Source organism: Salmo salar, chromosome 21 (assembly GCF_965601325.2).
Source record: "Salmo salar chromosome 21, fSalSal1, whole genome shotgun sequence".
Taxonomy (NCBI): Eukaryota; Metazoa; Chordata; class Actinopteri; order Salmoniformes; family Salmonidae; genus Salmo; species Salmo salar.
In genome coordinates, this window is record NC_138311.1 from 49,625,042 (window position 1) to 49,676,034 (window position 50,993).

A 50,993-nucleotide genomic window follows, 5' to 3' on the forward strand; every position below is an offset into this window, starting at 1 on the left:
ATTTTCAAGCATGGTGGTGGCTGCATCATATTATGGGTATTTTTATTTTTTATTTTTTATTATTCAGGTAGGCCAGTTGAGAACAAGTTCTCATTTACAACTGCGACCTGGCCAAGATAAAGCAAAGCAGTGCAACACAAACAACACATAGTTACACATGGGATAAACAAACGTACAGTCAATAACACTATAGAAAAATCAGTATACAGTGTGTGCAAATGTATGCTTGTCATCGGAAAGGACTGAGGAGTTTTTTTAGGATAAAAATAAATGGAATAGAGCTAATCTCAGGCAAAATCCTAGAAGAAAACCTGATTCAGTCTGCTTTGCAACAGACACTGCAATATAAATTCATCTTTCAGCAGGACAACAACCAAAAACACAAGGCCAAATATACACTGGAGTTGCTGACCAAGACAACATTGATGTTTCTGAGTGGCTTCATTATAGTTTTGACTTAAATCGACATGAAAATATCTGTCTATCAATGATCAACAACCAACTTGACAGTGCTTGAAGTATTGTTTTATGCAAATATTGTGCAATGCAGGTGTGCAAAGCTCTTAGAAACTTACCCAGAAAGACTCACGGCTGACTCATGGCTGTAGTTATTTAGTTTAGTTACCTTCCCTTTCTTGGGTACAGGAACAATGGTGGACATCTTGAAGCAAGTGGGGACAACTGACTGGGATAGGGAGAGATTTAATATGTCTGTAAACACTCCAGCCAGCTGGTCTGCACATGCTCTGAGGACACGGCTTGGGATGCCGTCTATTGTTTCCAGGTTTAACGCACTTAAATGTCTTACTCAAGATGGCCACAGAGAACGAGATGTCCCAGTCCTTGTGAGTGGTGGTTGCACGCATCGGCGGCACTGTGTTTTCCTCGAAGCGGGTGAAGAAGGTGTTTAGCTTGTCTGGGAGAAAGGCGTTGGTGTCCGCAACGTGGCTGGTTTTCCCTTTATAATCGTGATTGTCTGGAGTCAATGCCACATACGTCTCGTGCCTGAGCCATTTAATTGCAGCTCCACTATGTCTCTGTAGTGACGTTTTGCCATTTTGATGCCTTACGGAGGACAAAGCCCTGTCCACGAGAACAAGACAATCTTGAAGCATAGATTCTGATTGATCAAACCAACGTTGAACAGTCCTTACCACGGGTACTTCCTGTTTAAGTTTTTGTCTATAGGAGGGGAGAAGCAGAATGGAGGTGTGATCTGATTTGCCAAAGGTAGGTCGGGGAGGGCCTTGTAGCTGTCCCAGAAATGTAGCAATGGTCAACAGTTCTCAATGAGCGAGTAGCGCAGGAGATGTATTAATAAAAGTGTTTTCCTCAGATTTGCTTTATTAAAGTCCCTAGCTACAATAAATGCGGCCTCAGGATACACAGTTTCCAGTTTGTACTGAGTCCAGAGTTCCTTGAGAGGCGTCACGGTGTCGGCTTGAGGGGGAATATACACGGCCTTGACGATGACGAAGAGAATTCTCTCGGGATGTAATGCGGACGGCATTTAATGGTGAGGTATTCCAAATTGGGAGAACAAAAGAACACAGAGGCAGAGAAGATGTCGTTTTATAGCTAATCTCAAGCATTTTTTTTATGAGGCTGTGAGAAAAATGTGTAATTTTTAAGCTAATTCCTCCAACTGTACACATTTTACTATGGCTTATGACGTGTTCATATGCTATTTGGGAGGGACCTCAACCTCCGGGGGGCCCCAACCGACATGTTCATGTGCTATCTGGGGGGACCTCGACCTCCAGGGGGGCCCCAACCGACATGCTATCTGGGGGAGCTCTTCCTCTGTGACTCACCTCCCTAACCCCCAGGGGTTTTCCCTTCAACACCTGAGGTTTCAGCCTCCCTTGACGAGTCGCTGTGGCCCCAGCCAGTAGGCATCGTATAATCACTGTGACAGGCTGAGAGCTGTGGGAACCACACTTTTGGTGTCTGATACAGCAGCATACACCGGCCGCATACCCCTCATATAGGCCTCAATAACACACAATGACTTGTCACTCTTGTTAATGGCCACCTGACACAAGTAGACCACTGGCCATATGCAATCTGATGCCTGAACGAGAGGGACTGCAGGTGGTGACACAGCAGCACCGGAACCCTGGCGGCTACAGACACATCTGTGTTCTGGCCAACGACAGGAGAGTAAGAGCATTGTAGTGCCTGATTTCGCTGTACTGTGTATCAGATGACTGTCATTGTTTTAACTTTGTGGATAGAGTACATAGTACTCTATCCACAAATATGACCATTGTACAGGCCATGGTATTCTTACAGTACAAACAATAATACAATTCAATCTGAAAACAAATTCAATTTAACTAAACAGTTTAACTTCGTAGATTGAATTATGAGGTAGTAGGTCCTTCAAGACCTACTACCTTAAAGATATACTGCCACCGCATATTTTATATTCACTAGATTGCTGGTAAAATGGTAACCTCACGCCCTGAAATTAGAGACAACATCTGAGATGACTCCTAAGAGAGGTTAGGATCAGTATGTTACCTTCTGTGGTCTCAGACTAACACTCCCAGATGAACATTTCATTTAGCACCTTAATTACAGATGTTATCAGGGCGTTTAAGCGCACATTTAAGCATGATCACTTTCAATGTCGTTTTATGATGAAAAGCCACTCAATTCCGTTTACAGTGCAGATAAGAGGGTATTACCAGCCCCACCACTGCCGCGCTGCAGCACACACAATCAAACAGTGAGTGGAAACTACTGAGCACAACTGATCCCAAGAATTTCACAGTACATCAATTTCAATCTATGCCGTGATGGAAGGCTACCGGACTGCAAAGTGAGATGGGAGTGACACACACTATTACCGCATGTTATCCAAGCTCACACTGAATCGGTGAATCCCAAACTACTCCTTCATCCCTACCAACTCACTTGGAGGGCAACAAGCTCTCACAGTCTTTCTCCAGAATTAGATGTTCATCCACGCTCTCTAAACGTCAAATTTCAAAGTGTTTTTGTTAGTGTTTGAATTGGACTGAAATAGGTGCCAGTACTCATTTTGGGTGCCGGTGGAGTTTACATTTAGGTGCAGGAGCTCAACAATACTTTTGAGATAATACTCTATAAGAAGAACAGGAGCTCAAGCAGTAGAACATTTCAGGTACTGGTACTCAGGTTCGGTGAGCTACTGCCCAAGTCTAGCACTGGTTGTTGTTGTTGCTTCTGCTACTCTGTATCGTTCCGTTTCTCCAAACCTCAAATTTAAAAGTTAATAGTTAAGTTTAGTCATTCTTATGGTTAAGGTAAGGGTTAAGAGACCCAATCACTGGCCACTTTAATAAATGGATCACTAGTCACTTTAAACAATGCCACTTTAAATAATGCTACTTTAATAATGTTTACATATCTTACATTACTCATATCATATGTATATAATGTATTTTATACCATCTATTGCACCTTGCCTATGCCACTCGGCCATTGCTCATCCATATATTTATATGTACATATTCTCATTCACCCCTTTAGATTTGTGTGTATTAGGTAGTTGTTGGGGGAATTTTTAAATTACTTGTTAGATATTACTGCACTGTCGGAACTAGAAGCACAAGCATTTCGCTACACTCAGATTAACATCTGCTAACCATGTGTATGTGACCAATACAATTGGATTGGATTTGATTTGATTTGATGGTTTAGGATAGGGTTAAAAAAACAGTATCCACGTCTATGACCCAAAACGCTTCTGATCCAGAGTCATGGGATTACATCCTCCACCCCCGTCCACAACACCCTAGCAAAACCCAAGCCTACTTGATGGTAATAGTGCTCACTGTTGCCCCTAGTGGACGGTTTTGAAGGCCTTTCCCGACATCCTCGGGAAATGGATAGACGTCCAATTTCGACGTCAGTCTTAACGACCTGGTTGCGGAGGGCCCTCCTTTGTCAGGTGTTGCTGATGAAACTCCAGAGGTGACTTCCAGAGAGTGGCGATGGGATCAATAAACCCATCAACTTCGGGACACACTCCTGACTTAAATGATGCAATTCATGTTCCACTTTTAAATAATAAAACGAGCATGAACAAATCACCCCTGTAAGAGTTAAACATTTAATTTAATCTGTTGCATGTGTCAAGTCTCAAAATCAGACATACAGAAATGCACGTGACGTATAATTAAACACGCCTCTCCATTCTTTTGTATGAAATTGCACAAATTCCAAACAAATCACAATGCGTGTCGGGATAGCATTTCGCTCTGAAGCCTGCAGCCTTGCTGGTTTGGTCAAAGTGTCTATCTGAAGGTCACTTGTGCAAATGGCGGAGGCACACGTGAATGCCCAAATGGAGGACCGAGGGAGAGGGGAAAAGGGGTGATTTGTGATTCAGCCAGTGACTGGCACAACTATTTACACATTTCAACAAATGTGTATTTTATTTTATGTCAAACTGAAATGATACTATGGCTGTGTCCGAAATCTGGCTTCCCTACTACTTATTTAAACGTGTGACTAATTGTACTGCATACTACATTATTTAGAACCTATTGTTCTTTAAAAATTAATGCAGTAAGCAACAAATAGCATACTAGGCTCATCCTTCAGATACATTTCAACCTTTATTTAACTAGGCAAGTCAGTTTAGAACAAATTCTTATTTACAATGATGGCCAACTGGGGAACAGTGGGTTAACTGCCTTGTTCAGGGGTAGAACAACAGATTTTTACGTTGTCAGCTCTGGGATTCAATCCAGCAGCCTTTCGGTTACTGGCCCAACACCCTAACCACTAGGCTACCTGCCACCCCAGAATGAGTCATCTAACGCGCAAATGCGTTGATTCCGTCCGTACAGCGTGTCTCCTCCGCTTATTATCATCTGTTGTCAGAAATACGTTGGCGTCAAAATACGATTCTCTTCCTCAATAGACGGGTTGGTTGTTTAGCAACAACACTGACTCCTGTGCAACTATGGGGCAAAACAGACAGGGTTCGCTTAGATTGTTGACAACATGTTAACTATATTTTCTCTCCAAAGTTTATTGAAAAAAATATATACATTTGCACAATGGGCACTTGTTGTCTCTCAAATACATCGTTACAGTTGTTGGTTAGCTAGCTAATTTGAGGCATAGCATAGTCAAAGTGGCATCAGTCAAAACACCTCAAAACAAGACATGGTATTATGAACAAGATGAAACTAGCTGAAACGAGCCATCTATGATTCCCAACATGGCCGTTTCTTGTCATTGTTGTTAGCTACAGTATCTGGCCATCCAGAAACACAGCAAACTCACAGACTTCTTCAACGAATTCTCCTAGCTGAAAAGGCGAAATATGTATGACATCGTGGAATTTAAAGCATACTAAAATGTTTACATTTTTACATACTATAAAACTATAAAAAGACCCAAAATGCTTACTATTTAGAATGCAAGTATGGGTATTCGGACATGGTCATTATTTCAACTAACTTTTAATTTGTATTTCCCTACAGTGAGTCATGATGTACAGTAGCATGTAACACAGTCCTTTTCACAAGTCTAGGATGGGACCAAACTGGTGTGGTTATGGTCTTGTGTAAAGTCTATCTACTTCTGGTCTACTGCTGCTGGACCCAGTAGACACTACTGTCTAGTATGAATGTCTGACAGTAGGGTCATTTGAGGAGGAGGAAGGAGATAGGAAGCAGGATCTATTAGAGAGAGAGCGAGAGAGAGAGAGAGAGAGAGAGAGAGAGAGAGAGGACTCCTGCTTACTGCCTCTCCTTCTCCCCTGGGCAACACTGTCGCCAAGGCCCTAGCTGTTTGATCTCAGCCTGGTCTGCCTCTTATCACATCAGCATCGGAGAAATCTATGGCCCCCCACCCAAACTACACACAGATGAGCCTCGATAAGCACAGACCCCCCCCCCCCACCAAGCCCTGTCCACATCCACATCACATAGCCCCAACCCCATCCCCTTTCTCTGCCTGTCCGAGGCGAGCCATAGCCCGCTGCACATAAAAGTGGATAAAAGCTTTTGTATATAAACAGTTTAAATAAAGCATTACCTTTATTTGCTATTTAGCCAGAGAAGAAAGCTACTGCAGGCATGCATCCCATTCAGGCCAACAGTCACACTGCTGGGCCCAAAGAACATTCACATCTCTACTGACCACTAATTTCTTTATTTTGGAGGTGATACCATCAGGTCTTTGATGTCCAAATAAATGTAGAAAATTGAAGTTAATTGCTATATTTGTGCTGGGCACTGATAGTGACTGTTGCTCCACAGTGGAACATAAACACTTGCCGACAATTAAACATCCCTCCAGACATGAGGATTATGCATGCTTCTTTAGAACACTTTTTCATCCTCCCTTTATTTAGGGACAGTGTGTAGGGTTTCTGAGAGAGAGAGAAGGCCTTTGGGGGGGGAAAAAAAACACAAACGAAAAGGGAAATAGAGGGAGAAAAATAGTTCACCACACCCTTTCCCTGACAGAATAGGGTTAGGGTTTCTCTGACAGAATAGGGTTAGGGTTTCTCTGACAGAATAGGGTTAGGGTTTCCCTGACAGAATATGTTTAGGGTTTCCCTGACAGAATAGGGTTAGGGTTTCCCTGACAAAATAGGGTTAGGGTTTCTCTGACAGAATAGGGTTAGGGTTTCTCTGACAGAATAGGGTTAGGGTTTCCCTGACAGAATAGCGTTAGGGTTTCTCTGACAGAATAGGGTTAGGGTTTCCCTGACAGAATAGGGTTAGGGTTTCCCTGACAGAATAGGGTTAGGGTTTCTCTGACAGAATAGGGTTAGGGTTTCCCTGACAGAATAGGGTTAGGCTTTCTCTGACATAGTAGGGTTAGGGTTTCCCTGACAGAATAGCATTTCCCTGGCAGAATATGGTTTCCCTGACAGAACAGGGTTAGGGTTTCCCTGACAGAATAGGGTTAGGGTTTCCCTGTCAGAATAGGGTTAGGGTTTCCCTGACAGACTAGGGTTAGGGTTTCCCTGTCAGAATAAGGTTAGGGTTTCCCTGACAGAATAGGAATAGGGTTTCCCTGACAGAATAGGGTTAGGGTTTCCCTGACAGAATAGGGTTAGGGTTTCCCTGACAGACTAGGGTTAGGGTTTCTCTGACAGAATAGGGTTAGGGTTTCTCTGACAGAATAGGGTTAGGGTTTCCCTGACAGACTAGGGTTAGGGTTTCTCTGACAGAGTAGGGTTAGGGTTTCCCTGACAGAATAGCATTTCCCTGGCAGAATAGGGTTTCCCTGACAGAACAGGCACAATAACATGTAAGGGTCAGTGCTACTGAAACAAAGCAAGACCGTTCCACTCCGTCACGGAGACAATAGGAGTGACCCAATTCATTCTCCTCTGCATTGGGCCTTTATTTTACCCCTAAAGGCCCAGATGCTGGGGCCTTTCTTTGGGAGAAATGACTGTGGACACCTCCTTTCTGGGCCATTTTCACTTCATAAAGCTGCAGTCAATGTGTTTTGTGTGTGGTGAGGGGGGCCTGACACATATTATGGTGGTCTCGGTCACTGTCTACATTGGTGGCTCAAGTAGTCGCAGGATTAGGCCATTGTGTGCTGTGAAAAGTTAAGAGAAGTCACTTATTTGAGCTCAGTCAAGCTGCTGATTTCCACCCCCATTTTGGAAATAAGAGAAAGGCTTTGAAATGCTGTCTCTCTCTCTCTGTCTCTCTGTCCCTCTCTTCTATAAATCACTAGCATCCACCAAAAAGCCATACACTCACCCCCAAACTCTCTCTCTCTCCGTCTCTCTTCTATAAATCCCTAGCATCCACCAAAAAGCAATACAATTACCCCCTTATCTTTCTCTCTCTCTGTCTCTGTCTCTGTCTCTCTCTCTCTCTGTTTCTCTCTCTCCCTCTCACTCACATCAACAAACCCATGAACTCCAACAGACAAGCATTTTCGTAGAAACAGGAAGGAAACCACAATGCAGGTCTCCTGATAACAAAATAGCAACTTCATAGTCAAAGCCATCATTTTGTGTCGTTCTCCTCCAGAGTTGTTGGTGCTGTCTCAGGGGAAAAGACTAGGATGTGGGATCTGGGTTCTTAGGCTCATAGCAGTGGTTGGCTGAGGCAGCAGAGGTGCCAGACCGCAGTGCCATGGGAGGCCAGGCCACACAGACATTCTGGGATCTTTTCACAGGAAGCTAGTGCCTACCCACCATCACATGACCACCAGTGGTACTGCTGGGTCAGAGTTACAACCCCCCCCCCCCACGAGAGAGAGAGAGAGAGAGAGAGAGAGAGAGAGAGAGAGAGAGAGAGAAACATATATATACATATTTATGTTTATTTATTTTCCGTTTTGTACTTTAACTATTTGCACATTGCTACAACACTGTATATAGACAAAATATGACATTTGAAATGTCTTTATTCTTTTGGAACTTCTGTGTGTAATGTTTACAATTAATTAGTATTGTTTATTTCACTTTTGTTTAATATCTATTTCACTTTCTTTGGCAATGTTAGCATATGTTTCCCATGCCAATAAATCCCTTGAATTGAATTGAGAGAGGGAGAGAGAGAGAGACATATAAACAATAAAAGTGGACTTTATGTAGTGCAACAACTAAATAAAAGACAAAAAAGGTATTTCACTGAATGTTTTTGGCCTCATTCTTGTGTTTTTCCACCGTGCGCAGCAAGACAATGGCCCTGTCAGATAACAATGTATATTTCCACAGTGGATCCTTCTCTAGTGTTTCTCTGCCTAACCTGGTGTGTGTTGTGCCTGGAGCCATTCTTCCTCTCCTTTGTCATTTGGCTGGTAAAGGCACCAGCGAGAGCCGGTGAAACCCCATCCTACAGAGTACTCAAAGTTACGTCATATCCCACAAAGCCACAGAATGTGCCACAATATACAGTATCACACAGCGATCACCGGTCCACCCGCCAGTGTTTCAAAACAATGGCCATCCTCTGCCCTGTATGTCTTCAGGGTGTTTGTGTCAGACAGACTCTTCCCAGACAGACTCTTCTCCTCCCTCTTCCAGACCAACTGCTGTAGTTTATGACATGGGCCTGTCTTGGTCTCTGTTTGTTACCCCACAGACACTAGTGAGGCAAGGGTCAACCCCGCTCAAATTAATACTGGTGAGGCCAGGGTCAACCCCACTCAAACTAACACTGGTGAGGCAAGGGTCAACCCCACTCAAACTAACACTGGTGAGGCCAGGGTCAACCCCACTCAAACTAACACTGGTGAGGCAAGGGTCAACCCCACTCAAACTAACACTGGTGAGGCCAGGGTCAACCCCACTCAAACTAACACTGGTGAGGCCAAGGTCAACCCCACTCAAACTAACACTGGTGAGGCCAAGGTCAACCCCACTCAAACTAACACTGGTGAGGCCAAGGTCAACCCCACTCAAACTAACACTGGTGAGGCCAGGGTCAACCCCACTCAAACTAACACTGGTGAGGCCAGGGTAAAGCCAGGATGAGGCCAGGGTGAGACCAGGAAAAGTCCCCCCCCCCCCCCAAAAAAAAGGGAAATAATGGGAAAATGTATTTGGACAAAATTCAAACATCGCAAAATTTAGGGATAGAATAATTACATACTAAATGTCCAATATCCCTCTGAAGTCACTTGAGGAATAGCCTTCCACCATGGTCCAAACAGACTTGGCCTCTTAGCAGGTTTCTGCTGACAAACTCAATTTTAACTGACGGCCAATGAATGTATGTAGGGACCCTACAATTAGTGGTAACTTGGTCAAGATCCTTAACAAGGATGGGTCCATTCAGAGGTCCTGTATTTTCCTGCCCCCTCACTCACAGCACAGGCAACCCAGGATTTGAAGGTCAAGTCCACACAAAGGCCGGCCGTCCCCACTGCCTGAAGTGCTTTTAATTGACATTTCTGTCTTTGTCCCTCTAACATAAAGAGGGAAGAGAAAAGGGCACTTTTTTCACTCTACTAAGTTGCGCATAAATGAGACCTGTGAAAAAAATATAGCTTTGGGATGTAACTGGTTTCCCCAAGTTGAGGGAGTCCCACTATTAGGGAGTGTATGAGGGAGTGTTGATGACTGTGAAGTTCTCCTTCCACCATTAAGGACCCGGCTCTGATGCAAATCCCCACACAAAGGTGGCCTCTCCCGACAGAGGGAGATAAACCAGTTGGCCATTGTTTATGGACTTTACCTTTATGACCCCCCTTACAACAATTTAAATAAATACATTTCATTTGAAACAATGACAGTGAGGAAATGTCCCTCTGAGAAGGAGCAACAATGGTCAGGATCAGCAGCTTTTCAGTCCAGCTAATACTTTCATAAAAAAGGCTGAAAATCTTCTTTCCTGAAAACATTAAAGAGCTCAACATAAAAGACACCTGCAAACAAGGGCAGAAAGAGCTGGCAAACAAAAGCCCTTTGTCCAAATGATGCCATCTTTGTCCCTCACACAATGAGTTTCCATTTTCTATCGCACCGAAAGACCACATTGTTTTTACATACAACACCAGCACAGTATCTGCGCTGCGATCTTAGTTTTGACCAGCTAGTTCAAATCAACAAAAGCCTAGCTCTAACATGGGTCGCCTAGGCTACACAGATTTTCTCACAGCAAAAACAATGATGAACAAATTACAATAATTAAAAGATAATGTATGTTATTTGCGTATCGTTAATTAAACTTCTGTTGTGTTTCTACAATAACAGATGGATAAACATGGAGATACAGCCTCTGTTCTGTCATGACCTAGACTAGCCTTCACCATTTTTTATCAGTTGCTGCTAAAGGCCTTCCGCAACGTTCTTATTTTACTCTGCCCATTATCCACCTTGTTATTAAAATGGGGAAACTATGGTGGACAAAAAGCCTTTGTGCGTATGATCTTTTGTGCTTTCACCATTTAAGATGGCTTTTGTCTATTGTGAGATGGGTATCTGCCACAAACATCACTCAGGCATTGTGGAGGAGGGATTCGTTTTCAGTCCCGCTTTGTTGCCTTTCTTTGGCCCTAACCAAGGAGCCACGTCTGCTGCCCAAAACTGGATTGTGTGGCGAACATTCCCTCATTTGTGGCGCTAGGTGCATGAGCGGGCTCGTCTTGGCGGGCTCTTCTTCGCGGGCCTTTCTCTACTGGGAGATGATTGTTGCGCTGCTGTGTGGTGGCGTTGGGTAACTTTACCTGGCTATGCATCAGGGTGGCGTGTGATGGCATTGGGTAACTTTACCTGGCTATGCATCAGGGTGGCGTGTGATGGCGTTGGGTAACTTTACCTGGCTATGCATCAGGGTGGCGTGTGATGGCGTTGGGTAACTTTACCTGGCTATGCATCAGGGTGGCGTGTGAAGGCGTTGGGTAACTTTACCTGGCTATGCATCAGGGTGGCGTGTGATGGCATTGGGTAACTTTACCTGGCTATGCATCAGGGTGGAGTGTGATGGTGTTGGGTAACTTTACCTGGCTATGCATCAGGGTGGCGTGTGATGGAGTTGGGTAACTTTACCTGGCTATGCATCAGGGTGGCGTGTGGTGGCGTTGGGTAACTTTACCTGGCTATGCATCAGGGTGGCGTGTGATGGCGTTGGGTAACTTTACCTGGCTATGCATCATGGTGGCGTGTGATGGCGTTGGGTAACTTTATTAGGCTATGCATCAGGGTGGAGTGTGGTGGGGTGGAGTAAAGGAAGGCAGTAGGAGAGGAAGGCAGTAGGAACCTTCCCATGCAGTAGCAGTAAGAGGAAGGCAGTAGGAACCTCCCCATGCAGTATTATTGAAAGGAAGGCAGTAGGAACCTCCCCATGCAGTAGCAGTGAGAGGAAGGCAGTAGGAGCCTCCCCATTCAGTAGTAGTGAGAGGAAGGCAGTATGAACCTCCCCATGCAGTAGCAGTGAGAGGAAGGAAGTAGGAACCTCCCCTTGCAGTAGCAGTGAGAGGAAAGCAGTAGGAACCTCCCCATGCAGTAGCAGTGAGAGGAAGGCAGTAGGAACCTCCCCATGCAGTAGTAGCGGGAGGAAGGCAGTAGGAACGTCCCCATGCAGTAGCAGTGAGAGGAAAGCAGTAGGAACCTCCCCATGCAGTAGCAGTGAGAGGAAGGCAGTAGGAACCTTCCCATGCAGTAGCAGTGAGAGGAAGGCAGTAGGACTTTTTGAGGATCTGAGGACCCATTCCAAATATTTTCAGTCTCCTGAGGGGGAATAGGCTTTGTCATGCCCTCTTCACGACTGTCTTGGTGTGTTTGGACCATGAAAGTTTGTTGGTGATGTGGACATCAAGAAACTTGAAGCTCTCAACCTGCTCCTTTACATCCCTGTCGATGAGAATGGGGGCATGCTCAGTCCTCCTTTTTCTGTAGTCCACAGTCATCTCCTTTATCTAGATCACGTTTAGGGTGATGTTGTTATCCTGGCACCACACTGCCAGGTCTCTGACCTCCTCCCTATAGGCTGTCTCATCATTGTCAGTGAAGGTGTTGGAGACATGCTTGGCCATGCAGTCAATGGTGAATAGGGAGTACAGGAGGGGACTGAGCACGCACCCCTGAGGGGCCCTTGTGTAGAGGATCAGCGTGGCAGATGTGTTGTTACCTACCCTTACCACCTGGGTGCGGCCTGTCAGGAAGTCCAGGATCCAGTTGCAGAGGGAGGTGTTTAGTCCCAGGGCCCTTAGCTCAGTGATGAGCTTTGAGGGCACTATGGTGTTGAACACTGAGCTGTAGTCAATGAATAGTATTCTCATGTAGGTGTTCCTTTTGTCCAGGTGGTAAAGGGCAGTGTGGAGTGCAATAGAGATGGCATCATCGGTGGATCTGTTGGGGCGGTATGCAAATTGGAGTGGGTCTATGGTTTCTGGAATAATGGTGTTGATGTGAGCCATGACCAGCCTTTCAAAGCACTTCATGGCTACAGACGTGAGTGCTATGGGTTGGTAATCATTTAGGCAGGTTACCTTGGTGTTCTGGGACACAGGGACTATGGTGGTCTGCTTGAAACATGTTGGTATTACAGACTCGATCAGGGACAGGTTGAAAATGTCAGTGAAGACACTTGCCAGTTGGTCAGCGGTGCTCGGAGCACACGTCCTGTTAATCCATCTGGCCCTGCGGCCTTGTGAATGCTGACCTGTTTAAAGGTCTTACTCATATCGGCTATGGAAAGCGTGATCACACAGTTGTCCGGAACAGCTGATGCTCTCATGCATGCTTCAGTGTTACTTGCCTCAAAGCGAGCATAGAAGTTATTTAGCTCGTCTGGAATGCTCGTGTCACTGGGCAGCTCGCGACTGTGCTTCCCTTTGTAGTCTGTAATAGTTTGCAAGCCCTGCCACATCAGATGAGTGTCGGAGCCGTTGTAGTACCATTCAATCTTAGTCCTGTATTGATGCTTTGCCTGTTTGATGGCTCGTCGGAGTGCATAGCTAGGATTTCTTATAAGCGTCCGGGTTAGAGTCCCGCTCCTTGAAAGCGGTAGCTCTACCCTTTAGTTCAGTGCGGATGTTGCCTGTAATCCATGGCTTCTGGTTGGGGAATGTACGTACGGTTACAGTGGGGACGACGTCATCGATTCACTTATTGATGAAGCCAGTGACTGATGTGGTGTACTCCTCAATGCCATCGGAAGAATCCAGGAACATATTTTAGTCTGTGCTAGCAAAACAGTCCTTTAGCTTAGCATCTGGGTCCTCTGACCACTTCCTTATTGAGCGAATCACTGCTACATCCTGCTTTAGTTTAGTTTTTTTCACAACAGGAGATTCTAGGTTATAGATTAGACATTCTGCACCATGTGTGTGCAGTAGTTTGTGGTTTCACTATGATGTGTGAAGTTGTTTAGCATTAGAGTTCAAAAACAGGAACGAAAATAAAATGGAAAAATGATGTTGTGATTATTTGAGCATCCCGTCAGTTTAACATTAGAAAGTTAGATTTTTTTTGTCTAAAACTTACAAGTAGATATATTTACAGGGAGGAGTGCAAACACATGACTCATTTCGACTTCTGTTGAATCGCACCATTAGGTGAGCTTGTCGTACATTGGGAGGAACAAAACCGCATATCAAAAGAGCATAGCATTTTTAATCCATGGGCTAATCTGTTCTCAGACTCTGCACACAATGTAAGACGTTACTCAATAATGTTTTAGAATTTTCTTTCAACAGTCAGTTGCTGCTTTCATTTAAATTAATCTCTGTTAAAAAGTGGCTGCTATATTGATAGCATGGTGTATTAAGAGGGAGATATCAGATGGACAAATAGAGAGGCCTATCTAAATCAAACAATGAATCATTATTTGCTCTGGGTTGCATAACGCTTGCCCTACTCTAGAATGAATACGTTGGGGACCCTTTTGTTTGGGAACAAAGGGGAAACAGAACCTCTGTACTGGCCTTTCTGTCTGGACTGCCAGTGTCAATGATGTCGAATAGAGTTGCGTCCAATCTGCTCAGGTGTTCATTATCCTGAAGTAGGAGGAAGACGGAGGGAGCAGGGCTCCCCAGCCTGATCCCCGAGCACATAAGATTACTCACACACCACACACCCACACATCCCTCACGCACACGCAGACACACACACACACACACACACACACACACACACACACACACACACACACACACACACACACACACACACACACACACACACACACACACACACACATACACACACACACACACACACACACACACACACACACACACACACACACACACACACACACACACACACACACACACACACACACACACACACACACACACATTACTGCAGGGCCCAGTCATAGCCTATCCCAAAGCCACAGGCAGATAGGCTGGCTGGACAGACAGACAGACAGACATGCTCTCATATCTCTGGGCCTGGAGGAGAAAGAAGCCTTCAGATTGAATAGCGTGGACAGACAGCTGCTGATCAGCACCCTGTAGGGGTGCTATATTGAGCATCCCGTCAGTGACAACATGAATATCCTGAAGGACACTAACTTGTCATCCCTTGTACTATATTCTTTAACTTCAAGGTAGTGTCAGAATGACTCACCATAACAACACACAATATGTCAGATCACTACACCTGCAGTACTTTCTGCTTCATATATGGAGTGTATGCTAGACAGGCCTCTAGTGCTCAAGGCCTAACCTCCCTGGGTGAGCTTTATTCTCCAAACACACTGCCACTTCCGATAGAGCAGCCAGTTAAGAAGCTACAGTGGTTCCTCCTTTAAAAGTTGCGTCATACTGCAGCACACCTTGTGGGCTGCTGCAGCATTCTGTGGCACGTTATTTAAATTGTCAGCCATTTTTTTCTGTTAATGCAAGTTAGTGCTTGACCACCAGAGGGCATCTTTGAGAAGCATTTGATAGTCTTCCATATTGGCATTACCAGAGAATTTTAAACCTTTTTTGTAATAACATAGTATATGGGATTGATTTTAACAAATTTGGCTTAATTAATTTGATTAATATTATGGTGTTTCTATTCCGAGAAAAACAAAAAACAAAACCCTCAGAGTTTCCGTTAGGATGGAATGGAAAATATGGCACTGTACAACATGACGGTCAGGAGTAGGCTACGGCATAAGAGGATTGGAGGATTCTAAATTAATATCTAAGGGGCATAACATTTCTACACCCGAACTGTAGTGTAACCAATACCAAAACGGAGAGTCAGTGAAAATAAAAATCTCATTGATTTATCAAGACCAGTCCCCATGCTTGTCTCAGAGCAGCGCGAAACCACCTGCATTTGTTTATTAGGTTACTTTTCAGTCTGACAAGTAAACATAGCCTACAATACATACTGTAGTAAACATGGAAAAGTGCCTAATTCCTTACATAAGGGAGAGAAGGCCATGTTCAGACCTTCTTGGTGACCTCAAGTAACTTCAATAATGACTGTACTAGAGAATGCAGGCACACGGGAGACCGGGGTACATTTCCCTGATGGGGAGGGAAGGAAGTATATCTGTCCTTGTAAATAAATAAGAATTTGTTCTTAACTGATTCCAAAAATGTTATGTAATAGTTGTGATGTCTTCACTATTATTCTACAATGTAGAAAATAGTAAAAATAAAGAAAAATCCTGGAATGAGTAGGTGTGTCCAAACTTTTGAATGGTACTCACTTAATTAATTTGATTAATATTATGGTGTTTCTATTCCAAGAAAAACTAAAAAGCCTCTGGGTGTATGTTAGGATGGAACGGAAAATATGGCGCTGTACAATGTGATGGTTGGCAGTATATTACTGGGCTATTTAGATAAAGAATCCCCGTGTCGTGTGGGTAGGCGGGAGACCGGGGTTCAATTCGCCAACGGGGAGGAAAGAGTAGGCTGTCCTGACTGACTTGCCTAGTTAAATAAAGCTTACACTTAGAGCATAACATTTCTGCACCCTAATTTTGTAATTCTAGTCTAACCAATACCCAAACAGAGATTAAGTGAAAATAAAAATCTAATTGATTTATCAAGACCAGTCCACATGCTTTTCTCAGAGCAGTGCAAAACAGTGCTAAATCCTATTGCTTCTAACTTTAATATGCTCTTTAAATAAATAAGACCTACACTACTTTTAACAGCACATTACTCAACACTAGTGAGACTCATGTTGCCTACGGTAGGCCTACAGTATATTCAAAAATATGACGTGACTCTCCGGCAATAATTACATATAGAGGATTAGAGGATTCTAAATTAAAACCAAAAGCCACCTCATTGGTCTTCCGGTGGCGGCCGGCATGGGTATCGAACCTGCATCAGCCAGTTAAGTTATTTTACATATGTCTAGACGCCGAAGAAATAGACTCCAATTAAGCCCTCTTGTTGTTTGTAAAGTCACATTAAAATGAAGATTATTGTTGAAATGAATTGCTTGACCGGTGTAGGTTTTCTCCATCTGTTGGTGTGCAACACTTGCATAACAAGTTAGCTATATTTTCAGCACCAGCCACTGTTTACCAATTGATTGCGCTGCGGTTGCCGCCATTTAAAAAAATGTTAACCCAATATTGTGTGTAGGTATATCTGGAAAGATAGATACAAATGATTTGTTGCAAGTTGGGGGGGGGGGGGGGGGGCTAATAGCTCGGCTATTAGACATTTCTTTAGTAAAGGTTGAATAGTCCATAGTTCAGCTAATAGCCTATCCTAGTAACGTTGTTTGCAGAATTCACTTGTGAAAAGTGTTTTTAGACACAATCGGCCCCAACCCCAATTAATACATTTGGGCACAGTCGATAGCGTGCTGGACTTCGGGCTAGAATGTTGAGAGTTCAAAACCTGCTTCCTGCTTGTTTCATTACATTATTATGCCGGTCTCAGAGAAAATAGCCTGGATTGTTACTCTCATCTCATTCCTTGCCCTCTTCCATGCGTCATTCTCCACCTGAGTGGCTCGCTTGTGGGCGTGGTGGCAGGATATGGCAGCCCTTTCGGTTGTGCGTCAAGAATTCAGCATAGCAAGTTTGTATGAAGGTCTGGTTATTCACAGGCAAATAGTAATATGCTCTTAACCTCTCTGGTGACTAACAAACTTTGCTGGCCTGTTTTCAATCGTCCACATGGCTGGGAGAACCTATTCAATTAAGTAAATACCTTTCAAAAATGTAAAAACCCGATGTATTATTAGCTAACTAGCTACAGTGCATTTGATTTCAAATGAGCTGCTAACGTAGCTAGGTAGTTTACATACTGTATAGATAGCTAGATAAGTTAATTACATTTTACCAGCTACCTAACTTCATATTAGCTAGCAATCTTGAAATGTTTATCACCGTAAAATACATGTGTAGGTAGCTAGTTAACAGCCATGGAGTAGGGTGAAAGCAGAGCAGGCCCAGCTGTCAAAGTGAGAGAGTAGGCTATTCTGGATAGAGCAGGTACTTTTGTGTAGTTCCAGTCCTTAGAAGTGAGGACAGAGAACATCATATTCAGTGCTGTCTAATTTGAGTATAATGAAGTCTATTTCTTGTGAGGTTTTCTGTCCTCAGATATAGAGAGCTGTGAAATCCTGTCTGCAGATTATGAGGTCCCAAGGAAGAGCAGTGGTTCTCAGTCCTGGTCCTGGTGACTCAAAGGGGTGCACATTTTTTTTTTTTGCACATTTTTGTTGCCTTAGCACTACACAGCTGCTTCAAATGATAAAGTCATCAAGCTTCATGTGATGTTTATGTATTCATTTGTGACGCTATCCATGATATGATCCTGATATTGTCACATGCTACACATTTACATGTATCTATCTATCCAATGTTATGATGATTTGTTATAAGGGATGTTATACTTTAGTAATTCACAATGATCTGTTAATGTAAAAGCCTAATAATGACAGTATCTTCTTTTGTTTGTCCACGTGTCGGTTTTTCAGCATAAAGTACTCTGTAGTCACCAGGTGAGACTACACACACACAGATTCCTGTTGAACGCAGACTCTTTAACTACCTTATTTTCTCAATAACAGTCTCTCTCCTTCACTTCGTCCCTCTCCCACTTCTCCCTAAATCCTCCAGGTTAAATCAGCTGTGTTGTTGAACCCCTCCCACATCTGAACTGGCTGACACAGAGCATGATCATACTGTAGGTGAGAGGTCACTTGATCAGGTCAACAGGAAGTATTATTAAAGAGATGCTTTACATTGAAATACAGATAGAGATGTAGTAGTCCCAGAGTTAATGATCCAAGGTCAGGTTTCCATTTCACCTCCTGATGATTATGATGACTGAGCGTGTTAGAATAAAAAAACAAGGCTTAATCATGCTCTCTCTCTATCCATCGGTCTCTCGTCTGCAGGTATGTTTTGATGTGAGAGAGGAAGCCAGTCCCGTCATCGCCACCTCACCCGCTCTTAAGATAACCTTCGGGCCAACTGGGTGCCCAAGGCTGGTTAGGAGACATCGCAATTGTGATGAACGGAGAGAATATTATGGTAGAACTGTAATTCATTAATCATATGCTGTCTGCCCTGCTCCTCTGTTCTTACCTCTTTCCCTTTCTGTCTTCTAAACCTCTCTCGCCACCTCCTCTTTCTTCCTCTTTTTTATAATGGAAACCATATGTGCATTGAAGTAACATTACAATTGTCATAATTATAATGCATGTATTATGTATTTATAACACTTGGATAATGACCTTCTTTCAATAAAGCGTTTCACATTCTCCACTGGTTGAAATTAAGTGTCACGTCCTGACCAGTAAAAGGGTTATTTGTTATTGTAGTTTGGTCAGGGCGTGGCAGGGGGTGTTTTTCTGTGTGTTTTGGGGTTTTGGGGTTATATTCTATGTCCTTTATTCTATGTTTTGTATTTCTTTGTTTTGGCCTGGTATGGCTCTCAATCAGGGACAGCTGTACTTCATTGTTGCTGATTGGGAGCCATACATAGGTAGCCTGTTTTCCTTTGGGTTTTGTGGGTGGTTAATTTCTGTTTAGTGTTGTTACCTGACAGAACTGTTTTGGCTGTCGTTCGTTTCTTATTTTGTTTAAAGTGTTCCATTAAAATATTATGATGAGCACTAACCACGCTGCGCCTTGGTCTACTCCTTCAGACGGCCGTTACATTAAGTATCTCATTGAAATACAACACCTATCCTGTGTCCTCAGATTAATGCAGATGAAGGGAGTTAGATATGCATAGGAAGTGTAGTGTACTGTTTTTTCTATATATATGAATTACAAATCAGCCTTTACTAAAATCATGTTTCTAGTCTATTGCATAGTTACAATGTGTAATCATTGATGTCCCAGGAGCAGGAGTGGTAAACACTGTTGAAGTGTATAATTGTAATTCATACATGCAGACACAACATCATTCAAATAATTGAGTTTGATATACCTGGTATTGGATATGACTTAAAAATAATGCCTCACAGAGATTCATACCTGAACCGCACCTTTAAGGAAGAGTACATGATCAGTAAATATATTCAATGTACAGGCTACAATGTGGGGATCTCATGCGTGCTAATACCTACAGTACATGTATATAGGACGTGCACACTTGGCACAATAAAGTTATTAAATTCTGCTTTATCCATAGGCTTCATTCACTTTTAAAGGAGGAAACACTCTAGGTGAGACTATAGGAAGGCAGGGATGAAGCTAACTGAGATTATAGGAAAGCAGGGAGAAAGCTAGCTGAGACTATAGGAACTCAGGGAGGAAACTAGCTGATACTACAGGAAGGTAGGCAGGAAACTAGCTTAGACAATAGGAAAGCAGGGAGGAAGCTAGCTGAGACTATAGGAAGGCAGGGAGGAAGCTAGCTGAGACTATAGGAAGGCAGGGAGGAAGCTAGCTGAGACTATAGGAAGGCAGGGAGGAAGCTAGCTGTGACTATATAAAGGCTGGGATGAAGCTAGATGAGATTATAGGAAGGTAGGGAGGAAGCTAGCTGAGATTTAAGGAAGGCAGGGAAGAAGCTAGTTGAGACTACAGGAAGGTAGGGAGGAAACTAGCTGAGATTACAAGAAGGTGGGGAGGAAGCTAGATGAGATTTTAGGAAGGTAGGGAGGAAGATAGCTGAGATTATAGGAAGGTAGGGAGGAAGCTAGCTGAGATTATAGGAAGGTAGGGAGGAAGCTAGCTGATACTATAGGAAGGTAGGGAGGAAGCTAGCTGATACTATAGGAAGGTTGTCATGCCTGGACTGGGCACCGGCGCAGAGGAAGGCTCTGGCCATGGAGCTGGGTTGGCCGCCGTGCCTGGACTGGGCACCGGCAGAGAGGAAGGCTCCTGCCATGGAGCGGGACTGGACACCGTGCCTGGACTGGGCATCGTCGCAGAGGATGGCTCCTGCCATGGAGTGGGACTGGACACCGTGCCTGGACTGGGCATTGGCGCAGGTTGCACCGGACTGATGACACGCTCCTCAGGTCGAGTGTGTGGAGCCGGCACAGGACGCTCCGGGCTGGAGAGGGGCACTGGAGGCCTAGTGTGTGGAGCCGGTACAGGTGGCACCGGACTGGTGACACGCACTTCAGGGCGAGTGCGAGGAACTGGCACAGGACATACCGGACTGGGGAGGCGCACTGGAGGTCTGGTGCGTGGAGCCGGTACAGGTTTCACCGGACTGACGACATGCTCTTCAGGTCGAATGTTGAGCAGAACACACTTGACCAACATCTCTCTCCTCTCTCTCTCCCCCAACTTCTCCATCGCCTCCCTGACGGTCTCTGGCTTTTCAGGGTGAGTGCAGGGAGCTGGCACAGATGGCACCGGACTGGTGTCACGCTCTTCAGCACGCCTGTGCTGCAGCATACTCCTCGCCAAATATATCCCTCATTAAACTCCTCCACCGACTCCCAGACGGGCTCTGGCACTCTCCGCTGCTCAGCCGACACCCCTCGTGTCCCCCCCCAAAAAAATCTTGGGGTTTCTGTGGATGCGGCCCCCCGGCGTCGTCGCTGTCGTTCCTGATTTCCTGGCGACTCCTGCCAAGGAAGGGTCTTGCATCCTCCTATGATATCTTCCCAGGTCCAACTCACTTTTCCCTCCGTTGCACGCTGCTTGGTCCTTGTTTGGTGGGATATTCTGTCATGGTTGTTGGGATAGATGGACCAAGGCGCAGCGTGATTTGAGTACCACATATTTTATTAAAGTAATACTAAGAAAACAACAAACATACAACGAACGTGAAGTCGTAGTGCTCAACACACTAACACAAAACAATATCCCACAACCCAGGTGGGAACAATGGAGAACTTAACTATGATCCCCAATTAGAGACAACGAACATCAGCTGCCTCTAATTGGGAACCATACCAAGAGCACCAACATAGAAATGAAAAGACTAGAACACCCTCTAGTCACGCCCTGACCTACAACACCATAGAGAACCAAGGGCTCTCTATGGTCAGGGCGTGACAAAGGTAGGAAGGATGGAGTGGAGGTTTGGCAGGATGTGAAGTTATTGTGTTTGGAGGCACAGCGGTGGAGTCGAGGTTGCTGACCTAAAAGTTGTCTAGATGGCTCCCAGAAGGTCCCATGGTGGTGGGCCCTGTAATCACTTCTCTCCAAGGCCGTAAGCAGCTTACAGCTTTATCCAAAACCACCACTGCCAGTCCCTGCTCCCGCCTACAATATGCATGCAGGAGAGGGCTTTCCAAAGCAGTCATTGCATAAACTCAGCCGGAGCATTATTCCCCTTTACAAACCAGCAATGCTTCCAAATCAGCATTGATTCAAAGTCAAGTGGCGTAAGCATATTGTACACTGCGGCAGACTCATCTTATTCACAGTGTGAGTGTCCCTTTAGCATGCAGACTTCCTGAAGGGATGCCTCTCACCAAGAGGGGAATAAAACCGGCTCACAGTTGTTATTTTCCTGAGTGGGTATAGTCTCTCAGGAGGGAGTGAGTTATTGTCAAACTGTGTTTGTGGAGAACCCTATAATTTGTTTGTATTGCTACTGTCTAAACCATAGAGGACCTGTATCCATGTGAATCAGTACACAAAGCATAGAGGTAAAGAATACATTACCCTAAGTTCCATCATACCATGGATTCAGGGGGTTGGCACCAGAGAGCATCACAGAGGCATCAGCTGTTTAACTAGCAGCTCACTGTTTCAACTGTAATCAGGTAAAATCCCTCCACAAACTATTAGGCAAGATCCATTACAGTGATGCGGTTACACAAAGACATTCAGGTCATGGAAATGCCTGTGAGGTAAGACAGGTCTGGGACAATGGCTTCAATCACCACTGGTTGCTGTCAACAATATTGCCTATTGTGTGGTAGAGGGGGACAGACATTTCAAGATATCAGCAGTATTACTATAAAAACATTTATCATGGTGTTAGTCTCCGGGGGTGATTTGCACCATTTTGTGGGGGCTGCCGAAATGTCAGGCCTTCCCAACCAGGGTGGAGGTGGCCCCTTGGGTGGTGACATTAGGTAGGCAGGGCTCTGCGATCAGAATTGAAGCAGAGGAACAGTGTGGTCTGGAGCTGGAGCAGGGGACTGTGACAAATCTCTGTTCCCTGTAAACATCTAGATAAGATAGGCCCCGCTGCTGTTGGGCCAGTCTTTCACTGAGGCTGACTGCTGCTGTGGCTGGAGGATGCTGAGGTGGGGGGCTACTGGGCTACAGCTCACCTGCACTCTCAAAAAGACCCAGAGGCATGGGGCCAAGGCTGCCTCCCCACCCCACCACCGGCACCTTGCTGCCAATACTAATACATTCTAAATCCATTCTCTCCGTTCACACACCAGGGTCCTGCAATCTCCTGCACTTTCCTTTCATGCAATTAAATAGTGGAAGTGGTGAGCGAAGGGGAGCCCTATCAGCCCCACTGCACACACGGCACCATCTCCACATTCAATTTGCACACTCCGATATCATGGTCCTCTCTGCAGTACTTTTACCACTTCTCTGCTACACTGATACTGAAGGCCCAAATATAGATATTAAAAAACATTCCCTCAATTAGATTGCCCCATTGTTACATATACATATTGATGTTTCTCTGAGTCAATAACAGACACTGACACCTGGCACGGATGTGACCTACCTGGGCTGATATGTGAGGGCAGAGGTTAAAGATGGAGTGTGTGTGTGTGTGTGTGTGTGTGTGTGTGTGTGTGTGTGTGTGTGTGTGTGTGTGTGTGTGTGTGTGTGTGTGTGTGTGTGTGTGTGTGCCTGTGTGTGTGTGTGTGTGTGTCTGCCAGTCTGCCTGCATGTGTGCATTCATGTGTCTGTGTCTGTCTCTGTGTGTGTCTGTGTGTGTGTGTCTGTCTGTGTGTGTGTGCCTGCACATGTGTGTGATCACTGAAACCCCACTATGCAACAGTGCTGATGAGCTGAGGCCCGGGCCTGCAGTCTCAGAGGGGATTAGCCCACTCAACGACACTAGCTAAATTACAGGGATCAACGTCAGCCGAACACATCCCCTGCTGTGTGTTGCTGCTCCCAATGGAACACAGTGATAAATCACAAAACATGTTGATAATTATCCTGTTGGATTTTCCCATACAGTAGCATTTGTCCTATTTTACGCGTCATAATTGGACCAAACTCTATCTAAACTATAAATTCTATGATTGTCAAACAAATTAATAACTCCTGTATTACACCAAAAAAATCTTCCATCGAAGTCATTCAGCCAAACATACAGTATTACAGAGCTACGGTACCTATCTACAAAAGCTATTCATCAATCACATTCCATCAATGATTGGTTCAATTGTTAGTACAAACCTAGAGCATGACACAACGGAGCTTGTCAGGGTAATCTTTAACTCCCAGTACGACTGACCGTATGGCAGCCAACAACGTACCAAACACAGGGCCTGTTCAGCAGTAGCAGCAGCACCCATATCTCTTACAAGTGTAAACAGTTGTCAAATCTTTAACAACGTATGCACATTTACAAGTGCATCACTCACACTTGTGTTGGCAACACAAGGGAATGTCACACAGACATTTTGCTGAGAAAAAAAAAACTCTTAGAAAAAAAAACAACAGAGAGGCAGTACTAGCAGTGCTGGCAATGGCCCTAATGACAGTACCTCTGTGTATCATCTATTCTATTAAATCGAGGGGAGTACGCGCTTCTTAGTTACAGCATGGGGAAAGAAAAGCATGATTCAGGAGACTACATAACTACATAACATATGCTCCCGAGTGGCGCAGCGCAAGAGGCGTCACTATAGTACCTGGTTAGAATCCAGGCTGTATCACATCCGGCTGTCATTGGGAATCCCATAGGGCGGCGCACAATTGGCCAAGCGTTGTCGGGGTAGGCCGTCATTGTAAATAAGAATTTGTTCTTAACTGACTTGCCTAGTTAAATAAAATAACAGAATGAGAAAAAACCTTGGGAATCCCATTCAAAAGGGCATTAAGGTTAGTGGTTAGAGTGTTGGACTAGTAACCGGAAGGTTGCAAGATTGAATCCCCGAGCTGACAAGGTAAAAATCTGTCGTTCTGCCCCTGAACAAGGCACTGTTCCTAGGCCATCATTGAAATTTAGAATTTGTTCTTAACTGACTTGCCTAGTTAAATAAAGGTACAATAAAAAATACTTGTAAGTTTTGTTGTGGTGGTTTGGTATGTTTGTCATGCCCTTTTTTGTGGGGGGGGGACAATACCACAGGTGAACCAAAGTTCTTAAACGACGTGATGTTGTTGTGTCTGAACTGAATCCAGTCTGACATAGTGGAGTGTTTGGATTCTAGGGCCAAAGACAGAATTATTGGACCGTTATTACAATGGTTACTGATACCAGCACAACAGCAATCAGATAGCAGCGTCTGTTAAACCTCTCCTTTACTGCGCTATTAAACAGATGATTACATTATTCAAACTGTTTGTGCTCCTCCTATGTGTAGATTACCAGGGAGGTACGCGGCAAGATAAGCCGTAACGTAGACACACACAACGGAACGGCAGCAGTAAAAACAAAACTCAAAGATTAAGACCCACAGTGTTTGCTCCAAACACAACCTCCACGCTACACCCACTTCTAATGTCAGCAGAAACCACAGAAACTACTGAAGAACACCCTCAAATTATACTTGTAGTTTTGTTACAAGTTTACTATGAGTCATTATATTGATCCAAGTTTCCTTCAATGAGAACATTCCCAACCGTGCTGATTGTGCTGTACATGCATGTCACTATGGAGAGATTAACCTGAGTAATGATGTGCTGACAGGTGAACAATGGCCTAGAAAAACACTAGTTATCAATGTGGCCCATTTGACCTTTGACTTGGGTTATGAATGAAAAAGGACAATGACATCATATTACATTAACATACATTTAGAAACAGATTTTACCACAGAAATGGCAGCAATTGTTTTATGAATTGTCAAATTTAATTGGGAAGAATACATTTTAGTCTTCAAATTGAAAAATATATAAGTAGATAGAAGTCAGTTGTTTAATCACCTTAATATGGAGGTAGGTGTATTGTGAAGCAGCCTTGTTATAAAAACATAAGGGAAGTATCCTTTAGAGCAGGTCATCTTTGTATTGTTTGTTCAGTTTTAAGGTCATGTCCATCTGCCTACTCCACTCTGTCCAAAACAGATACAGTCTACAAAGCTAGTGAAACAGTCAAAGATTTCTGATATAGTACACAAGGCAAATCGACCTGTATTTGGTCAGCTCTGTCGTTCAAATACAACACTACTTCAAGATCTAGAGCAAACAATATTCATTCAATACCATTGTTTGCTTTTTTGTTCAGGCTCACGGTTCATAGATAACCCTCTTCTCACTCATTTCTAAAAGATGTGACACCTAAATATAGAGTAGATTCATTTCACATGTTATTGACTCGGAGTTCTGACACTCACCGACGATTGATGATTTCAGTTTATATGAAGCTTCTTTTAAACTAAATTGACTCTGCGATGTAGTGCTGTACCAAAACCCCAAACAATACCCATCTAACTAAAAAGTAACACATAACTCTTTAACCTTTTACTGAACTGGGCTAAATCAAGGTCTCACAGAGTGTTTCTTGGTAGTCTTAAACAAATCTACTTTGAAACAAAAGTATACACCTCACACACATGGTTATGGGCTTAAAAAAGAAGACACCTGTACCATGTCAGATAGAGAGATGAAATTGATTACATTTTGCGTTTGCATCCCGATATTACACTTTATATACATCACAGAAGACTGAAATATAACAAAACTGTTTGAAATTGAAACACCGGATTTTTGGCGGGTTTGTTGAAATGATGAATGTTTATTAATGATGAAATTATAAAATAAATCTGAATAACATTCCAGCCGTGAGGCCACTAGGTCATTTGATTGCAGGAGAGGGCTACAGTCCTAAATGAACATTGAATATTCCTGTCATTCTAGCAGGTGTATTACAAGGTGAATGATTTATTTACACTTATAGGTAACAAATATTACTAAGACTAGTGCATGTATATTATATATTATAGAGAAATTATTGGAGTTTTAACAGATGCAAAACCATTGTCTAAAGGTGTATTTTGTTTACCTCAGCAGAGTGTAATTGTAAAGTGGGGACAGACATAGGTGTGAATCTGGTCTACTGGACTGGTAATTCAACCCTTATTTTACCAGGTAAATTGACTGAGAACAATTTGTTTTAACATGAGAGAAGAGGGGAGATGAATGAGCCAATTGGAAGCTGGGGATGATTAGGTAGCCATGATGGTATGAGGGCCAGATGGGGAATATAGCCAGGACAACGGGGTTAACACCCCTTACAATAAGTGCCATGGGATCTTTAGTGACCACAGAGAGTCAGGACCCCTGTTTAAATTTCCATCCGAAAGACAGCACCCAACTCAGGGCAATGTCCCCAATCACTAACCTGGGGCATTGGGTCTCCTTAGACCAAAAGAAAAAGAGCCTCCTACTGGCCCCCCAAAACCACTTCCAGCAGCATCTGGTCTCCCATACAGGACCAACCCTGCTAGGCTTCAGAGGCAAGCCAGCAGTTGACTGCAGGGTGGTATGCTGCTGCCAATGCAGAAGCTGGTATGTCCCAGGAATAGTCTGCACTCTAGTGGACAGAATGGCCTTTAAGATGAGGACTCCAAAATGTAAGCACACGTAAATGTTAAACTAAAAAAGTAATGATGCTATCTGGCCTTGAAACATTAACATTTTCTGGTTATAACAGATGTGGTTTGTGGTTATAACAGATGTGGTTTTTGGTTATAACAGATGTGGTTTGTGGTTATAACAGATGTGGTTTGTGGTTATAACAAATGTGGTTTGTGGTTATAACAAATGTGGTTTGTGGTTATAACAGATCTGGTTTGTGGTTATAACAGATGTGGTTTGTGGTCATAACAGATGTGGTACGTGGTTATAACAGATGTGGTTTGTGGTCATACTGTGTCAGTGAAGAAAGTATATTATTGACATGGCCTGGCCCCTTACCAATTGGATTGAAGTCAAAGAAGCGAACAGGGGTGTAGAGGATCGCGGTCAGCATGCAGTTGTAGAGGCTGGGCTGAGCTCACCAGGTTCTTGAAGAACACAAGACTATGCAGGAAGGCAAATACGATGGTGGCCCCTGTCAAACCTACATAGCAACAAAAAAAGGTGAAATAAACACACCAGGAGAGTGCAGTAATACTTTTCCATCTTCCTGCTCCAAGTAGGTCAGCTGTAGACTTCACTGTACCATTGTTGGGCCGGAAAACTCAAAATGGGTCTAGATTCCACATCAATCTCTCCCTCAGTGATTCACTTTTTATTTTCAAAGGTTGAGCTGCCAATAGTTGACTATGGACTGTGAACACAGGCTCAGTGGGAAACTGAAGAGGTGAGTAGTCATGGGAAGACAATCACATCAGACCTGAGAGCAATCCAACACTTGAAGACAAGAAAAGCACTCCTATCTTCTCTAGCAGCTGAGGCCCTGTAAACACAGAGTATCGACACTAGGCCTTGAAGGCCTTGGGCTCCAGCCAAAGCCCGGGGATGTGCTCAGTGAATGGCTGGGTTGTGCGGAGTCTCAATTGCAGACAATGGGAGCTGCGTTCACTGTGACTCACCTGCGTAAACACCCAAAGAAAGGTCAAGGTCCAGCTGCAGAGTGGCACTGCTGCCATTGAGGATGGACTCTGTCACATTGAGACGCTCCTGTTCAGAGGCTCTGCCCAGCACAAAGGAATCAAACCCACAAGGACAAATAAACACCAATTCCATCAATAGAAAGCAGGAAGCTGAAGGTAGAGTACAAAGCAATATGTTCCTGATCCGGGATACAGGGTCAACCTGAATGACAACACATCATCAATGTAAATAAACAACATCGATCTGTTGTATTTGAGAAAACGAATCATGACTTCTCACAAGATTCCGACTTCGGACCAATTATTTGTAAGCAAACAGGTTATAATGTTCAGAAAGTCAATATTATTTTGTTCAGCAACTGAACATAGGTGTTCACTGATTCAAAACATTTCTCACCAGTAAGCCAGCCACCAGCCCTTGAGAATATATTTCATCTAGAAAATATATATGAAAATCCACATTAGGCCTCAATTCACATTATAGTAGTTATAATCATTATTCTCTTACTTTAGACTATTTTTTGAAAATGCTAAATATATAGCTACCCCAACTTAAAAAAATAAAATTAAAATAGCCTGAATATGTTCTAGTGTCACATGTAATTGCAGAGCCATTGACAGTAGATTGAGGAAAACCGGGGCCAGGAGAACCAGAATGTTAGCACCTGCTATGAAGTACCTCAGATAAAGACGGAGGCTGATGGTTCCCCCTGAGTAACTCTTCTCCACCATGCGTTAAACTGGCTATAATACACCCAAATAGTCATGCAAATCCTTGAGTTACTCTTTATATGCAGGTGGAGTATGAAGGTAGACAAACTGAGAATATATACTGCCCTCCAGTTGGAGCAAAAAGGAAGCAGCAGACAAAAGTTCTTACCTTGTAAAGAACACCGTGTTCAACGAACTTGACAGCTCTCATTGCTTTGATACAGACTGACTCTGTTCCAAATGGCACCATATTCCCCATTTAGTGCACTACTTTGACCAGAGGTATTTCCTATATAGTGCACTACTTTTGACCAGAGGTATTTCCTATTTAGTGTACTACTCTTGACCAGAGGTATTTCCTATTTAGTGTACTACTCTTGACCAGAGGTATTTCCTATTTAGTGCACTACTTTTGACCAGAGGTATTTCCTATTTAGTGCACTACTTTTGACCAGAGGTATTTCCTATTTAGTGCACTACTTTTGACCAGAGGTATTTCCTATTTAGTGCACTACTTTTGACCAGAGGCATTTCCTATTTAGTGTACTACTCTTGACCAGAGGCATTTCCAATTTAGTGCACTAATTTTGACAAGAGGTATTTCCTATTTAGTGCACTACTTTTGACCAGAGCTCTATGGGCCTTGTTCAGAAGTAAATAAATAAAGGGAAAGGGTGCCATTTCAGGAAGCTACCGCTGACATATAATCCTCTTTAATTATTCTGACAAACAAGACAGCACAGGATGCTGTGTGCTCTCCCAGGAGGTGGGAGGTGGATGAGTGTGCCTGAGGCAGGGGCTGTGCCAGCCTTCCCCTCTTCTTCATCATCCTCATCCTTCTTCAGCAGCGAGGTGATACCCATTCAGGAGCCCTGGAGTTCCGTGTACCTACCCTGTGCCACCGTGTGACCCTAAAGAGAGAGAAGATGCTTACAGTCAGCCCTCCGAGGTGTGTTTACATCGTTTTGTACATAGTTAAAGTGCCTTCAGAAAGTTTTCCCACCCTTTGACATTTTACACATTTTGTTATGCTACAGCTTGAATTCAAAATGGCCCACACATAATACCCCATAATGTCATAGTGGAATGATGTTTTTAGAATTTTTTACAAGTTTCTACAACCCCTTTATTATGGCAATCCTAAATAAATTCAGGAGTAAAAGTCACATAATAAGTTGCATGGACTCTCTGTGTGCAATAATAGTGTTTAACATGATTTTTGAATGACTACCTTATCTCTGTACCCCACACAATACAATTAGGTCCCTCAGTCAAGCAATGAATTTCAAACACAGATTCAACCACAAAGACCAGGGACGTTTTCCAATGACTCGCAAAGAAGGGAACCTATTGGTAGAAAAACTATTGGTATAAAAAAAGCAAACATTGAATATCCCTTGGTGAAGTTATTAATTACACTTTGGATGGTGTATCAATACACCCTGTCACTACAAAGATACCGGTAGGTGTTCTTCGTAACTCAGTTGCCGGAGAGGAAGGAAACCGCTCAGGGATTTCACGAGGCCAATGGTGACTTAAACAATACTAACATGACGGAGGGAAAATAAGGAAGCCTGTACAGAATACAACATTTTCCAAAACATGCATCCTGTTTGCAACAAGGCAGTAAAGTAAAACTGCAAAAAATATTGGCAAGAAATTAACTTTATGTCCTGAATACAAAGCATTATGTTTGGGGCAAATCCAACAAAACACATCACTGAGTACCACTCTTCATAATTTCAAGCATGGTGGTGGCTACATCATATTATGGGTATGCTTGTCATCGGTAAGGACTAGGGAGATTTTTAGGATAAAAATAAACGGAATAGAGCTAAGCACAGGCAAAATCCTAGAGGTAAACCTGGTTCAGTCTGCTTTCCAACAGACACTGGGAGACAAATTCACCAAGGCCAAATGTACGCCGGAATTGCTTACCAAGATAACATTGAATGTTCCTGAGTGGCCTAGTTAAAAGTTTTGACTTAAATTGGCTTGAAACCCCATGGCAAGACTTGAACATGGCTGTGATCAACAACTGACTTGACAGAGCTTGAAGAGTACTGTGCAAATGTTGTACAATCCAGCTGTGTAAAGCTCTCAGAGACTTAACCAGAAAGACACACAGCTGTAATTACTGCCAAATGTGATTCTAACATGTATTGTCTCAGGGGTGTGAATACTTATGTAAATGAGATAAATGGATTTCATTTTCAATGCATTTGCAAAAATGTCTAAATACATGTTTTCACTTTGTCGTTATAGGTTATTGTGTGTAGATGGGTAAAACATATTTAATCAATTTTGAATTCAGGCTGCTACATAACAAAATGTGTAATAAGTCAAGGTATTAAGGTATGAACGCAGCTTTATTTTCCACAGGCTTGAACTTAACAATTAACAGGTGGATTAGCAGATCTCCTAACCCTGTCCCCCGCTCTAACCAGCTTCCCCTCCTAGCTAGTTGTAGCCTCAATACTGTACACATAGTGGCAAATAAAGTATCAATCAATCACATTTATTTATAAAGCCCTTTTTACATGAGCCGATGTCACAAAGTGCTATACAGAAGCCCAGCCTAAAAGCCCAAACTGCAAGCAATGCAGTTTTAGAAGACCGGTGGCTAGGAAAAACTCCCTAGAAAGGCAGGAACCTAGGAAGAAACCTAGAGAGGAACCAGGCTCTGAGGGGTGGCCAGTTCTCTTCTGGCTGTGCCAGGTGGAGATTATAACAGTACAAGGCCAAGATGTTCAAACGTTCACAGATGACCAGCAGGGTCAAATAAAGTATCACTGCAAACATTCTCACTGCACTCAATAGTATTGGGGTGAATGAAGCACTCTAGGTAAGATGAGTATAGGTTAAAGGTCAAATACATTGAGATAAGGTCGAGTTCAGATGTCAATACACAAAAAGGGAGATTACTCTTTGGGAAAACTGCTGCGGTACGTGTCTACAGCTTCCTGTTTCCTGTTCCAGACCACATTTTTTGGGGGGGATCTTTGTGTCACACATGTACATTGTATAATATTGAGTTTATGGCCCATCCAAAGTTTATTTAAGGTCAAACAAAAGCTATTTTTATCGTAAATTGGCCTATTCTGTAAACAGGAATAGTTGAACTAGTAACTGAACTTTGTCACATTGCTGATTGTCTTATGGCTTACTGATTAGTCCTTTATATCTTTAATGTTAATATGACACTAGACCTCACTCAAAGACCAAGTCTGGAGAGCACAAAAGATGCAAAAAAGGAAAACCTTTTCAAATGCTGCCTGAATAACTAACTGTCAGTTGACTTCATTTACTCTTTCACTCTGTCCATCCCTCTGCTCAGTAAATGGTGCGAGACTAGATGTCCTCAGTGTAAATCATCTCTGTTGAACACATGTCCCTTGTGTAATTTGCTCGCCTGGGGCATTTTATTTCTTCTCATTTTTAAACTGCTGAAAGACTTTGAAAAAAACTTTAAATTCACCTTTTTCCAAAATGTCAGGCATCCAGATCTTGGCTTTCCTGGGCGGCCTGGTTGGGCTTGGTGCCACCTTCTGTGCCACGTTGTCCAACGAATGGAGGACCACCAGCAGAGCCTCCTCTGTCATCACGGCCACATGGGTCCTCCAGGGACTGTGGAATAACTGTGCTGGAAACGCCATTGGAGCCCTGCACTGCAGACCACACCACACTATCTTCAAACTGGAAGGTAGGGTGAGGAGGGTCCCTCCATCCACATCACACAGATCATGTACAGTGACAACCAACAAGGGACCGACCTGTGGAATTATTTTATGCAGGTTGACTAAATGAAAAACATCCTAGTTCACTAAATGAAAAACATCCTGGTTCACTGAATGAAAAACATCCTGGTTCACTGAATGAAAAACATCCTGGTTCACTGAATGAAAAACATCCTGGTTCCCTAAATGAAAAACATCCTGGTTCACTAAATGAAAACATCCTGGTTCACTAGTATTCTTTCTTTACTGTGTTTCATGCTCCTGTCTTATCAGTATGATCATACTGTGAAAAAGTTGTTAAGTACATTAAATTGAACTGACTGACAATCATATGATACATGCATAATATGCATTTTATTTGTTAATGAACTGGGCCTACAGCTGATGCGCTCTACAAAAAGAAGAAACTAAAATGAAACAGCAACATTTTGTAACACAAAACTGCAACATTCGTATATCCAATAGTCCTTGTCTATTTGTAGATATTTTCTTAAATATCCTTTATTCACACGTATGTTTCAATGCCACTGATTTTGTGATTGCAAATTGTCAGATAAAAATGCATTATCTTGTGTAAAATATTTTGGAGGGTATCAGATCATTGCATTTGGAGCATGTTGTTCTTCGTTGACAGAAAGTCAATCGAAGCATGTTGTTCTTCATTGACAGAAGGTATTTTGACAGTTGTTACACATTGTAATATTTGTTAAATATAGTTTACTTCTAGTGGATTTGATCACATTGTGGAATTTGAAATATAATCTATAAGAACAATTCATGTTCTTACGTATTTGTGTTCCAGGTGATGACACAACTTTTTGCCGTGGCCAATGTGTAATCCTCAGGAAAGACTGAGAGAACAGGCGGTTCACGTACTGAATCACAGTGGCTCCTGTATGAGGCACCTGCCAGTGTACAGGACAACATGTAAAAATAGAGACATAGCTCTGCCAAATGCAGTGGCCATTATAGGCTTGGTTGAGAAGAACTAGTAATTGTAGTTATAACATTGCTGAGATATATTTTTCAGCTGTGTTCAATCTCTTCTGAGGACATTGAAAAGGTAATTGACACCATGATATTTCTCTGTTGTCCCAAAGTACAGAGGCTATAAAGGATAAATTCCCAGTGACACAGGCAATCATATGCCACGTTTCTGGATCATTACTTTGGCATTGTTGACTTAAGAAATGTAGCACTTTGTGATACTGCCTTTTTTGGGCTGCATTCTGTGCATGTCAAGTGCACGTTGATCTCTCAAAACTCCCTCATGTGGTGGTGTTTGAAACTGTGCACATGTACAATAGTTTACCACTAGATGGGCCACTAACGTAACTGTAAAAAATAGTTAGGAAGAAAGTATTCCTTCTGTATCCCTATGAATGTACTCTAGGATCTATGGCTATGTACAGCCATTTGTTTGCTTGTTTTGTTAACTAGTTCCTTCCTGTTATGTGAACTACATATTTCCTGTTTTGGTAACTAGTTCCTTCCTGTTATGTGAACTAGTTACTTCCTGTTATGTTAACTAGTTCCTTCCGGTTATGTTAAATAGTTCCTTCCTGTTTATGTTAACTATGTCCTTCCTGTTATGTTAACTAGTTCATTCCTGTTATGTTACTAGCTCCTTCCTGTTTTGTTAACTAGTACATTCCTGTTAGGTTAACTTATTCCTTCCTGTTTTGTAAACTAGTACGTTCCTGTTATGTTAACTAGTTCCTTCCTGTTTTGTTAACTAGTTCCTTCCTGTTTTATTAACTAGTTCCTTCCCATTGTTTGTCAAATCAGATGTGTTGATACTTCATTTTTAACTACCATGTCATTGAGTTGCTCTACCTCTCTCTCTCTCTCTCTCTCTCTCTCTGTCTCTCTATGTCTCTTTCTCTCTCTCTGAAGCATCAGTCCATGGTGCGGGTTAATGAGTGATCAGTATTATTCTACTTTTAACCTTCGGTCACATTTTTTTGTTATTTAATACTTAATAACTCCCCTATGAGCAGGTTGTTACGACAGAGTCGAAAGTGGCTGTATCATGTCCCCCATGCTAAATGTGATGATCTCCTTTAGATGTACAGGCTGGTTGTGCGACGTCCTCTAAGTTATAGGCCTATAAGTTCTAAATCTTCGGAATCACGTATATTTATCCTCTTGTTATGTGAGGCATCATATATGAAGTCATCATGACACATTTTGACACATCATGACAGTGCATCCTCTACCTTTGACCTTTCTGTACAGTTAACTCCCATCAACTCTATCACAGTGAGTGATGTGTGTGAAGTGAGGGGGTGGAGGAAGCTAGACACCATTGGTCAGTCATTGACAACGAGGGCTAAACCCCTCCCTGATGAATAGGAAACATTCCAGAACATATTAACCATCAATCCCACCATGGCCATTTAACCTGGGTTACTGCTCCAGAGCCCATGCCTGAGATTGTCTTCAACAAGCTTCATTGGCCAGTGGACCGTCTTTTCTGTGACCTCTGTATTTCTCACCAACTTCAGTAGTAAGCGCTGGTGTACTGTACATGATGAGTGAAATGGTGACAGAGATTTTGGCCTTTATTCTGACCACATCTGGCTGGGTCCTGATCTCCTCCACCATACCCACGGATTACTGGAAGGTGTCCTCTCTGGACGGCACAGTTATCACCACAGCTACCTACTGGTCCAACCTGTGGAAGGCATGTGTAACTGATTCAACAGGAGTCTCCAACTGCAAGGACTTTCCCTCCATGCTGGCACTGGACGGTCTGCTCAAAGTAACTTTTTTGTCATTGGGAAAGTGTGTTATAGTTTCTGTTTAGCAACATTGGCCTACTGGTCTACTTGTCCACTGTCCTACTGGCCTACTGGCCTACTGGTCTATTGGCAGTGGTGTAAAGTACTTAAGTAAAAATACTTTAGTATTACTTAAGTTGTTTTTGGGGGTATCTGTACTTTACTATTAATATTTTCGACAACTTTTACTTCAGTACATTCCGAAAGGAAATGATGTACTTTTTACTCCAATACATTTTCCATGACACCCTAAAGTACTCGTTACATTTTAATGCTAAGCTGGACAGGAAAATTGTCTAATTCACACACTTATCAAGAGAACATCCCTGGTCATCCCTACTGCCCTGATCTGGCAGGCTCACTAAACACAAATGCTTCATTTGTAAATCATGTTTTAGAGTTGGAGTGTGCCCCTGGCTATCTGTAAAAAAATTTAAAAGAAAGAAAATGTGACGGTCTGAATTTGAAATTATTTATACTTGTATTTAAGTACATTTTAGCAATACATTTACTTTTGATACTTATTAAGTATATTTAAAAGCAAATCTTTTAGACTTTTACTCAAGTAGTATTTTACTGGGTGACTCCCTTTTACTTGAGTCATTTTCTATTAAGGTATCTTTACTTTTACTGGCATACTGGTCTACTGGTCTATTGGTCTACTGTCCTACTGGTCTACTGTAATACAAAACCGCAGGGGCAACCCTGGTCCTGGAGGGCCACTTCATGTTTTTGATTGAACCAACCTGGAAGACCAGGGGTGTTGAATTTAGGCAATCCCTGATCAATTAGCTCAGTTGGTCAGGTGTGCTGCCTAGTTGGAACAGAATCCTGCAGTACCTGCGGCACTCCAGGAACAGGGTTACCTACCCCTGCAATACAGCTTTTCAAATGTAAGAACTCCTTATAGATGGATTAGCTGAGAACGCCAGGAAAAAGATGTGCACGCTTCAATGGGGCAGAAGTCTGTGAGTTGCTGGGTTTCTGGATGGCCAGATACTGTAGCTAACAACAATGACAAGAAACTGCCATGTTGAGGAATCGTAAGTGGTTCGTTTCAGCTAGTTTTATCTTGTTCTTATTACAATGTCTTGTTTTGAGGTGCTATGACTGATTTCAAGTCAATACAATTATGGCTAGAATTCGCTAAGTAGATAACAAACAACTGTAACAATGTATTTAACCCTTCTGTTGTGTTCCTTTCATGTTAATTAATTCTGTGTTCCCGGTCCAAAATGACCGCCCCATTATAGCTGATTATATATCCATAATAATACATATATTATCACTTAATGTTGTGTTAGATCTTTTTATCAACTTAGGTTATTGTGAACATTACAAGTTTTGAACTTCTATTAGCTATTTATGGCCTGTAGGCCTCATTGACCTGAGCTCATACAACTCGTTTTTGAGTAAAAAAAGCTTAATGTATGGATTATTTTGACTATAACAAATACTCAGATGAAACATATTGTGCTATTTAGCACAGACTACTTTGTGTCAAAGTTTAACAAGGACATACGTTTTGAAACTATTTCAAATGTTTAAATAGTGGCACAAAATAACATCTGTTGTGTTCCCGGTCAAAACAGACCTGTATGATTTTATTAGTAAAGAAAGGACTACACATGAAAATTTTACCATATTACAAAATTAATGTCTGAACACATTAAAGAACAACAGTAACAATAACAGTATTACTAACAATAACAAAAACATTCAAATGTTCACAATCTGTCAATCAATGCTGGTTACATTTTGTGTGTTCTCATGCACATGTTGTACAATACGTGGTGGTTGCTGCATGTGCCTTGCAAATATATGCACTGCATTTATGGAACATAATGCTCGTTTTGACATCTCTTGGCGCACACAGATCTCACCTCTTCCCTCTGTCTCTTCTGTCTCTGGCGGCCGTAAATCTAGCTTCTTGCCCTTGTATATCTCTCACCAATCCAGCAGAAAATGGTGTTGGAGGAAGGTGTTGGCCCCTTTGAATGAGGGGTGCCACCATGGCTTTCTTCAACTCTTCTAGGAATAGTCTCCTCTTGAAGAATTTCCCCTGCTTCCAGCCTGGATTCACCTCTATCCACACCACAAACGCGTTGTAGGCCGACACATCTAGGATGTTGAAGAACACCACCATGGGCCAACGTGCCATCATCCTCTTACAAGAGTATGTGCCAGTAACCTGCAAAAGTGCAACAATCAGTAAATAAAATAATGAGTACATACAAGTGATACTTCATGTCTTGCATAGTAACGTGAAAAATTGCATCAACGTGTTGTTTTAATTTATCACATCTAAAACATATTTACATATTCAAATGAATAGAACTGACTCCATATTGTTCACAAATTCAATGAGCATTTCACCAAACAACATGTCTTATTTTTATAGTGCAGATAAAACAATCTGGTAATAGAAAACAAAAGTACATGAGATAAAAAGTAACATATCTTATCAAGGTTGTCAACTCCCCCTTTGTTCCTGTTGTAATCCAGGATAGCGTTGGACTTCTTGTCCTCCCTGGTACTCACAGCGGCATCCCTGTGTAGATTTGTCATCGGCAGCACATTCTTCTTTTTCTTCGGGCAGTAGGACACAAGAGTGTGTCTATCGGTGAAGGCAAATTTAGAGGAAAAACGATCCCTGTCCTTGGTAGTGAGTAAGGCAGGAGGCAACTCAGGCTTGTTCCTTCTGACCGTCCCCACTATGATACATTTTTTTTGGAGCAGCTCCTGACCAAGAGCATATGAGGTGAAGAAATTGTCACGTTATGTTTTTCCCCTGGAGACCTGCAGTCATTTCCAGGACCAACCGCTTCCCCTGGTTCCCTTCGGGGACACCGTCTGCAGGTTTCCTGGTGTAAACCTGCATGTTTCAGGCATAACGTGTCCTTGCATCACATGCTTCCCATATCTTTATTCCATATTTAGATGGTTTGCATGGCATGTACTGTTAGAATGGGCAGTGTCCACTAAAAGCGACCAGACGCTCATCCACTGTGATGTCTGGACTTGGGCTATAAATGAGTGGCAAGTGCTCCACCCACTTGTCCCAAACCTCTCTGATCGCTGCCAGCTTGTCTTGTTGACAGCGGCCTGGTTTTGTATCACGGTTGTTGAAGAAAATCCCCCATGACAACACGTGAAATGTCTGGAGTGACACAGTGGCACGACCAGATTCTGCATCCCATAAACTGGTGGTAGATTAGTTTCTGGACCTGTACACACCAGCCAAAAATCAAAAGACCCACGTATGCTTGGACGTCTGTCCGGGCTACCTCCTTCCAGTCGTCTTTGTAAACGCATCTCCCCTCCAAGTTGGTAATGTTTATCACTATAGTTTTGATTGACTGTCAGCAACAGTTCGAAGCAGGATGTTATGTCATCAACCTGGGATATGGCGTATCTCATTGGCCTGGGGTCATCCTGATAACATTTTCAGCCGACAACCGACCTCTCCTCTCAGGTGGGGATGAAGACCACAACAAATTCCCATTCTTTGACCGGAATGTAACAACAACCTCAGCAGGGCCCTCTTCGTCATCACTGGATTGTTCCACATCGGTTGTCTCTTGGTCTGGATCATATTCTGTGTTGTCTTCAACTTCTGACAATTCCTCCTCTAATGCATCTTCACTGTCAGTTTCCTGGCCTCTCTCCTCCTCACCAGTGTCATGACCAAAGATATGATCAAGAGCCTCACATACAGTATATCGTTTGGTCATTGTGCTGCCACAGAATGAATTGTGAGCAAGGCCTCAAAAAAGCTTTATATACCAGAGCTGCGAAAAAAGTTCTATATATTATTGAAACAATGTTGCGATTGTTTGTGAGAATGCCAACAGGTGTGGTTCCCATGGGTGAAAGATTCCCGTGGGGGTTTCCATGGAAGCCAAGAAGGGGAGTGAGGTGTGAGTGTATGTGCTCAAACACACATGTATGTGTGGGTCTGGGAGAGGAAGTGTGTACATCTGATGAATGGGCATGTGCCTGAACTCAATTTGATACACTAATTGTAGTCTCACCCATTCATTTCTAATGACCGGTCATTTTTGACCGGGAACACCGCACGTGTACAAAAGTCATGGAACCTTATGACAATCATATTAAATTAACTACATTTTTCAGAGAGAAACCTTAAATTGGTCCAATTCGACCGGAACACAAGAGGAGGGTTAAGAGACAACAAGTGCACTGTCACGGATCCCTCCGTGACACGGCTGTCTCCCGAATCATTGATACCAGCGTGACAGAATAATGGACCATTAAGGGAGACAGCGGCAACTGGCCCGTCCGACGACAACGCAACTTCGGCAGTTGCATCGGGTCCTGATCGACCCGCACTGCATTCCTATGATCGTCCTCGAGGCCGGTGTCGTTGCACTGCTAGTGCAGCACGTTGCGGTGGGGGGCTGTACTGTCACAGATCCCTCAGGAACTTTCATTACGCACGCCTGTCTTCCGAATCATTGATACCAGCGTGACATGCTCATTGTGCAAATGTACTTACGTTTTCAATAAACATTGGAGACTAAATAAAGCTTACACACTGTCAACATTCTAAGCCAACCCGTTTCTGTTTTGCCCAAACCAAACAGCAAATTACTGTGATTCTAACGCCCTCACTGTGTAAATATATACTTTTTGATCCATTAGATCAAGCAATTACATCTCAATGCATTCAGTAGGCATGGATTGTATTAGATTTCATTGACGTTAATAAAAGTGCAGAGTCTGCAGACTAGCAGTGTTTCATCGTCGGTCTCAGATGAGGGTCAGTGGCTCCGCCACCTCACTGTAACTGTGCCACAGTTTCAATTTCTCGTTACTTGGAAAGATAAAGTGCTCAGAGCTTGACAGTGCTAATAGATTTGTGGGGAAGTCACAATGCAAGTGTTCTCCCAGGGACAACTCATCTACCTTCAGAAATGTCAATGTTTAGCCTAACATCATGGGAGGCAATAAATTAGATTTACTGGGAGCTTGGGGCTGATTTTCCATGGTTGGCTAGTTTCTGGGGTTAACCACCAAGCTATTATGTGCCTGTAAATCACGTCTCAAAGGCAGCTCCAATGCCAAGACTGTGAGGACCTTAGCATATCTCTTCACTTAGAAATGGTTACTGGTTGTGCCAACAAATTATTGTTTACTCATACTGAACCAATTAGTTGCTTGCACAGTTAGCCAAGCAAATTAAGGTCTTGTGATCCTGTATGGTGTGTGAGTGGAACGAGATGTGGAGGGCATTGGGGGAAATGGCTGGGGGACATTTAGCTATTGGGAATGCTTAGAACCATAGACTTTGCTGACTATACAGTGAGGGAAAAAAGTATTTGATCCCCTGCTGATTTTGTACGTTTGCCCACTGACAAAGAAATGATCAGTCTATAATTTTAATGGTAGGTTTATTTGAACAGTGAGAGACAGAATAACAACAAAGAAATCCAGAAAAACGCATGTCAAAAATGTTATAAATTGATTTGCATTTTAATGAGGGAAATAAGTATTTGACCCCTCTGCAAAACATGACTTAGTACTTGGTGGCAAAACCCTTGTTGGCAATCACAGATGTCAGACGTTTCTTGTAGTTGGCCACCAGGTTTGCAGACATCTCAGGAGGGATTTTGTCCCACTCCTCTTTGCAGATCTTCTCCAAGTCATTAAGGTTTCGAGGCTGACGTTTGGCAACTCGAACCTTCAGCTCCCTCCACAGATTTTCTATGGGATTAAGGTCTGGAGACTGGCTAGGCCACTCCAGGACCTTAATGTGCTTCTTCTTGAGCCACTCCTTTGTTGCCTTGGCTGTGTGTTTTGGGTCATTGTCATGCTGGAAAACCCATCCACGACCCATTTTCAATGCCCTGGCTGAGGGAAGGAGGTTCTCACCCAAGATGTGATGGTACATGGCCCTGTCCATCGTCCCTTTGATGCGGTGTAGTTGTCCTGTCCCCTTAGCAGAAACATACCCCCAAAGCATAATGTTTCCACCTCCATGTTTGACGGTGGGGATGGTATTCTTGGGGTCATAGGCAGCATTCCTCCTCCTCCAAACACGGCAAGTTGAGTTGATGCCAAAGAGCTCCATTTTGGTCTCATCTGACTACAACGCTTTTCACCCAGTTGTCCTCTGAATCATTCAGATGTTCAATGGCAAACTTCAGACGGGCATGTATATGTGCTTTCTTGAGCAGGGGGACCTTGCGGGCGCTGCAGGATTTCAGTCCTTCATGGCGTACTGTGTTACCAATTGTTTTCTTGGTGACTATGGTCCCAGCTGGCTTGAGATCATTGACAAGATCCTCCCGTGTAGTTCTGGGCTGATTCCTCACCGTTCTCATGATCATTGCAACTCCACGAGGTGAGATCTTACATGGAGCCCCAGGCCGAGGGAGATTTCTTTTGTGTTTCTTTTGTGTTTCTTCCATTTGCGAATAATAATAATAAAACTGTTGCCACCTTCTCACCAAGCAGCTTGGCAATGGTCTTGTAGCCCATTCCAGCCTTGTGTAGGTCTACAATCTTGTCCCTGACATCCTTGGAGAGCTCTTTGGTCTTGGCCATGGTGGAGAGTTTGGAATCTGATTGATTGATTGCTTCTGTGGACAGGTGTATTTTATACAGGTAACAAGCTGAGATTAGGAGCGCTCGCTTTAAGAGTGTGTTAAGACCAAAAATTGCCGCCCCTACTAGAATGTTCCAGTTAGCAAAATTACTTTGAAATGATGTCTAAAATACTTATTTTTCCAGACTTTAAAAATACACATTTTCCGGACGTTGAAATCAGGTTCATTTTCGGGTTCTGAATGAAAGTTGAAAATACATTTTTATAGACATGTATATTTGGGCCAAATCAAGGCTGGTCCAGACTGGACAAAATCTTAACTAAACATAGACATCTGCACAAAAAGGTGGACGGTTTGGACAGGACCAAAAGAAAACACATAAAAGACGTCAGCGTTGGTCCATGCTTACTGGGGTGTAGCCTACCGTGTCGGCTCGCAATGGAATTTTAGAAATGCCCACCCATGTGTTAGGCCTTTGTTTGTAAAACAGTTTGTTGCATTGGCTTTATTAGTCCTAATTCCTGTGCTATTGGAGCTCTGAATATCAGCTACCCAACTTAATCAGGAGGAGTTATCCTGAACCCATTTGCAATGCGTTTACACAGTTGGAAATGCAGAAGTACTGTAGCCTGATTGTCCATTCCATATTGTCAATTTTACTTGGACCTGTCCTGTTATTAGGATATGTTTGTTTTAACATGTTCTTTTTTTCTATGGTGTTCTTTGTATGCCATTTTTATATTTGAGAATTAACCAATGATATTAGGCCACACTTGGCCATGATTACAGACACCTGTGTGTCTTTTGACACTATATAAAAGAGTCATCTCGCAGTGTTTGTGATCATACCCTGATGAAGACAGCTTGGCTGTCGAAACGTTGGATATTACATTTTTGCATCTGAGCTCCTAGAGTGTGCGGCTCTCCCTTATTTTCAAGTTTTATATTCCGCTAGCCAGCACCTCGCCTTAATAGGTGTGCGTTTCTTTTTCTTCTAGATTGTTTTAACATGTGAGCACATTTTTTATTTGATTGGGCACCATTTAGATCAGGCTATTTGATCGGAGAAACCTGCATGACGTAAAATGTTTCTGTCTCATTACATTGTCATACATTTTCTCTCCAGCCTGTAGGCTACAGAAAAGGCCATATACTCTTTCTACCATATGCTATATCTGCTACAGTACATGATTTATGTTAGATCATTTTTTTTACGGAATGTTGGTGGAGCGCTGCAGCGATGCGTCTCTTCAACAGCACCCTGGAGAGGCGCTGGGAATGGACAAGATAAATATTTGCATCCCTGCCTTCAACAATGAGGGCTCTGCTTATCACAGGGCGGAATCAGAGCTCATTTAAAAAGCTCATATGCCACTGGTTGAGAGAGAAATTGTAATTGTTTGGGGCATAATTATGAGGTTTAATGTGTTGTGGCAGGTGCGTCTTGGTCAGTTTAGATCAGAAAATGCTGCCCTCGTCAATCTGCCACCATAGGCGGATGCCTAGCTGCCTAATGAGCGGGCCGGCCCTGCCTAAAGGTGTGTACCATACATCTCACGTGGTATGTGCTCTTTCTTCCAGGTTATATTCAGGCCTGCAGGGGTCTGATGATCGCTGCTGTCTGCCTGGGCTTCTTTGGTGCTGTCTTTGCCCTGGTCGGGATGAAGTGCACCAAGATTGGGGGATCAGACCAAAGCAAAGCCAGAATGGCTTGCTTCGCCGGGGTCAATTTCATATTCAGCGGTAACTTGTCATGTCACAGCCATTGATGTACAATAATGGCGTAGTATGCAGCACTGAATGTTATTTTCCTCTCTGCAGGTCTCTGCTCGTTGTCCGCATGCTCCCTGTACGCACACAGAATAACATCTGAGTTTTTTGACCCCATGTTTGTTGCTCAGAAGTGAGTAACCCATTTGACGTATAGGACCAGACATTGGAGTGACTCACATGATCCTGGATGAAGTAATGTTGCTGTTCATTAACTAGTCTCCTGTTTTCCAGGTATGAACTGGGAGTTGCCTTATTCATTGGTTGGGCAGGATCTATCCTGTGTGTTCTGGGAGGGGGGATATTCTGCTTCTCCGTAGTAGATAGTTCCACTAGAAGGTGAGTCACACATCAATGATGATGTGCATACATGTAATTGACATTTGGTAAATGATATGATCAGTTTACTTCACTAAGTCGCTTTCTCTTTGTCTTTCACTCTTTCTCTCTCTCTATTTCTCTCTCACAGCTCCAGTCACACAGGCTATTCCTATGGAGGACCTGCCTCCACCTCCCATGTCTCTTCCCACCCTAGAGGGAATGCACAACCCATGAGCCAGCGGCCTCCACCCAAATACAGCAGCTCCTCCAGAGCACAGCACTTTGATAAGAATGCCTATGTATAAGGGATGATAGGGAAAATGCAGAAATTGAACAGAGGAAGACTCATCGCCTTTCCAGTTGAAAGGGGAGAAAGAATGTGCTACGTGACTGGCTGGCCCATTGTGTCACAAATCACGATTGGCCAGAGAGAAATCACTGGATATTGGAGTGGATCCTGCTGTCCACCTACTTATAAAGGAATTCATTTCCATTCGGAGTCGAATGGAAATCATAGCCTTTTGTTAGTTCACAAGAGATTAGATGATATTTGTTGGCTGAAATTCTCATGACAGAAGTTAAAGGAGCAATCTGCAGTTGCTCCATCCATTTTTGGACTTATAAATGAATTATACGTACCCGTTGAGTCTTGAAGAATATAACTTCTAAGTGCCTCATGTGCTTAGTTCAGCTGTCGTACCCCATCAGAACCCAGCCTCAAAACATGGTAAAAAACTATAATGTTGTTATCATTAAAGATCAGTCCTTGCATCCATAGCACTGTCTATGAATTTGAGAGTGGTTACATTTCTCCAGCCCCATCCCTAAGCTTTTTTTATGCAAGAAATGAAATATATTATTAATTAGAAAAATACAACATTAAAATAGGGCATCAACATGTACCACTTTGTATACACTTGAATAGATTTTGTTTTTGACATTAAAGTGTATGTGAGTTGTTATATGGTCTTCTCTTGAACGTCTCTTTAATTTTAAGACACTCATTAAAATGCTGTTAATCTATAATGACAAAACATTCAAACGATTTCTGGACACATCATGTTTCTGACCTACCATAACCTTTAAGTACAGTATGTTTTACAATCCAAAGATCTTTGTGGTCACTTTTGGTAAAAGTGCTATCCATTTACAGTACCTCTTATATATTTTGGTAACACATTATTTACAGTCCTATTACAGTCTTAAAAAAAATAAAAAAAAATAACTGGTACCTATTTCAGAGAATCATTTAGTTTTTTATTTAGCCTATAACAAAATCATGTTTTTTTTGCTTGTTTCGATGAATCCTCTCCCCGTAAAAAGAAAAGGTAACAATAATAATTATCATTATTATTATTATTATGTGGTCCTTATTATGTGGTCCTTGTGTTTGATTCCCATGGCGGACTAGTATGAAAAAGTATAAAGATGTATTCACTGTAATTCGCTTTGGATATGAGTCTGATAAATGACAAATTTTAAATTACGTCACTCATAATATTTAGTACATTTCTTACACCAAATATAGACATTCTATAATAATAGTTGTTTCGGAATGTTATATAATTAAATAAACTGATTGAAACAAACACGACTCAAAGCTGTCAGTGTTGTTGGAGCCATGCTCCTTACAGTTTACAGTAAACAGATTCCACCATGGTTTCAACACAGAGCCCATATCGACACGCTCCTCTATACACATCATGTCATCCAGTCCAGAGAGACCTGATATCACAACAAGCATCGACATCCTGCAGCAGTGTCCTGAGTCTCGATCCTTCACACACAGCTCCTATAGGAGCAGTGCAGTGGGTTAGCACACTAGTGGTGCGTGGGTGATCTGTTTGTTCACCCGCACCGCCTGCAATTATTACTAACTCAGCTGCAACCGCCCCAGCTATATGTGAAAGGCCCGCACCCGACCCTAAACCGCAAACATAGAAAATGTGCTGCAGGCTACAGTCAGAGATGGCCCCAAAAAAATTTGGACAGGGGGTTCAGGGTTTTTAGTTTTTGGCCTAATTTAGATGTTTCTGCTGAGAATTTCCTACATTTTGGTAGTCTATTTGTTTGTCAACTTGTCTGTAATTAGATACATGCAGATTCTCTTCAGTCATTATATGTTGCCCTAGAGGACTAAATAAACCCATGAACACTTCGTCAGGCTAGGGTCTATTTATCTCCACTTCCTGTCTGACTGACATGCCCAAAGTAAACTGCCTTACTCAGGCCCAGATGCCAGGATATGCATGTAATTGGTACAATTGGATAGAAAACACATTGAAGTTTGTAGAAATGTTAAAATAATGTATGAGACTAACACAATTAATATGGTAGGAGAAAATCCAAAGAAAAACCAACCAGATTCTTTTTTTTTGAGAGCCCATGCTCTTACAATGGAAAGCTATGGGTCCTATGCAATTCCAGCTCCCAGATTGCAATTCCTATGGCTTCCACTAGATGTCAACAGTCTTTGTTCAAGGTTTCAGGCTTGTTTCTTCCCAAACGAGGAACAATTTTGTGTTTTGGTACTGGGAGTCAGAGTTGGAAATCAGCACGCGACGAAGAGGACGTGCACTTGCTAATTTTACTTTTCTATTGAACATACTTCTTTCCATATGAAATATTATAGTTTAATTACATTTTAGAGTACCTGAGGATTAAATAGAAATGTATTTGGACTTGTTTTAACAAAGTTTAGCGGTAGCTTTTGGGATTCCTTTCTCTGCATGTTCAACGAGTGGATTACTCAAATCGATGGCGCCATCTAAACTGACTTTTTGGGATATAAAGGATTTTATCTAACAAAACGACCATGCATGTTGTAGCTGGGTCCCTTGGGATTGCAAATCAGAGGAAGATCTTCAAAAGGTAAGTGAACATTTAATCGCTATTTGTGGTTTTACTTATGCTTGTTGAAAAATATTTTGATGTGGGGTGCCTTCCTCAAACAATTGCATGGCATGTTTTCGCTGTAAAGCCTATTGTAAATCGGACAATGCAGTTAGATTAACAAGAATTTAAGCTTTTAACAGATATAAGACACTTGTATATACCTAGATGTTTATTAATATCTATAATTTTTATTATTATTTATTTGAATTGCGCACCCTCCAATTTCACCAGAGTTAAAGAAAGATTTTCTGTTCAAAATATCCAAATGGCATCAGTTTAATCGGTTTTAAGGAAATAGAAAACGACCCAAAATCTTTCTGATAAGATAACAGTTTGGCTTGGATGCATATTTTATGTGTTTGAAATACTATCAGCTTTTATGACGCTGATAAAGATAACACTTCTACAGACGGTCCCTATCTGCAACATATACATTTGGTGTATCATTTTACTGCAAGAAATGCTTAATTCAGCAGGAGTTAATATTAAGGCTATGTGAGAGTTTGTAGACCTACATTCAGTTTCCAGATTTCAGTTTCCATTCAACCCATCTGAACAGTAGGCTACAGTTCCCTTGAAGTGTCATAGGCCTATTTGATGTCCCAGTCCTGTGACTGTTGAATTTGTATAGCGCCTCACACTTCACAATCATCACACAGTATTCACTGCTATCATCCTCTTTTACCACTTCAATAAATCTTTCCTAAACACTGTTTTCCTGGACATTCCTTCTCTTTATTTTCAACTCTCCATTTCACAGCTTTTCTCTTATTGAATTAAACTTAAACATTGTTCTTACTTTTTCTGCCCATTCGCAAAAGCATTTGGTGATTGGCGTGTAAGCTTTTTTCCGCGCATTGAGATAGACACTAAAGCTTAGGGTTACACAGTAATGCCAGAGAGGAAACATTTTTACCAGCAAGTCACATGTGCAACCAGAGGGAAAAAAAATCTAGACCACCTTTAGTCCACACACAGAGATGCATACAAAGCTCTCCCTCACCCTCCATTTGGCAAATCTGACCATCATTTTATACTCCATAATTCTAACCATCAAACAGCAAAGCATCAATTCAGGACTAAAATTGAATCCTACTATACCGGCTCTGACGCTCATCGGATATGGCAGGGCTTGCAAACTATTACAGACTACAAAGGGAAACCCAGACGTGAGCTGCCCAGTGATGCGAGCTTACCAGACGAGCTAAATGCCTTTTATGCTCGCTTCGAGGCAAGCAACACTGAAGCATGCATGAAGGCACCAGTTGTTCCGGACGACTGTGTGATCACGCTCTCCGTAGCCAATGTGAGCAAGACCTTTAAACAGGTCAACATTCACAAATCCGCGGGGCCAGATGGATTACCAGGACGTGTACTGCAAGCATGCTCGGACCAACTGGCAAGTGTCTTCACCGACATTTTCAACCTTGCCCTGACCGAGTCTGTAATACCTACATGTTTCAAGCAGACCACCATAGTCCCTGTGCCCAAGGAAGCGAAGGTAACCTGCCTAAATGATTACCACCCCGTAGCACTCACATCGGTAGCCATGACGTGATTTGAAAGGCTGGTTAATGCTCACATCAACAACATCCTCCCGGATACCCTAGACCCACTCCAATTTGCATACCACCCCAATAGATTCACAAATGACGCAATCTCAATCGCACTCCACACTTCCCTTTCTCACCTGGACAAAAGGAACATCTATGTGAGAATGCTGTTCATTGACTACAGCTCAGCGTTCAACACCATCGTGTCCTCAAAGCTCACCACTAAGCTAAGGACCCTGGTACTAAACTCCTCCATCTGCAACTGGATCCTGGACTTCCTGATGGGCCGCCCCCAGGTGGTAAGGATAGGCAATAAGACGTCTGCCATGCTGATCCTCAACACTGTGGCCCCTCAGGGGTGTGTACTTAGTCCCCTCCTGTGCTCCCTGTTCACCCATGACTGCGTGGCCAAACACGACTCCAACACCATCATTAACCTCTTGGGGCTAGGTGGGACGCTAGCGTGCCACCCGTGGTGCACTCCATCAACAGCAGGTGCATTTCAAGAGCGGCAAATTTGAATCCAAATAAATGTCAAAATTCTAATTTTTCAAAAATACAACTATTTTACACCATTTGAAAGATAAACATCTCCTTAATCTAACCACGTTTTACGATTTCAAAAAGGTTTTACGGCGAAAGCATACATTTAGAGTATGTTAGGACAGTACATTTACAAGAGTTGTGTGTAATGTTTTGTCAAGTCAAAGACAGGGTCACCAAAACCATAAAACCAGCTAAAATGATGCACTAACCTTTTACAATCTCCATCAGATGACACTCCTAGGACATTATGTTAGACAATGCATGCATTTTTAGTTCTATCAAGTTCATATTTATATCCAAAAACAGCGTTTTACTATGGCATTGATGTTGAGGAAATCGTTTCCCTCCAATAACCGGCAGTCAAGTCAGCGTCACAAATTAAATAATTAAAATTAGAAAACATTGGTAAAATATTATATTGTCATTTAAAGAATTATAGATTTGCATCTCTTGAACTCAATCAACTTGAGGTAACCGATTTAATCTGGTTACCACTCCTACCCAGTAACTAGAATATGCATATACTTATTACATATGGATAGAAAACACCCTAAAGTTTCTAAAACTGTTTGAATGGTGTCTATGAGTATAACAGAACTCATTTGGCAGGCAAAAACCTGACAAGGTTTCAGGCAGGAAGTGGCCTGTCTGACAAGGTGTCGTTCTTCTTGTCTCTGTTTATTGAAGAGTGAGGATCTTAGCTGTCCCGTGACACTTCCTACGGCTGCCATAGGGTCTCAGAAGGTGGTAAAAAGCTGAATCGTGGCTTTGCAGGCTCTGGCTGAAAAAAAGTAGCGCGTTTGGGTAGTGGCTGGTTACAGTACTGTGAGACTCAGGCTCGTGCCCGCGTCGACCGAAAGCTTTGTTTACTTTCCTCTGTTTAGCTAAAAGGAGATTCCCGGTCGGAATATTATCGCTTTTTTACGAGAAAAATGGCATAAAAATTGATTATAAACAGCGGTTGACATGCTTCGAAGTACGGTAATGTAATATTTACATTTTTTTTGTCACGAATTGCGCCATGCGCACGACCCTGATTTACCATTTCAGATAGTGTCTGGGACGCACGAATAAAACGCCGCTATTCGGATATAACGATGGATTATTTTGGACCAAACCAACATTTGTTATTGAAGTAGCAGTCCTGGGAGTGCATTCTGACGAAGACAACAAAAGGTAATCAAACTTTTATAATAGTAAACCTGATATTGGTGAGTGTTAAACTTGCCGGGTGTCTAAATAGCTAGCCCGTGATGCCTGGGCTATGTACTTAGAATATTGCAAAATGTGCTTTCACCAAAAAGCTATTTTAAAATCGGACATATCGAGTGCATAGAGGAGTTCTGTATCTATAATTCTTAAAATAATTGTTATGCTTTTTGTGAACGTTTATCGTGAGTAATTTAGTAAATTCTTAGTGAATTCGCCGGAAGTTTGCGGGGGGTATGCTAGTTCTGAACGTCACATGCTAATGTAAAAAGCTGTTTTTTGATATAAATATGAACTTGATTGAACAAAACATGCATGTATTGTATAACATAATGTCCTAGGGTTGTCATCTGATGAAGATCATCAAAGGTTAGTGCTGCATTTAGCTGTCTTCTGGGTTTTTGTGACAT

The 50,993-nt window shown here is 42.6% G+C and overlaps 1 protein-coding gene across 2 annotated transcripts; it reads left to right on the top strand.

The window, feature by feature from the left end:
• The first annotated feature begins 32,524 nt into the window (after positions 1-32,524).
• On the top strand, positions 32,525-45,342 carry LOC106582444 (claudin-10). 2 transcript variants are annotated; one of them, XM_045704853.2, is made up of 7 exons: positions 32,525-32,540; positions 32,694-32,900; positions 33,737-35,687; positions 43,871-44,032; positions 44,111-44,192; positions 44,294-44,398; positions 44,529-45,342. In XM_045704853.2, exons 3-7 carry the CDS (start codon positions 35,465-35,467, stop codon positions 44,683-44,685), a joined length of 729 nt encoding a protein of 242 aa, XP_045560809.1. In that variant the 5' UTR covers positions 32,525-32,540; positions 32,694-32,900; positions 33,737-35,464; the 3' UTR covers positions 44,686-45,342. The 2 variants fall into 2 exon arrangements, with proteins under 2 accessions (XP_045560809.1, XP_014021034.1); XM_014165559.2 differs by lacking the exons at positions 32,525-32,540; positions 33,737-35,687 and having other exon boundaries at positions 32,547-32,900.
• The last annotated feature ends 5,651 nt before the right edge of the window (positions 45,343-50,993 follow it).

Bases quoted from the DNA above. Each gene is read 5' to 3' on its own strand.
- LOC106582444 (XM_045704853.2), top strand. From the start codon at position 35,465: ATGATGAGTGAAATGGTGACAGAGATTTTGGCCTTTATTCTGACCACA. The intron at 44,193-44,293 runs GTGAGTAACCCA...CCTGTTTTCCAG, and splicing joins CCCATGTTTGTTGCTCAGAA to GTATGAACTGGGAGTTGCCT. The intron at 44,399-44,528 runs GTGAGTCACACA...TCTCTCTCACAG, and splicing joins GTAGATAGTTCCACTAGAAG to CTCCAGTCACACAGGCTATT.